Below are 72,089 nucleotides of genomic sequence, written 5' to 3'. Positions count from 1 at the left end.
CATTCTGTTAATTAGCCTTTGGCAGTAGACCCATAGCTGGCCCCTCCAGCTGTGCTTCATCCATCCCTGGCACTGTTCTCAGTGGGGCACTGTCTTCACTGGTCTCTCCCGTGTAATACCATATGAAATGGGTACCACTAGCTTTCTGATGCAAACACCCTCATTTTACTCATTTCACTCTTCTGCTGGGTTCTCCATCTGTTTCCTCTTCTGGACCTTGTGGACACTGAGCAGCCACTTCTTTTACCTCCCCTCTCCAGATCCTGATTGCCATCTGGTCCTACTGCACCCTGATGCCCTCAGCTGACTCCTTTCCTCAGCGCCTCATCCTCACAGACCTTTCTCATTCAAGCTCTACCACAGTTGCTCCACTGAACTACTTACTGCTCCTTCGAGTGTGACCTATTGTTTCTTCTGCTTCCAGACCTCTGCATGTGTTGCTCTCTTTGCCTATAATATGATCTCCACTGCCTGGCGAGCTCCTTCTCATCTTTCAGGACTCACTGTCATGTCACTTCCTCAAAGAAGCCTTCCTGGATTGCCCAGGGCTGGGCTAAGTTAGGCTCCTACACGCTCTGAAAGCATCTTGTCTTACGCCTCCCACACACTGATCACTCTAGGTTGTTGCTGCCTTTTTGTTTGTTTCTCCCAATAGAAGTAAGCACTTTGGGGAAAGAAATTGCATCTTGTGCTCATTTTATCCTCAACATCTAGCACAATGTCTGACACAGAAAACTCTCAATAAATTTTTCCTATAATGAACTACAACAATAAGCTGGGACGAAGTGAGAGAGTAGCATAGACATATTTACACTACCAACTGTAAAATAGATAGCTAGTGGGAAGTTGCTGTATAACAAAGGGAGATCAACTCGATGATGGGTGATGCTTTAGAGGGCCAAGACAGGGAGGGTGGGAGGGAGTCGCGGGAGGGAGGGGATATGGGGATATATGTATAAATACAGCTGATTCCATTTGGTGTACCTCAAAAGCTGGTACAAGAGTGTAAAGCAATTATATTCCAATAAAGAGCTTAAAAAAGTTGTAATATACATAGTTAATATTTGTCATGTAACCCTGTGAAGCAGCTGTCTTATCATCATTCCCACTTTACAGATGAGGAAACTGAGCACAGAAAAATTAAGTGACTTTCCCAAAGTTGCACAGCCAAGAAATACAGATGTGAGTTTCAGATCCAGGTAATCTGTAACCAGAGACTATATTATTGCTACTCTATACTCTATGCCTCTTGCTTTTGAGTTGCTAGGGATAGAAACACAGCAATAATACAGTATCGTTTACCACTAGTTCAAAACAACCATAAGTTTAAAATCCATGTATTTGGTGAGAAAACATATTTATTCAGCCTATCTTAATCTTGAGTGAATATAATGTATTTTATATCCAGGCCTAGATGACAGGTCCCTAGGGACTTGGGCAGAGAGTAAGGAAGAAAAAAGTGGGGTCAGAGGGAAAATACCTAAAAATCATGTCCAAAGGATAAAGCCAAGATCAGGTCCCCAACATGTGTTCAAAATGGGTCAGAGGGCAAAGGCGAGGTGGGAAGCTCTGAAAGCAAGAACAAGGAGCAGCAGGTTGGAAGGGCAAAGAGGCTGAACTGTAGAGTCTACATGTCTTTGCTGTTAAGCCACAATGGGAGATCAATCTGGTTACAGCAAACACTGAGCCACAGGTACATCATAAACTTCCTCTTCATTTAATTGCACCTGATAACCTTGAACTAGTAACTTGATGACTGGCAACAGCCATTTGACTTGAGGTTTATGCCAGCAAATACTGAGTATTGCTCAGATATCTCTGAGTCTTAAGTTTGGCTGACAGCACTTGTCTTCAGTAACAGAATTAACTTGATTTACAGCACATGACAATGCTCCCCCAGGCCAGCATTTTACGTGTTAGATGTGCTGTCTTCATAGAGTGCAGAGAAGCTCCTAACTTAGATTAATCGTGGTATGTAAATAAATAGTCAGTATAGCTAATATTTCATGCCCAGAATGGAAGACCAACAAGGGAATAAAAGTGAGAAAAGAAAGAATAACAAAGTGAAATGCCGGCAAGATAGTCTCATTTTAAAAATCCCCTGTGTCCTTGGTTCATAAGCTCACACAAATCAAATGGTATCAGCCACCAAAGAATTCTAAGAAGGCTGGCTCTGAAGCCTGCTCCTTCAAAACATACTATTGGCTGCTATGCTCCAAATGAAAAAAGGTGAAACTCATGTTAGATGACCCTCCAACACACACACACACACACACACACACACACACACACACACACACACACACACACACTGTAGGCAGCAGAACTTTTCTGTTCATCCCTGGACCCCCATGACTAGCACGGAGCCTGGCTTATTAGGCATCAGATGTTTGCTGACTTGGTCTCTGAGCCAAACAGGAGCACTCTTCTTGTCCCTTGCAGGCTGTTCTCGAGCTGTCTTGCACATGAGCACTAAGCCCCTCAGAGTCTCAGGGCTCTGGCTTCACCCTGCCAGCTACTAGGTGCTCTTCTGCAAGTGCACGTTGAGGCCAGGAAACAGTTCTGCTGGCTGCTGTGCTGCCCGGTGCTGCCAGACTGTGCTCTGTGATGCTAGATGGGCTGGACCAAGAGGGATGTTCTCCTCTGTGGGGAGAGGGGTCCCTGCTCATCTCTCTCCAGAATGGGGACAGTCTGTGCCTCAATGTCACCCTAGCTACCTCGTAATGCAGAGTGCTGGAAGGCTAGACCCCGGCCTTGACCCTTCCGCTGGTCTCTGTTAAGATCCCAGCAAGTCACTTAACCTCACTGAGCTTCAGTTTTCTCATCTGTGAAATGAGGTAATAACACATGCCGTGATTTTTGTACAGAACTGTTCTGAGGATCAATGGCATGATATATATGAAAGTGCTTTTCAACTGTAAAGAAAGCCTAATAAATATAACTGGTATTACTGGTAGTTTTTGCGGCATTGTCAGTGCTGACTGGTTCCTGTGACTCTGATCTACTGACCTCAGGTTCATAAAATCAGTAAGGTCAAGAGGGCTGTGCTACTGTTTGAGGGGGACTTTCATGTGTGAAGTCTGAAATGTAGTCCAAATGGAATAACAGGATGGCCAGCATAGTATCTGTCTGGAGCAGCTGGGCTGAAATACAGTTTAGTTACTTGACATAGAATGGCATTCCATGTGTGTGATTTAGCATCATTTTGAGATAAAACACAGACCCCAAATACATATTATCTACCAATGTGACTGCATTTCACATGTCTTAATTATGAATCAGGCCTGGGTTTCTGGTTGTGGTGGTATTAGGTTGTGTTTATAGGCTTTTATTTACAGACTAAATAGCTTATATTCATTTAACAAATCTACAGCTACTGTGCCAAGCACGCTGTGTTAGATACTAAGGACACAGCACTGAGCAAAACAGTCATGGTCCCCACCCGTCTGGTAACCCAGAGTCGTCTAGGGCATCAGGAAGCTTTCCTTCCTTGAGAGTCAGTTTATGGAAGAAGGAATTGTCCAGAGTCCAGGGAAGTGGTGTAAAAAGGGAAGTGGAAGAGTCTACTGGGCCAGTGTCATTCGGTAGCTATTTATCGTCTTCAGAATGACCTTCTCATGTTTGCAGTCCCACTGCCCCAAAGAACTTAGACTCATACTCAGTTTCCCTTACAGCTAAGTTGCTTTGCCAATCTTAGGCACTAATGTACAACTTTGATTCAGAAGTGAGAAACACTCCATGGTAACCAGGCTTCAGGTAACGGTGGCTTTTTATTTTTTCCTAAAAAAATAGTGTAGGCAGAAACATGTAGCTATTTATTGAGAGCAATTATTGTAAGGTCACAATTCTGACATGATTCTGTGATTAAATTGTTGGTGTTGTCCTCTGAGAAGCTGACAAGTCTATTTATTTCTACAGCCCTTGTAACAATTCTTTGAACTGCCAAAAATCCTTTCATTCCCACTGTTAAATGAGTTAAACAAGGAGGCTATGCGTCTGAGCTGGTTCTATTATCTTAGTAGCCTACATAAAGCAAACCAAGCTTAAGCCTGTAAATGCCTCAAGGTTAAGAAATGGAAACTTAAGGACAACCAATTACAAACAGCTAACAAGTCTTGCCCAAATAATGCAACGGCTAAAACTATCTTCAGTCATATAATTTCCTCGCTTTGCTTCTGCCTCTTCTCTGTAAAAGTACCCCCCACCCACCTGTCCCCACCCCAGCTCCTGTCAGTGGAGTGCTCCTAACCACTTCTGTTTGGCACTGATCCATTGAAATCTAGTTTTGTGCAACTAAACTCTTACGATTTTTAATATGTCTCGGTTTATGTTTTAACACCACAAATACTTCATCCAATCATTTCACAGCAAAGGAGGTGTGAGAAAGGGTGCTGGATGATGAGAGCTACTGGTCTCATTATCTGCTGCAGTATACAGAAGCAGCTGGTGTCGGTGTGAGTTTTCCCAGAAAACATCTTGTTATCACAGAGATGAAGAACTCATAGATACTTCAGCAGAGCAATCTGCAACTAACACTCAGGCAAAGCAAAGGACTATATTGGTTCATGAAGAACAACATGAACCCCAGTAGTAAAAATCTAGGTGGCTTTTGACGGATACTTGCTGATTCTCATTTAAAGATTCCATCAAGATAGTCTCAAAGTTCATAAGCAGCTCCAAATATACTGGAAGATATTTCTGATAATCTGATTTGGCAATGCTTCCTCTGATGCTGCTGCTAACATTGGTCACTATCAGTAAGAGTAATGACTAACATATGTTGAGTACTTATTATATGCCAGGCCCTACCACATACCATGTCACTTGATCTAGCTACAACCCTTCAAGGTAGGTACTTTAACTATCCTCATTTTATAAAGGGGGAAACTGAGGCAACAGAACTTAACTAATTGACATAAGTGCATGACACAGCTTTGGACCCAGAAATGTGGAAGGAGATTCTTGAGTTTCAAGTTCCAAGGTATGATTCCTCCAACCCACTCACCACTCTGCAGTACACTGAAAAGTCCGCTGATCACATTTCTAATACCAGTGTTGGGTGTGTATGTTTAAGATAAGCATCGTCCTCTCCTGCTTAATCCAGCCTCCATAGGGCCAAGTGGTATTCCCAAATGCAAACTGGATTATGTCACGTTCTTGCTCTACATCCTCCAGTGGCTTACCAATGCACTTAGGTAAAACACACAAGGCATATTTTGTGGGTTTATCTCCCAAGCTAAACTTCTACCCTATTTCCATGTGCCTCCTTCAGAGTCTCATTCCTCTCTCATTTCCTCACTTTTCCCTTGTTCAACCATATGTTCAAGTTTCTTCTAGTGTAATAAAAGCTTTTCTTCAACCTCTGATCACACGCTCTCTCCCCAACCACTGTCCTGTTTTTCTTCTTCCTTTTAACATCAAGCTTCTGGAAATAGTGGTCTGCATTCTCCATTAGCCATTTTCCCTTCATTAACTACATGTGTTCTCTCTTAGCTCTCTGCAGTGTGGTTTCAGCCTTTAACGTCTTCTGAGGCTAAGTAGTCTCTAAAATGTGCGAGCTGAGCCACTAATCCAATGGGTTTTTCTCAATTATCATCCTCATTCATCTTTCATTTGCTCTTCCTGATCACTCCTTGGCTGCTGTGTCGTACTCTTGGGATCCTCCCCAGGTCCTGAGCTCTCTACTGCCTTCTCTGTGCCTTGCCTCCTAAATGTTCCTTCCTCTTCCCAATCTCTACTTTTTCTGAGCAGACTCATCCACTGTCATGACTTTATCACCTATCAATGTGATTTCCAACCCTGAATTTTTCATGAATCTCTGATCACATTTCTAATCACCCACTGATTTCTATGTGGAAATTTTCATTAGTTCTTCAAGCCACATAAGATCAGAATCACATTACACCTGCCACTTGAGGAAAAAAAATCATAAATTTCTCTATGGCAGGACAATCAAACTAAATCAGAATTAAAACACACCTATAACATGTCACCATTTGTGACAGGCCTTTCCCCACATGCAGTGTGTATGCATGTTACACATTAACCAGACCTCCTCAAGGCAGGAGGACGTAATCAACCTTTGAGAAAAAATGCTCCTTTACTTCTGACACCAGCATTGTAATTTTTAAGATTAACATTTCTTTCTCATCCTGAACAGGGGTCACATTGACCTAAAGGTTCGCTCTATATGTTCATACCTGACCAAAACCTTGCTAACAAACTTTATGTATGGTGTGAACCTGTCAATATAATACATAATTCTTTGTCTCCAAAATGTACGAGGGTGAGTCAAAAATTATCCGCACTCCTGCTATATTAAAACTTCTGTTGGCAGCACTGTCTTATCAGCGCTTTCTGTTCAGGGCCACTGTCTCCCCAGTCACTGCTGTGCAGGTGTGAATGTGTTACATCAGTTCATTTGTAACTGCAGAGTGAGCAAAAATGGATGCCCCACTTGTGATTTGCAAAAAAGAAGAGCAGCGTGCAGTGATTCGTTTTTTTGCGGTCTGAGGGTGTACCTGGTGCCATTATTTATCAAAGACTTTGTGCACAGTATGGAGAAAGTGTTTTGTCGTGAAGAAGTGTGTATGAATGGATAGAGAAGTTCAAGGGAGGTTGCACAATTGTTAGCTGTCAAGAAGGAGCTGGATGCCCATCCACGTCCACGGATTAAACGCAGAGGACCGCTATCCAAGGGCGTTGTGATCTTGCATGACAATGCACGTCCGCACACTTCTGCCCACGCTGCCAACACTCTGCAAAAACTTCGTTTTGAGGTGTTAAAGCATCCTCCCTATAGTCCTGATCTTGCTCCATCGGACTTTCACCTGTTTCATCCCCTGAAAGCAACCCTACAAGGACAAAGATTCACTTCTGATGAAGAAGTGAAGACAGCAGTGTATTCATGGCTTGCAGCTCAGCCTAAAACATTTTTTAATGAGGGAATACAAAAGCTTGTTGACAGATGGACAAAATGTATTGAAAAGCAAGGAGATTATGTCAACAAATGATGTATTTGTCTTTTCTAAAAGTTAATTAAAATAAATTCTACAGCCAGAGTGCGGATAATTTTTGACTCACCCTCATATAAAAATGCATCTCTATCATCTTAACCAGTGGAATGGATCTCAGAACTTCTGAGAGTCTGTCTCCTGGGTTATAATCCTTGGTTTGGCTTCAGTAAAATTCTCTTTTTTCTTCTTAGTTTGATTGTTGATTGGATTTTGTAGACATTTGCATGCTGTAGTCGGTAGGACATCAAAGACACTCACCAGAGGACACCTGCAGGATGACTGGAACCTGTGCTCAGTACCAGCACAGGCCCATTGAGCACCACCAACTTCTCAGTATCTCTCAGGTGTTCTGGTGAGTTCTCCTGATATCAGGATCTCATTGTTTAAGTGATGATGCTAAAAATTTTGTTTGAGCTGTTTTGACCTGTAGTCTTCTGGGGCACCAGTGCATTTTCCTAGGTGGGGACCTAGTGGGATCTAGGCAGGCAGCTTGGAAAATGTAAGTTGCTAGTCTTTGTTAAATCTGGCTTAAATTGCAAAGCAAGTTGATACATGGTCTGAACAAATTTTTTGTGAGTGAAATGGGAGACTGAGCCTGCTCAGCTCTGAAGCAAAGGGACACTTGCTTCTTCCAAGAAAGCAAAAACTTTCTGCCACAAAGCATCCGCAGATAACTGAGAACCTAGTGGAAGTGGCTGAGGACTGATTCTGGTGATGCACAGTGGTCCTGCAGAGAACCCCACTACAACCGTTAAGTAAATACTGCTCTTCCAGGGAGCGTGACAGAGGCTGATCACCTAGTACTCAGAGAATCCACAGTGGTTTTAGACTGTTGGAAGGAGAAACTGAGACATAATAGAATCAAACCAACCCAGGGTAACTCTTTGGAGAGCCAGACTCAGAAGCAGCACACATCCAACCCATCACATTGTTCTTGGAGAGTTGTTCAGATCATATCTGAATTAGGCTACCTAATAATGGGAAAGCATGCTTCAAAGGCAGTAGAGCAGCCTGACAGCCACATGTGGGAAGATCAGCTATGTTTATATATAGCACCTATGGGACTAAAACTTGCAAGTATTTAACTAAATGGGAAGATCTGACCAAAGATAGCTTGTCCCTGAGATGGCCAAAATGGGGCACTTGTACACTGGCTTATTTGTACACTCAATTAGAAAAAGCTGGCTATAAAATCAAACCAGAATGGGGGGCATTTTTAATTGGTACCTGGAAGCCTCAACATGGGGACCTATAAATGGCTTCACTGAATGAGACAAACTGAAACTTATTAGCAATGGTGGGTAAATTAAAAAAACAACAACAACAACTCAGGAGTCATTGCTTCTCCTCCTCTTTCCCCTCCTCCTCCTCCTCCTCCCCTTTAACCCCCCACCCCCACCCCGTATCCTTTCCTTTCCCCTGCCCTGAACTTCCGGCTCTCCCTCCTCTAACACCAGAAGAAAAATCTATGGAATCCAAGGTAGAAAATGAAAGCAGCCCCAAGGTAATAGTAGCTCCTTTTAAGGAGAAGCCCACAAGCAGAGGGGAATGTGCTCTGACCTATACTCCTTGGACTAAGACAGACTTTAACTAAGGATTTTCCAGATCCTTTACAGGATCCTTTGGTGTTTACTAAAGAATTAGATTTTACAGTAAGAACCTATAAGCCTGGATATTCAGACTTGTACCAGCCCATTACATTTACTAGTCTCTGGAAGTAAATCAAAAGAATGGCTCAAAGAGCTAAATTAGAAGACGCCTGTGGAAGATTTTCATAAATGTGAGGCTGCAGACCACCAGAAATGTAGAGAAATTGCCCACAACTTATATCAGGCTATAACGAAAATCTTCCTAAAGAGAATGAATTGGGCAAAAGTCCTTATTCGTTGCCCTCTCCCTCAGAGTAAACAATCAATTCAAATGGGAGGGATTTCAGATTTTCCTGTGAAGGTTTTTAAATTGGAGCCAACAACTTTTCAGCTACGAACTATCATGGGAAACCATGTGTTTTTTGGTGACATGTGCTCCAATTCTTTTGGTAGGAGGAGTCCTTTTAGAGACATATAATGCCCATTTTACCTTTTCATCTAAAGGTAAAATGATTTTAGGTTTAGAAGATGTAGATACAGATCAGATTACTGAGAAATTGTTGGTTATGAAAACAAAAACTCAAACAGGTCAGGAGGAAATGAACACTTTACTATTTCAAGTGCCTGAAAAATTATGGTCTTTTCCCCCAGATATTGGGAAAATTAAGACAGCCACTCCTAACTATTGATAATTCCAAGCTTCTATGCAATATTCAACAATATCCACTTAAACCAGAGGCATTACATGGAATAAGACCTATTGTTCTGGAATCCCTTGAGAAAGGACTTGTAATTCCTTGTACCAGTCCTTGCAATACCCACCATGTTACCGGTAAGAAAGTAAAATGGAAAATCTGTAGGTTTTAGGATGTGTTTAGGATGTGAGCACTATGAATAACATTCAGATCCCTTACAATACTGTGGTTCTTAATCCTCACACCCAACTCTCAGCCACTCCAGCAGACACCTGTTGTTTTTCAGGTAGTATGTTCTTTAGTATTCCAGTGGAAGAAGAAAGCCAATAGCTCTTTGCTTTTATGTGGGAAGATGGGCAATATACCTGGACAGTTATGCCACAAGGCTATACTGAAAGCCCTACTTATTTTCCTCAGATACTTAGAGCTGATTTGGCTGATGTACACTTTACTAATGGTTCTGCTTTAATTCAATATGTAGGTGATTTTCTTTTGTGTTCTGGAATGGAACAGGACTCCCAAAGAGACACTATCCATCTGTTACAACAAGGGACCTAAGGTTTACAACAAGGTCTAAGTGGACCTAAGGTTTCCAAAGACAAACTACAATTCTGTTAAGCAATTGTGAAATATTTAGGTCATTTGATGTCTATGGAATAGTTAAATGATCCTGAAAGAATTAAGGAAATCTTAGCTTTCTCACTTTCCGAAACAATTGAGGGGATTTCTGCGTCTATCCAAATATTGCAGGAATTGGATACCTAATTTTCCCCGTATTGCCCAACCTCTCTGTGCATTACTTAAATCTGACCAACCAGACCCAACTGAATGGATGACAGAAGGAGAAAAGGCTGTAGACACTTAAAAACTCTGCACTGACTCAGGCTCCAGCCTTAGGCCATCCTAATTATAAATCAGCATTTTTTTTCTCTCTGGGCATGAAGGAAAAGGAAACACCCTGGGTGTACTAACTCAGAGGTATGGTGACCAGCATCAATCCACAGGATGTTATAGTCAACAGTTAGATTACGTGGCGAAAGATCTCCCACCCTGTATGAGAACTATTTCAGCGACAGCTCTCTTATGCAAAGCTCCTGAAGAATTTGTAATGGGGTCTCCTCTAACTATTTATGTTCTTCACTCAGTTGAATCTTTTTAAAATTCTGATCTTACTCAGTACTATTCTGTGAATCAACTGACTTCTTATGAGGTATCGTTACTTTCTTCACTCAATATTATTTTGGCTCGATATCATCATTGCAACCCTGCAACTTTGCTTCCAGCACCTCAAGATGACGACAGCCAAGACCATATTATGCTAACTGACTAACTTCTTACTTCTAGGACTGACTTACAAGGAGTTACCACTGATAATGCTGATTTAATTTAGTTTATAGATGGATCCTATTTAAAGGATGACAAGGGGCATTTATCGAACTGGGTACACAATAACCTTGATGATATAAATAATTGAAAGTTCTTATTTACCAGAGATCAAATTGGCTCAACAAGCTGAAATGATTGTATTAATTAGGGCTTGGCTTATCCAAGGATCAAATGGTATTTATACTGATAGACACTATGCCTTTGGAGTGGCTCATGATTTTGGAATGCTACGGAAACAGAAAGGATTTCTCACCTCTTCTGGCCAGCCCGTAAAAAATGGACAGATAGTTTTAAAACTATTAGGCTCCATTCAGTTTCCCAAACAGCTGGCTATCAATAAAATACCTGGACATTTCAAATGTGATTCAGCGGAAGCCAAAGGGAACCAACTGGCTGATGCTGCAGCTAAACAAGAAGCCTTAAGCCTTGCCCCCGGCCAACATCGGGAATGCCCTCTTCAAACATGATTCTGATCAAACTGTTAAGACATTTCTTTCGCAGACTCAAGAGGTGGCTTCAGAAAGTGAAACGCAAGCCTGGAAGTAAAAAGGGGGATTTTTTTCATTCCATCTCACAAATACGGTTTAGACCAAATAAAAGGGCTATAGTACCTACAAGGGCCCAATTACTTTTACTCAAACATTTGCTTTCCCTGACCCATTGTGCACCTGAAAAAATGGTATTATGGGGAAAGCAATATATTTGGAAACTTACTCACACTATAGCTCATAAGGTTTATGATCAATGACCTATCTGTCCTAAATATAATTCTGGTAAACCCCTTCGTGGCTCTCAAGGCCATTTTCCTCTCCCTAAGGGGCCCTTTGAAGTCTGGCTACTGGACCGTATCCAGGTACTTCCCTCTCAGGGCTGCAAATACATCCTGGTAATGGTGCGCATATTTTCATCCTGGCTAGAGGCATTTTATTGCAGAAGAGCAATGGCTTTAACAGTAGGCAAATCACTATTGAAAAGAACAATTCCAGTCTGGGGAATTCCTTCTGAGTTGCATAGCAACTGAGGAAACTATTTTCCTGGACAGACTATTAAATCTATTTGTAAGATCTGGCTGATAATGCAGCATTTTCACTCTGTTTATCACCCTCAATTCTCACAGTTGGTAGAAAGGACCAACAGTGGTATTAAAACCCAATTGACTAAATTTTCAGAGGCTTTTAATCTTCCACGGCCAAAAGCTCTTCCCTTGGTACTCTCCAACCTTAGGTCCACCCCTTTTGGTAAACATTAGTTGTCTCCTTTTGAAATAATTAATGAGTGACCTATGTATTTAGATGAAGTTACATATGAACCAGCACTTCTTAAAGGTGATATTTTACATTATTGTCAGGGACTCAACAAAGTGCTTAAAGAAAATGAGATAGTAGTAACTGATTCCTTCCACAGTGAGCTCCCAGGAGAAGAAGACCTTAAGGACCCACAGGTTACAAGCTAGAAATTTTGTCAATTGGAAAAAAACATCAAATAAAGGGCTCTTTGTAGCCATGTTGGAAGGGACCATATCAGGTATTATAAACAAATCCCTGTGCTGCAAAACTTAAAGGAGTAAGCTCCCGGATTCACATTTCTCAACTAAAAAGACCTCCTCTCCTGAATGGACTGTTCCTGACACATGGCTTTGACTAAGACAGGTACCGCCAAGCCATGATGAGAAGAAGACAACAGCAGTGGTAGACAGCTAACCCAAGAGTCCAGACCGGGCCTTTAAGACCTGTCTTACTCTTTCAGATTGTGCTATTTACCAAATGTCTACCAAAATTGAAAATTATTATTTTATTTCTAGCTATGTTTTTGCCTGAGTGTTTAGGATGCAAAGAAAACGCTGTAGTAAAGTTATGACAGAGTATAGCTACAGGGGCAATTTAACGGATTGTTGGATTTGTTATCAGATTCCTCATTCAATTCAAGGCTGATTTAGACCGCTCGTAATTCCTATCACTGATTTCAGATATTCCTATTATTACCCTTTACTTACATTGGCTTCCCTGTGGCCTAACCTTTCAGGTCCAAATTCTCCAACATATTATGTCCACCCCTTGTCCAACACTATCCTAGGTCCTTAGAGACTGGACACAACTTACCCTAGGACCACCTCACTTCATTCCTTACTTGATTAACAAATGTCTTAAAGAGAAAAATACAAGTCACTTATATCAGCAACTCTCCCACATCAAATATCATACAAGTAGGTTTTGGAAAGCCTCCTGAAAAAAAGAAAAAAAAATGTGACCCATGATTGAAGCTGACAAAACTACCAATTAAGGATGCTATCAATGAGAGCACTCTGGAGGAATCACTTGTGCTCCCCCAGGTTTTGTCTCCATATGTGATATTGGAATTGACTCACCTTCCCAAAGATGGGCAAATAAATATCTTAACAGTTAGCAAGTAGAAAGTTTATGCTTACTGGGATGTTATGTTACCCCATTGTCTATGTACAAAGAGACAGAGAGACCTCCACTCTCTTCTCAATAAAGCCAAGAGATCCATGCATACTAGCAGGATAGCAAGGTACCTTGGTGGCAAAATCTTTTGGGAACCTTAGTTCCCAGTGCAGGAGTATATGTAAACAGGGATATGCACAGAAATCTACCAGCCATTATTGGTCAAATGGCAGAAGAGACTGCAAAAAGTGTTGTGGCACAACAGACATCCCTAAATTCCTTACCCCAAGTAACATTAGATAATAAAATCGCCTTAGATTTTCTACTATCCAAAAAAGATGTTTGTACTATTGCTCACACTATTTATTGCACTACATCAACACCTCTGGAAAAGTTGAAACGTGCCTAGAAAAAATTTTCCAAAATGCAAAATCGTTACAAGATGTAAGAAGGATTGACCCTTTAAATGATCTGTTTAGTTGGCTCCCTTCAGGACTAGGCAACTTATTCTGCTCTGCTTTACAGATGATTATTATTTTCATAATACGTATCATTATTCTTTTCCTAGCTATCAAGTTACACATGGCATATATCACTGCTTGCTTCAAGTCTACTGCCAAAAGCATTTGTGTACAATGACTGTACAGAAAACCGAGATGATTGATCAAGTGCGTAATCTACAAAATGTTTCCCCATCGACATATCCTTCTATGCTTGTTTACTATATTTGATTAATGTTACTCAATTCTAAAGTTCTATGATGTCGGGGAAACAATGTTACAAAACTGAATAGCTCTTAACTTAAAAGCAGCTGTGTTGGATGGAAGATGCCTTAGAGGACTGGGATGGGGAGGGAGGGGGGGACGCGAGGGAGGGTGGGGGGGGAGTCAAGGGAGGGAGGGAATACGGGGATATGTGTATAAAAACAGATGATGGAACTTGGTGTACCCCCCAAAAATAATAAATGAATAAATAAAATTTAAAAAATAAATAAATAAAAGCAGCTGTGCAAGGGGTAACATGCTCTAATCCAAACTGAATGTTGCATTTTCATATCAGATGAGCTCTCTAATATGGCTCATCTAACGACTCACATGAAAAATCACCTTTCTGTATTGAATGATCTCTTTCCTAATCTAAATGAAATCTCAGCTAAATATTCAGTGCTGGGATTTATGGCTTAATCTCTGTTCATGACTTTATTATTGTTGTTGGCTATGTTGATTGTGTTGTATATTATTTATAGAGTAATAATCCCTGTGCTTTCTGGTGTATATTCAAAACTCCAACTAAAATAATAATGCTTAAATGACTTGAAACTATTGACCATATCTATAGTTCTATTTAAGATAATGGACACACACAATGCACATATAGGACAAAATTGTCATGTCCTATTGGACATCCTAGAATTGACAGTCCAGTCCTTGCCAAGCATTCTACTTGTATAACCCCCAGAAAAAGAAAGAAAAAACGGGGCTATAAAGACCCAGCTGAGAGGGACATCATGGATTGAGGGCAGGTAAGAAACCAACCTGCCATCAAGGGACCAAATGTTTGGTCACGTAACACTTTCTATTAAAAGATTTATGCTCCAAAGGGGGGAAATGATGAAGAAAAATCAAAATTTCTCTATGGTAGGACAATCAAACTAAGAATTGAAACACACGTGACATGCCCCCATTCGTGATGGGCCTTTTCAACATGCTACGTGCAGCCACACTCTACGTTAACCAGACCTCCTCAAGGCACGAGGATATAAACAACCCTGGAGAAAAAATGGTCCTCTTTTCCTGATGTCAGAATTGTTATTTTTAAGATTAATATTACTGTTTCATCCTGTATTGGGGTTGCATTGACCTAAAGGCTCACTCTGTATGTGCATACCTGACCAAAATGTCTCTGATGAACTTTATATACAATGGTAATGTGTCAATATAATTCATAACTTTGTCTCAAAAATGTATAAAACTGCATCTCTAGCTTCTGAAAGAGTTCTCAGAGCTTCTCAGAGTCTGTCTCCCAGGTTATAACCCTCAATTTGGCTTAAATAAAATTCTCTTTTTTTCTTCTTAGCTTGATTGCTAGTTGAATTTTCATCGACACACTCATCTAGTGCAAACCACTTATCCTAAGCAGGCAATTTAGCAATCTCATCTCAGAGATGGGATTTTTGTTTTTCCTACCACTTTGCTCATTTTGTATCATTCCCCTTTGCAAATTCTCATCATCCTTTAAGGCCCAGTTTATATTCCCTCTTCTCTTCAAAGCCTTCTTTGACCCCAGGTATACTGTAAATTCCTAAGGGCAGAGGCAAGGGGTTAGATAACACTGTATTTCTTACTGTATTCATCTCTACCTCCCTTCCTCAAATCCCAAAACTTAGTAAGCTTTCGAAAATGTTTCTTGAGCATGTAAAGAAAGAAATGAAAGAAGGAAGGACTTCAAATATTTCAAGAGCTTGAGAAGGCAATGTAATCCTGGCGCACTTCTGGTTCTGCTGGGAATGAAATTTACATAATCACAATATGTAATTGTACTTAGTGATTTTCAAACTTTAGAGCTGACCTATAAGGAAAAAAAGCTGAATAATCAAATATGATTATATGACAGATTATAAGTATCAACCGTCTTAATGCTGTAAAAGTGAAGATCTGGTTGGTAGAGGATGGGAGTGCAAGCAGGGAGTAGAGAAGGAGGGGATGGTAACAGCCTCATGTGGGAAACAGTGGAGCTTCGTGGGTCTGAATTAGACTGGCCCTCTGCCACCTTACCACCCTTGTGACCTGGGGCAAGTCATCTGCAGCCCCCACACCTTAGTTTTCTCAACTGTAAATTAGGAATGATACCTGACAGGGTTGCTATAAGGATTAATTAAAATAATCCACGTAAAATGCTTAGAACTGTGTCTGGCATGTAGTAAATACCCAATTTTAGTCATTATTTTACATATTCAAGCACAAAAAGATACTATCTAAAGTTGATGGAATCAGAAACCAAGGTTTACATGTATAAGGGTATAAAGGTAACAGAGGAACTAAAATAGAATAAAATAAAAAACTTGGAGTAGGAGGGGAAATTGAGGAAAGTAGAAATGAACTAAATCTTCATATTTCAAACCAGGGAGTCAATAGACACCATTTTAAGAAACAGTGGTTCAAAACACTACTTAGAATTAGGGTAAAAACCATCAGAAAACAAAACAGAAAAGCTTACAAATGGTTGCTTCTGGGAAGCGTGACTGGAAGGAGGAAGGAGTAGGGAAAGCTTCCATTGCTTTTCATTGTGATTTTTCTACTGCTTGATGTTTTAGCACATATCATTCTGTTTTTCTAAAAGGTGGAAGCATTCACACCCATACACATTCACATGAACACAGATGCTTCACACGGGGACAAGGATTGTTTCACTCCCTGGCTGCACCTAACATGGCACTATGCCAAAATGTGTACACAACAAACATCTGTTAAAGGAATAATGCTGCCACCCTCACCTGTATTTAAGTAACCTTTGCTGGTTATCAGACATTGTTGCCATCCAAAGCAGTATGATTGCCATATGAATATGGTAGCTAAGCTAAGCATTATGTAACTTATGCCAAATATTTGAAACCTGTGTGTCTTTGGGTTTTCCATTAGATTAGCAGACAAGTGCTTCCTTCTTCTCTAAAAGTAACGCTCATTGTTCTGAGCACGTTAAGGAAAATGAAGGTACATTGAAAATGACGTTTCTCAGTATGAAAAAGATGATAGTGGAAAAGTTTCCAAGTTCCATTGCTATCTTTTGTATGCATCAAGTTGGTACGAATTGCACAGAAATGTTCCATCAAATGATAAACAGAAGTCATATTTCAGGGTTTAAGGTTATTTTTCACAAAATATAATTGTAAAGCAAAATATAACTGTAAAGAAAAAATTCAATTAGTTATAAAAAAGACACATATAGATAACCAACAAGGACCTACTGTATAGCACAGGGAACTTTGCTCAATATTCTGTAACAACCTAAATGGGAAAAGAATTTGAAAAAGAATAGATACATGTATATGTATAACTGAGTCACTTTGCTGTACACCTGAAACCAACACATTGTTAATCAACTATGCTCCAATATAAAGTAAAAAAAAATTTAAATAGTATAAACTCTTGGAGGGATACAATGCTTTGAAAAGAAATTCTGCTTTTCAGTCGACTGTATTATATGTGATCGTTTGCATTTGGGTCTCTTGAAGATGCAAGTTCAATAGTATCTTCCTTAGGATATTGGAAAGATTTAATAGGTTGAGCAAGGGAACAATACAATTTTTTTCAGAGTGACTTACTTAGGTGTAGGTTCAAACTAAACATTTTCTTATCAGAGGTCCAATTTATGGAATTATGTGTGTGTTCAGTGGTAATCTGATTGATAGATAAACGCAAATCTAACCTAGTAATTTGAAAGACATTTGGGAATTGAGCAGAGAACTAAAAACATTAACAACAAATCCGCAAGAGAGAAAACACATGTAAGTGTTTTACGCATGGAGAGCTTCAAGGACCAAGAGAGAGCTGAATAAGCAGCGTTCCATAAGCAAAAGGATTTTCCCCCTTTCCTTCTAGTCACCTGCCTCTACCATTGATCCTAGAAAAGATCCAGAGGAAGACAGGAGGTGGAAAAATGAAGAGCAAGAACATTATTGAAGGCAATATGGGGGAGGGGGAAGGAAAACTGTTCCCCCTCAACTTCCACGGACTTGTATCCATTTAATAAACCTGCTTGAACAATTGTTTTTTTTTTTTAATTTAATTAACAAGAGGAGGAGGAAGAGGAGGAGAAAAAAGGTAAGCATTTTTTCTGTGGCAATTTTTTTTAATACCAAAAATATATATATTTGAAGCTAAAAATAAAAAGTATATTTTCCCTCTGGAAGAAAATATCCTGGATTAAATCTAGTATTTTATTTTAGTATTTCAACTTTTGTGCTTTCTCTTTCCAGAACTCTATGGTCTTTTAGTCAATAATTAACAGGTACAACTGGTGTGACGAGGGTGTGGTCCCTGAGATAATGCTGGGTTCTCTTGCCTTGAACTGATATGTGACCTCCTCAATCCTCCTTTTATCTTCCAAACAAGTGAGATTCTTATCCAAAAAATGGAAAAGGTCTCTGAATATTCTTGCAGACACAGGAAAAGTCACTAAAGATCTGCATCTTGTAGAAAATTTTCTATTTAAAAAACGTGATTAACTTTAAAGCACCCATCAAGGACAGGTTTGAAGGGAGGTCCAATTCCTTCATTTCTAATGTTCCCACTGAAATAATGAAAACTATACTTGCAAAGCATAGTTATTCATGTATCCAAATTATATTTAGTAGTAGACTCCTATAAGTTCTGACCCCTAGTCCTCAAATTCACATATCAGACATCCAAGCCTGTAAGTCTGATTATCTTATGTCTGGGTTATACATTAGGTAAATGTGTCTAATTGCTTTTTGGATTGTGTGATTCACCACAGGATGTATGTTTGCATGAACGGTTAGTAAGCACTATGAAAAATGATTCTCTGCAGTCATACTTGTCACCACTAGATAACGCTACCACTGCTTTTGCTCTCATCTCAAGAGAATTTGTTGGTTAGCTACTAAATGACATTGATGTGGAATTTAAATTTAGGGTTACTCACAGTTGCTTTGCTCTGAGAGTATGGTGACTAGTCTATTTTGCTAATTTCAATAAAGTTCAGAGAGCTAAGTATTAAAGTGCACATAAATAGCCTTAACACTGTAACCCATGACTACTCTAGTTGAGAGCTGTTTATTTTAAAAGATAGACTCATCATTCCCTACTCTACACTGACTAGTTTTATACCAATTATTAGCTTCAGGGAGGTATAAACAAGGTACACCAGTAGAAAGAGAAATCCTCTAATTCCTCTTAGAAAATATTGAAAATTAACTTGCTTAACATAATTTCAAAAGCATAACCATGAGCCCACCCATTTTGACATAGATTACAGATTTACTAGAGGGTAACAGGTAGATAGATCAAGAATTTCCATAAAAGAAGGTTGCAGGAGCAGCAACCCGGCTGGAAGAAGGACCTGGAGGCAGGGTGTGTTTGTGGCTGAAACTGCATATAAAGAACATTCTCTGGATAGTTCAGGGAGAGAGCTGAAGGAGGCGATGCGTGTTGTGTTAGGAAAGACTAAATGTGATGGGGATGAAAACTACGCTGTCTTCTGACTATTAATTTTGTGGAGCTACTACAAAGTGATCAGACATTTGGTGATATTGAAAGAGTTATGATAAATGAGGATGGTGTGCAGGCAAAAGGTCTAGTAAGACCCTTTCTGAGGCTTAGGGAAGTTGGGCAGGGGACGAGGTAGAGGGGAGGGTGCTTCCGTTTGCAGTGGTGGCACACTACGTAATTGGATCAACATCCCCCCACCGAGGATAACAATAAACACTGACAACATATAAAAACATCTTTTTTAAAGCATCAAAGACTAAGAATTACCAAGCTAAGATCCAAAGGAGAATGGAAATCCAAGAGGCATTTGAGGATGCTTTTTGCACCTGGGGTGTATGCAGGTTTGAAAAAAGAAACTGAGGAGCTGAGCTAAGCTTTTGATAGCTTCCCAGAACCAAGGGAGACACAATCTGAGTCCAAGACCTGCTGAGCAAATTGAGAAAGAAAAAAGCAGTCCCTGACACCCGGGAGCTGGCCTGGCGCTCACAGTGGCCTTGGTGTTCCGCTGTTGAACAATAAACATTTCATAGAACATCATCATCAGCCAAGACCACTCTGAGACATGATGGAGACAAAAACAAGCCGTTCCACAATCATGTCTGAACACACAAAAACACAAACACTGTCACAGCCACAAAAATGACCAAACACCTCCATATCCTAACTCATATGAGTGACAACTGTACTTTACCAATTACAGCCTCAGCCTTGGTCTGCTCTTCTCATTAAGAAGCTAAATCATAGAATTACCCCCCTTCCTGAGAACATCTAAATGAAAACAAAGCCCTGCTTCATCAGCCCTCCCACAGCCTAAAAGTCCTTCCTAACACCTTCCGAGGGGCCCCACGGTTCCCCATCGTGTGCATTACCCGTTGCTGCAATGAGTGAAAAAAAACCCAACTTATTAAAAAATCACTAATCACTTTTTTACCTAGTTGAGTGGATTTCTTTTTTTTTATTACTCTAATATTCTTGAGCTTGTGCTGGGACACAGTTACTTGGAAACAGTTTGATCCTTTTGGATCTTGCCTTTAAGATTTGTTCCATGGGGGACTTCCTCTTGGTACAGTGGCTAAGAATCTGCCTGCTAATGCAGGGGACATGGGTTTCAATCCCTGGTCCAGGAAGATCCCACATGCCACAGAGCAACAAAGCCCCTGGGCCACAACTACTGAGCCTGTGCTCTGGAGCCCGCGAGCCACAAGTACTGAAGCGCGAGTGTCTAAAGCCCCTGCCCCACAACAAAAGTCCAGGCACCTCAATGAGTAGTAGGCCCCACTCATCACAACTATAGAAAGCGTGCTCACGAAGACCCAACACAGCCAAAATAATAGTAATAATAGTAATCATAATAATAGTTCTTTAAAAAAAAGATTTGTTCAATGGGACTGAAGCAGTACTTTATCTAGGGCTAATTGCTCCCCACTACTGAGGCAAGATCCCTCTGGGTACCCTACCTGTGGGCCTGCTCATCTTGAGGTTCTCCACGCTGACTGGCAGATGCAGGTCCATCCACTTCCACAAGCTCGGTGTGGGCGCCAGGCGCCATGATCTCTGATCTTTTCCAATGGTTCAGTTTCTGGCTCCGGTATTTTCTGCACATCACGTGCTGCTCAGTGATCAGCAGAATACTCAAAGGGAGCCCTCAGCAGATCTCCCAAGTGGTCTCTCTCTCTCTTCTCCTCCTTCTCTTCTCTCTCCCCGTCTCCCTTTCTCGTCGTTTTCTTCTCTCTTCTTCTCTCCTCTTCTCTGTCTCTCTCTCTGCCTCTCTCTCCCTCTTTCTGTCTTCCCTGTCTCTCTCTCTGCCTCTCTCTCTCCCTTCCTCCCTCTTTCTGTCTTCCCTGTCTCTCTCTCTCCTCTTCTCTCTCTCTCTCTCTGCAGGTCTCTCCTGTCTGGTATTCATCCTGTGAACTCTACTTTCCGTGCCCTCCCAGACTCAGCTGCACCTCCTCAACTGAGAAGGTCCGCTGGGTTCTGCCTTGGGTCTTGAGACCCAAGAAGCAAGAGAATCACTCTGGTTTATTTTGCAATCATGCTTGTTTGAAAATGTCATCAGTTATTTAGGTAATCTTTAATTGGAAAATGACAGAAGCACCAGAAATTTTCACTTGGCTGTTAACTAACAGTTTAAACGTGAGCACAGTTCTCCCTCAGCACGCCCGGGGCATCAGCCCCAGGAACACCAAGATCCCCGGGTGCTCAAGTCCCTCCTGTGAAATGGCCCTGATTGGCCTTCAGTACCTGCAGGCTTTGCATCCAGGCATTCACCCACCTGCGGATCATTTGTTATCCAAAGTCAGGTTTGCTTAATTTGTGTTCTACGTCAACAATGTAAGATTTTTTTATTGTTGCAGTCTTCTCTTTTTATTTTTAGTAAATGTCGTGGAAGTCTTGCTAAAGCTCTCAATTTTTGAAAAACCATCTTTCTGTCAGTCACGGACTTAAAATTCTGACATGCTCTTTTAATTTTCTGCTGAAACTGAATGAATTTTTTAAAAGCTATAGAATGCATTCCCTAGGTGAATTCAACACTCCATCCCCCTCATATTTTCCATAGACCCTGGTCTTTGTACTATCAGAAACCTTTTTTTTAAGTTAAAATTTTTAAAACCATATTATAGATTCTGTCTCCATTTTATTTGAAATTGTACAGAGACAGCAATACTTCCATGAAGTACTTTCAACAGTTTTAGAGATCCTTTTGAAAAGAAGTGAGAGGTAGAGAAGAGGAAGTGGTTTTTAAGACTGTAAGTTGGCTGGTGTTCAGCGTGATAGCATCGAGCCCGGACAAAGGCCAACCTGTGCCTGTGTTCAGGGCAGGACATTCAACAGCAAGAAGGGAGGAAGAGATTCAGGAACATTTCATTTGTCAGGAGGCCATTTATCATTTCATTTTTCCTGAACTCTCCCCACCTGCAACACAGGCAGCATTAGGAAATCATTTTTGAGGCCTCTCAGTGCCTGAAATAGTGTCCAGCTAGCTTCATTTGCTAATTTTTCAGCTTGCAGTGCTTTAGAAGGGACAGTCTAGAAACAGATCTAGGGTGGAAGCTGAGAATGGCTGAAGGTAACAACAAAAAGTAAATAAAAACTTAATGGTAATGGAGGAACTGGAATAAACTTTGCACAGTCCCCATAAGAATTCCAGAAGATATAGCAATGTGGGGATATTTACTACAGTTCATTTGCCTCAGGGGCAGCACTTTATTACAACCCAGCATAGTCACTGATTATTGTTATCTCGGTAACTGATGCATGTCGACAACTTTAAAGTTTATTTTATAAAACATTTATAAACTGTTTTCCACAAGTTATCTCGACTTGATGCTGAGCTAGACAATAATCCTATGTAATAATTACAAACGTATTATTGTCTCCAATTTGGAAATGAAGTGACTTATTGTCAGAAGATGGCTTTGAGTCCAATTCTCTTGATTCTAGGTCCAGTTTGTAATTACAGACTTGGGTTACTATGATTTAAATCTGCTGAGTGCACCCTAAGGGGATGGAAATATTTGTAATATACATGAGAGAGATTCCCATTCAAATTAGTAAAAAAATTTTTAACATTTTGAAAATTGTTTCAACTCTTTGGAAAAGTCACTAACTCATTCATTCTCACCTCTTTGTTGAGGACCTATGAGGTGTGGAATGCTCTGGAGAGAGGTGCAGGCACAGTGCTTGGCCCCAGCCTTCTTCAGGAGTTGATAATTTAAGGAAGGATGTGAAGTAACAAACATGTTAGTATAAGGTAAGGGCCATTAGAAATGATACACAAGTGCCTGCAGTTAGGGACTGAAAAGGAAGCATGTGTCACCTCCAAGGGGGCTTCCTGGAGGAGGCATTTGCCTTGCAATAAGAAGTTTACACAGGGGACACTAAGAGAGATGTTTGGCACACAGAGTGGTAGCCTAAGTAAAGGTGAGGGAACACTGGGCTCATCCAGAAATGGAAAGTTCCCTGATTTGCCTGAAGCACGTAGCAAATGTAAGGCAATCTGAAAAGAAAAAGAAGAAAAAAGAAAAAAAGGTTGCAAATGCATTCACTTGTTCAGCAGATATTTATTGAGGGTCTTACATACCAGGCTCTGGGTGTTAAGAGGTAAGCAAAGCAGACAAACTCCCTGCCTGGAAGGAACTTCTGTTCTGGTGGGGAGACAGAGAAAACAAATGAATAAATCAATACATAGTTTACTACCAGGAATTACTAAATGCTAAGCAAAAAAAAAAAAAACACACGCTAAACGGATAGACACTGGATGGTGGCACGGGTGGATTTGTTGCAGGAAGGGAGACCCCTTCCAGGGCCCGAGAGTGGGCTCTTGTCTAACACTCAGAAATGAATTGTCCGAGGAGACACACATGCTGACAAAGGAAGAGACTTTATTGGGCAGGGGCACCCGGGCGGAGAGCAGGAGGGTAAGGGAACCCACGAGGACTGCTCTGCCACGTGGCTCGCGGTCCCGGGGTTTTATGGTGATGGGGTGGGTTTCTGGGTTGTCTCTGGCCAATCATTCTGATTTAGGGTCCTTTCCGGCAGTGTGCGCATCTCTCAGCCAAGATGGGGTCTGGCGAGGAGAATTCTGGGAGGTGGGTAGGACATGTGGACTGGCATTTCCTTTTGACCTTTCCCGCATTCCTCCGGTTGGTGGTGGCTTGTCAGTTCCCTGTCGTAAACTAACTCACGCAAATTGTTATCATCTGCCTGGTCAGCGCGGTTACAATCTGTGTTTCCGCTAACAGATTGAGGGAGGAGCGCTACTCCTTTTAGATACAGCCTAAGGAGAGTCTCAGAGCAAGAGTCAGATCAGAAGACCAGGTGAAGTGACATGCGAATTCCCTAAGCAGCAAGCATCCCAAAGTGTATTCTCTTATCAGGAAATAAAAAGGTTAGAAACCCCTTCTGGCAAGAGATGGTTTTAAATAATAAACCATGAAGTCACCTGGACCCTACTCAGCTTCCTCTACTGGGACCCAGTAGCTCAATCTGATGGCCTCCTCTCTTCATTGTCTGTCATCACTTCTGTTCTCATGAGCAGGGGAGAGTTCTGAGCACACAGAGACACACATGACTGGGCTGTCTTGTGACAATGTCACAGGACTACCCCAGCTTCCTATACCTCCTTCACTCCTTCGCTCTCCTGCTGTAGAACTGGATTTCCAAGAATTGGCCCATGGTGCCTCCTCTTTTTTATTCCCTTTTCCCGAGGCACCTGTTTCCATCTACCCGCACTGCCCTCCATGGTACCCCTTTAACTGAAGGAAATGCCACTCTGAGGGACTCCATTCAGGCCTGTGGCTCTGGCCCTAGGTATAGGCTACTTCCTTGGTTTTGCTTCTTCTACTTTATTTTTCATCCAGGTTGAAATGATCAAAATATAACAAGAGAAAAGAAATTGAGGCTGGAGAGCTAACTAGGATCTAATCATGGCAGCATTTGAATGTTGAACCAAAGCACAGGCTGCAAACAGAGATGCACAGCAGGACAAGGCATGAAACCAGTGTGTGAAGGAGGCTGAAAGACATTAGGAGCCAAGCTAGTTACATTTCACTTGACAACAACAGTTGTGTGGGTGTGTGGCCCTTTAATGCACTAGGATCTAAACAAAACACCAGACAGTTCTTCAAAGAGGTCATGTGGCCCTTTAATGCACTAGGATCTAAACAAAACACCAGACAGACCTTCAAAGAGGTCATGTGGCCTTTGGGCTGCCAGTGGGCCGCCCACGGTCTCCACAGGGGAATTGCCTCTCTGTGTAAACAGGGGGAAACGCTGGAAAGGTTTGGATCCAGGGGGGTGGCGTTATCAAGCAGTGGCTGAAATAAATAATCTGCTGGCTAGCATCGTACAAGTGGACTGCGAGGACGAATCTTGAGAAGCAGCAAAACTTGTTAGAAGGCCAATGTGAGGAGTGAAGAGGACCTAGACTGCTTTAAAGACTGTGGGAAAATAATTTTTTAAAGTTGGATAAAAAGAGATTAAAAAGGAAGAATCAACAGAACTTGGTAACAAACCGGAATGGAGCAGAATCAAAATAGCGATGTGGTCCAGTCACAGACAACGGAGGAAGGCTCGAAGCAGAGGAATTTAAAGCAAAAGGCTCCAGTCTGGGGAAAGAAGGCATTGCTTGAGTTGTTAGCAGAACATCCATGGAAAGACAGCCCAGCAGGCTGTTGGAATTGTGGCAGCAGAAACCTGGAAGGAGAGATCAGGAGAGAGAAATGTGGGATGGGTGAGGGAAAATGAGAAATCTCTGCGCTTGAACATATTCTCCGAGGAAAGAGTAAAATGGGAAAAGAGCAGAGAGCAGAGGTTTTATCTTTGTGGAAGGCCCATATCCAGGGTGGTGAGAAAGAGGAGACCCAGGAAAGATGGAGAGACATAAAGGCGGGGTACAGCCCCTTTTTGCCCAGGAGGCGGGAGGTTATAGACAGAGGAAAGGGGGTATATCACCTCTGTTAAAGGTCATAGAAGCTGGCTGGGAATTACCTTTTCCAGGTGGAAGGACAGAGGTCAGAGTTCACAGCAATATGGACACAGCGCAGTGAGGAATTCAAGATCGTGTCTTAAAATTAACTCAGCGTTTAAAAAATAAAAACCAAAACCCAAACAAACAAAAAAAAAGTCCATGAGGTTCTGAAGGCTTCACAGCTGGGGACGTGGGGATGGGGAGGATAAAACAGCAGGAGCAGCAGTCACTGGGATGCTGGGGTCCTACCTAGCCTTGCCATGGTGTGGCTTTTACGCTGAGGCTGCTTGTTAATTTCAGTTATGCAAAGTTCTGAATCTTGCCAGAATAGAAAGTGAAAGCAAAAATAAACTTCCCTCCATTCAAATCTGCAACCGCGTGGATTAAGGTAACACATCAAAGTTTCTCTTGAATTTGTCTTAAACTCATTATTTTTCAGTGAGAATAATGACCTGAACTGAAGGTATAAAACTTCTGTACTGAGGAGCTGTTGCAAGCTCAGGTGGGGATCTGGGGAAAGCGGGTGAATCTGGCACTACCGTGTTGGAAAGTACCTGCAGTGAAGGATAGGATTTTAAGAATCTGTTTAACTGACTCTCTCTTTCGGAGATTCTCTTAGCTTTTCCCAAATGTTTGTTGCAGTTCTTGTATCTTCAATCTCTGGATGTTTTGTTTAGTGCAATAAAGCGCAGTATAATGGAAAGCAAGGGGTCAAAAAGCTGTATTTTAGTCCCGATTCTGCTTCAGACTTCCTGGGTTATTTTGGGAGAGTCACGCACCCTCAGTTTCTTTATCTGGACGCTAAGAACTAGCCGGCCTTTAAAGTTCTTATCAGTTCTGAAATTAAAGGCCACATGAGTAAATATCAAGGCCTTTCTCTCCTCTCTTACCAAAAAAATACAGTTTCTTTTGGGTATGTCTGCTACATGTGGGGGCAAAACTCCGTAATTTAAGCCAGGTTATAATAGGTTATAATAACCACAAGAATAATTTAATGTTTAACATTCATTACATGCTTCCTGTATACTAGTTGCTGTGCTGTGCCAATTTCTTCACATGAATTATTTCACTTAATCCTCCCAATGTTAGTGTAAATCATTACACTATTTTATAGGCAAGGAAACTAATGCTCAAAACATCAGAAAATTTGTCCAAGATCATCAGGTAAGTACAATGGAGCTAGAATTGGAACCCAGGCATTCTGATTTCCCAGGCCCTAATAAATAAGTAATTTCATTTTTTAAACCATCAGAAATTCAGGCTAATAGACCAGTTATGGTTTTATGTATCAGAGGCCCTTGAAACATTGGGATTTGGTAGCAATAATTTAATGTTTGCTAAAAAGAGGAGAGATGTGTTGTTATTTAACCATTATTTTCTTCTTTTTCTTTGTTTCTTTAAAATATTTGTTGATCTGCATTAATACTGCAAACTGGAAAATTGAAGTAACTATTTAGACAATTAATTCAAAAGGATGTGTTAATGATAAAACAGAAAAGGAAAGGGAACCATTCATGGGTTTAAGTTGAAGTAGGGAGGAGGTAAATAGAGGCAGGTGGCAGGGTGGGTGTCAGAAATGGATACCTAAATTCAACACATGTATTGTTTGTCCTTATTTTATTTGTTTTGTAGTGTTACCCTTCTAACGAGAAGAAATTGCCTTAGTTTTATTTACAGAGGCAGTGAGTTCAGTTTGATTTGTATTTTCAAAGGTACCCTGAGATGACGAAAACTGAAGCAACTTTTAAAAACTCTGTTTGAATATTACAAATCAAATTTTATTTCCACAGCTTTTGATATATTGGAAATAAACTGAAGGTAAACACTTAGCTTGACCAGCATCCCTTACACCAGCAGCCATAGAATGGGGCCATTCCGCTAATGTACTTTATTGAAAGAGGTGAAGTTCAATGCCATTGATAATGGTAATATCTGGTATCCAAAGAATATTGAGCACTCTTCATGACTTATTAAGACAAAATAGAGACACCTGTGCAGTTTACTTTCAGGTATCCAGGCACACTCTTAAAATGATGTAACTAAATGTTAAAAACGTTCAACATGCAATGAATTTACACACCTACCTTCTGCACATTGCATGGAATGCAGAGGGGATTCGTAGATGCAATTTTAAGGCAGAGTCCCTTCAACTTAGCTCTAAAAAATTTTTATTTAGAATAACCAGATGATAACTCAATTTCTACTTTATTTCTATTTATTTGGGATATTTGGCCCAATTCACATATGCCCATTTATTTTTCAAGTTTTATTTATGAGTTGAAATCTTTTTCTTCATGCTGTAATTTTTTTTTTTCTTCCTAGGTTAAATCCTTTTATTGAAACATATTGCTGAGATCCTGAGTGACATATCTGGAGGCAACACTACAGTTCTCTGTGGAGATTTAGCCTGGATGTTAACTTATCTTCTAGAGAATAGATTTAGTATTCCATTCTGCTGTAATGGCTAATTCATGTGGAAAACTAATACTTAGTATTTACATAGGATTTTACTGCTCAGCAGTCTTCACGCCCCAAATATGTATTTGTTCTCAGTTCACAAGTTCATCTATTGATCAGTTCAAAAAGGACCCCGGGGCTTTCCCAGTAGCCACCAATGGGGAAATATTTCCTTGGCGTGAGCTAAGGCTCCCCACTGTGGTCATTCCCCTCCACTATGACCTTTTTGTCCACCCGAATCTCACCTCCCTGGACTTTGTTGCATCTGAGAAGATTGAAGTCTTGGTTCGAGATGCCACCCAATTCATCATCTTGCACAGCACAGATCTTGAAATCATGAATGCCACTCTTCAGTCAGAGGAAGATTTGAGATACAGGAAACCAGGGGAAAAGCTAACTGTTTTGAGTTACCCCGCTCATGAACAAATTGCCCTGCTGGCTCCAGAGAAACTCATGGCTGACCTGAGATACTCTGTGGCTATTGACTTCCAGGCCAAGCTAGCTGATGGTTTTGAAGGCTTTTATAAAAGCACGTACAGAACTCTTGGTGGTGAAACAAGGTAAGATATAGTTCCGGTTGTTTACAATCTTTTGTGACACTTTCCTTACGGGTTATGTCTCTTTGCTAGGGGCATGCTTCAGTAGTCATTTATGAAAAGCCAAAAAAACTGTGGGGTAACTCAGAAGGAGCAGCTCTGCCATTCCTAAAGGAAATTGCAATAAAAGTGGGAAGACAGGATGCGGAGGCATAGGTGGCTAGAGGGAGAAAAACCAGGAGGAAAGGCCAATATGTGACTATGACCAGACTGACATGTTTATCTGCTAGGGGAAAGGATGTTCAGGGCAGAGACAGCTGAAATATGGAAGGCTTCTCAAAGGAGGTGAGACTTGATCTGAGACCAAAAGGAAATGTCTGTTAAGATTTGGGCTGGGAGAGAAGAAGTGAGAGCGTGTACATTGCCCAGGAAGCAGCATGACTCAAATCCAGGAGGCAGAAACAAGTCACTTTGGAGAACTGAGAAATATGGTCTATTTGATCAGCTCATGTTTACTGAGCACGTGCTATGTGTCAGGCACCGTTCTAGGCACTGAATGTATACTAGTGAGATATAGATTAGGGATTGGGAATAATTTAGCTGAGTGGCCAGGGAAGTTCTTGCTGAGGAGGAAGTGCATTTAAACTGATACCTGAACTTTTTTTTTTTAAAAAGGAGACAATCATAAAGACATTTAAGGACACAGGAAAGGCATCAACAAGTGAAAGTCTGTAAGACGGGAGTGATTGAGAGATGAAGGGCAGTGTGAGGGAGGGAGAGAAGTAGAGTAGAGAGAGGTCAGATCATGTAGAAACTTGGAGCCTCTTGTTTTAGGATTTTACTCAGGGGCCATGGGAAGTCATTGGAAAGCTCTGATATGATGTATGCTTTATAAAGATCAAGTGTATGTTGATGGTACATCATAGAGAGGAAAAAGTAAAAGCAGATTAGTCTTTTAGGAGGTCACTGCAATTGTTCAGGCCAGAAAGGATGTTGGCTTGGGCAAGGCTGGCAGTGCTGCTTATGGAGTGAAGTGATTGAACTTGGCATTTGTTTTCAAGTGTAAAACAGACAGAATTTGCTGACATTAGTTACGTAAGGCAAGAGAAAGAGAGGGATCAAGGATGCTTCATAGAGGGGATGATTTGGTTGTCCAGGGCCAGGGTCCATCTCAGGGGGAAGAGGAGTCTGGTTTCAGTGTTCTCCTAACTTTTATCAGTTGCATTTAGTTGCCAGTTTAAGAAACCCCAATACAATGGCTTTGCTACACAGGGGGTTATTTTTCTCATGCAACAAGAAATCCAGAAGTAGGGCATCCCAGGTTTGCTGCAGTGCTCACCAATGTTATCCAAGACCCAGGCTCCTTTTGTCTTTCTGCTCAGCCATCCTTGGCATGTGACTTTCCTGCTAATACAAAATGATTTCTGCACTTCTAGGCATCAAGTCCACATTCCAGGCAGGAAAAGAGGGAAATGGGGGAAAGAAAAATGCAAAAAGAAACATTCTAGCTGAGTCTGACTCCTTTTACCAAGCTTTCTCACCCAATGACTTCAACTAGGCCAGAATAAGTCATGTGGGCACCAAGTTACAAGAGAGTCTAGAGAAGTGATTCTTTTATCAGACACATTGCCTTCCTGAACAAAATCAGGATGCCACTGGAACTGAAGGGGAGTGGACATTGGCAGGCGACTTTAGCTGCTCAGCGTCTGCTGCCTGCTTCCTCTCCCCTTCGCACTTCAGGTGCTCACTGCCCTCTGCAGCTCACTGCCCACCCCACAGCCCCCAGCAGTCCACGGAGGACAGTGTTCCCCAGGCCCACCTCCCCTTCCCTCGGGGACATTTCCCCTCCTCGTAGCCTCAGTTCTCGGAGGCCTGTTCTCAGGCCTGGTGCAATGTTGAATAGGAAACTTAGCAACTTCTCACTGAGGCACCACATGACCAGCGATGGTTTATTTCATTTTTTCAAGTGACAAAACCTCCACCTAAAGGAAATACATTTTAAGGATATAATCTGGGGAGATGAGGGAGACCAGAGGGGGTATTTTTTAGAGTAGAAGCTTAGAAAGTAACATGCCTCCCGCAACTAACTGCAGGCTATTTATGACTCTTCTTATGATTAATTAGTCAGCTCTCTTCATACTCAGACACCTAGTATGATTTGCAGATTATCTGCAGAACAGTGTCAACAGAATTTTACGACCTCTGTCTTTTTTTTAATACACACACACACACACAGATACACACACTACACATACACATGCACACACATACAACTTAAAATACAAGAATAATTCAGTCAACACTAATTCTTTAAAAAGTAGGAAGCACTAAAATTGCATGCAGCACTAAAATTGTGTAAATATCAAAGAAAATCTTAAAGTTTTGCTTTTCCAATGTAAGACTTATTATAACCAAAATTTCACATTAGTAAAAATTATTCAAGGCACTTGCAATTGCTTTGCATTTGTAGGACCTGCTGCTGAATCCAAGTAACACTGAGGCCCCAAACAAATCACTTAGATCCCCAGTCTCGCTTTTCCAGTCTGTTTACAGAAGTAAGTTAATTGAGGCAAAATTATTGTGACAGGCCCTCTTTCTCCCCCCAGCCCTTCTCACCCTTTATCTGTCCCTCGAGCTTTTCTATTCTGCTCTCTTTCTCCAATCAAAATATGCTTTCCAGATTTGTTGCTTAATTAAGACTTTAAAGCCCAAAGAATAAATCTATAATTACACCATTTCAAGCATTATCAAGGTGATGGGGTATAGAGATTTGTCAGAGTATCTATCTACCTGTTATAGTCTGAAGGCTGGAACTGTTTGCTGAGAGCTAGAAGTGGCTGGCGGGGAGCTTGGGTACCACAAGAAGGCCCTTAGCCAATGACAATACAGAATATGAAAGCCCAGTTCCTTGCCTTCAGTCGGGGAAAACTTGACGGTGTAGTTTCCATTCCAGAGCTCCCCAGGGATAAAGTTGAAGCTGGGACTTCTCTCTCTCTTCCCTTGTCCTGCTTCCCTCACTCCCTTACCTGTTTCTCTTGGCAGAACTTTCTTATACATCAGGGTCTGCTTCCTGGGAACACAACCGAAGACATCACTCACCTCATAAGTATTCAAATGACTGATTGAGGCCCGCTCAGGTTTAGTGATGATGCTAAACTACTAAGTTCCTCGTCAGTTTTGAAGTCAAATTGGGCATGCTTACCTCAGCAGTTTACTAGCTGAGGGTCCTGGTAAGGTCACTCAGATTCTCTGAGCCTCAGTATCCTTATGTGCCATGAGTATGGAGGCAGTCATGCAAACAGAGTGCCCAGCACCATGCGTGATTCATGATTGGCAGCTACTACACAAAACTTTACCCTCATTTTCTTCAAAAATAGATTCTGGATTCACTAAGATTATAGTTTGGGAAATCAAACATATCGCCTCCAGCTTTGATAAGTTGTGTTCTGAAGCTACAAATTCTTTTTTCTTTCCTTTCCTGTTGTTTTTTTTTTTTTTTTTTTGGTTTCACTTATGTATTCTGGCTGGAATGTATCTCTTTTCATAGAACAATTGCAGTAACGGATTTTGAGCCAACTCAGGCACGAATGGCCTTCCCTTGCTTCGATGAACCACTGTTCAAAGCAAACTTTTCAATCAAGATAAGAAGAGAGAGCAGACACATTGCCCTATCCAACACGCCAAAGGTATTGCCACTTTTAGGAACTTTGGGGAATTGTTCTCGAGATGAACTTTGGTCTTTGTTGTGTTGTGTTTTAATATCTCCTTTGTTTTCAGGACTTAAGCCATTAATTGTTTTTGATCCGCCTACGTATTACATAACCCCAATCCATCTAGATTTTAACATCATTCTGTATGGGCATTGTTATACAAGAAGTTTTTTTTTTTTTTAAATAAAGGGATTTATATTTTACTTGTGTTTATATAGAAGCAGTGTTCTTTTAAATCAGTGTTACTTGGCTAGCAATGAAATTCAGAATCACCCAGAACAGCACTTCTCAAACTTTAATGTTTAGATGAATTGTCTGAAGATCTTGATAAATTTCAGATTCTGATTCAGTTGGTCTTGAAGTGAGGCTCAAAATTCTGCCTTTTTTAACAAGCTCCCAGGTGATGCCACTGCTGCTGGTCTAGGGACCACATTTAGAGTAGTAAGGATCTAGAAAATCCTGCCTGGGCCCCGTCCTGGAAATTCTGATCTGGTAGTCTGTGATAGAACTTAGAAATCTTTTTTTTTAAGTTCCACGAATAGTCCTTATGAAAATTATTTATCATAGTTACAAACTTTTAAAATTGAAAGACCTCTGAACACTTTTATTTGGCTCAAATTTACACTCAAAATGCAGAGACTCTGACTGACACAGTAGACTGAGCCTTATTTCATATTTCCTCACTAATGATGTGCTTGCCTTTTGAGCTATTGAATGAAATGTAAAATATTTCCCCACTGCTACTTAGAAAGTAGGATAAAAATAGAGGCTCTCCTGACAGTGCTTTGGCAGGATGAGCTCAGAAAGCTGCCAGGTCATCATAACCCAGCCAGTGACTCCGCCCCACTTTCCTCTCTGCCCTCCACAGCGACTGTCCTCTGTGGATGAAGGGGGAAATGAGTCTGTAAGCTAAAAACTGAGTTTCCCCAGATTTCTGTTTAATGCTGGAAAAGTTTTTGCTTTGCAATACTTGCAGAGCAGATTAAGGGGAAAAGTAACACACTCCCCATGACATATATTCCACAGTTTTTCCATGATCATACAGACAGCAATTTAATTAGCCTACTTATTTTCAGGTAAAAAGGATCTGCTACTTAACTCCAAGTCTTCTTTCTATGAACCGGATGTTCATTTAAGGGCAGTTCAGTCTCTTTCCTGGAAGCTTTTAATTAACATAATTTTTCACATGAATAATCATGGAGGATAAAGTAAAAATACAGTTAGTAATGCCTTTTAATTAAAATGTGATGCAAACAAATTGTCAGTTCATTATATTAGAATTGCAGTTTTCTAAGTTTAGAAACCTCTAGTAAATTCTCATATTTAAGAAAAATAAGTGAAAACTTTGAAAATATTTTATATAAGCCTTGAACTCTGCATCGCCTCAGTTGACTGGGCCAATTCTCTGGATCATGCCTTTCTTTTTAATACTATTTATTTATTTAGTTTATTGGCTGTGTTGGGTCTTTGTTGCTGTGCGTGGGCTTTCTTTTTAGTTGCGGTGAGTGGGGGCTACTCTGTGCTGCGGCGCTCAAGCTTCTCATTGTAGTGGCTTCTCTTGTTGTGGAGCACGGGCTCTAGGTGCGTGGGCTTCAGTCGTTGCAGCACATGGGCTCAATCGTTGTGGCGCACGGGCTTCGTTGCTCCTCGGCATGTGGGATCTTCCTGGAGCAGGGATCGAACCCGTGTCCCCTGCACTGGCAGGCAGGTTCTCAACCACTGCACCACCTAGGAAGCCCTGGATCATGCCTTTTCCAGCAAATATTGGGTTAACTTTCTACTTCTCATTGACATTCCCAACCCAGGTTCTCATGGCTATCTAAAAAAAGGAGAACCAAAGTTATGCTACAGTCATACTCTTTGGATAATAGTTACAGCACTTAAGATGGGTTGTGGGCTGGCGAGAAGAAGCAACACATACTAAGTTCTTAATTTGTTTAGTTAAGAATGTAAGAATACAAGTTAAGAATATTAGGAAGTGATGTGGTCAGCCAAGCACTAGTAGAGGCAGCGTATATTTTGGGCATGTCTTTGTCCCCTTCATTCCTTAAAGGAACACACACCTGCTGGTGACACTTGCTATGCAAGTAGAATCCTGCCAAATTTGAGAAAACAGCTAAATCCTTCTCTAGCAGCAAGTGTTTTATACTTGGAGCTTACATCACCATCCTGGAAGGACTTACACTAACACCACAAGCACTTCCATTTAAGGCAATGTTAATCTACATGGGTCACTCCAGGTTCCTGAACCAAACTCAGCCTGCATGGACTACGTCTTCATCTGGGGGGAAGGGAGAAATCAGAGGGAATGCCCACCTGTCTCCTAACCATCTCTGCCACCAGCTGTCCAGTGTCACAGACTCATTTCCCCATAGTCCCACAACCTTTCCTCTTCCTCCCCTCCCCCATCTACAGACTTGACTAAATGGTTTTGCTGCTGAGTTTGGTCAGAGAACCACAATCATAATATTCCCTCCCTGGCCCCTACCATAACCCTCTCCCCTGCTAGAAGTGTGTACTAATAGAAGTCTGGTTGAATCAGACTCCTAAAAAAGGAGATTGTTGTTGGGCAAAATTAACTTGCTGGATAGAGATAAAACTTACAGCCTTATACATACTGCCACTTTTCCTAGAGTATCTGGTCAGTGTTTCCTGCTTTATGGGAACTTAGGAATTGAGTTTTTGATAGAATTCTGTAGAAGGAAATTCTGTAGAGTTTAATAGCACAAACATTTGTCATTGACATAGGCTAGGCAGTTTATGATAATACTTCAAGCTATTTTTTTCCTCGCCAAAGCAAACTGCAGTCTTATACAAACACATAAAATATGCTCAATAATCTGTGGTTAGCACTGCCACAAACCTGATGCCTTTAAAAGGAGGTTGGAGAGGGTGAGGGACAAGCCAGTCTAAGAATTGTTACCAATTTGAAGAAAGTGACATTTTCAGATTCCTGGATCTGTGTCCATTCAGAATTTCGGGGCATCATACCATGGTGAAGATCATCTCTGGGACAAGCTATCCAGAGTAAATAAAGATAGAATTCAGTAATTACTCAGTGAATTTGATGGATGAGGCTGACCAGTCTATAGATTTAAAACTTTTTACTTCCACAGTAGATAGGCAGAAGCTTAAATTACTAATGACCTCCTTGGCCTGCCTGCTTTCATTGCTGAAATCAATGAAGCAAAGATAAAATAAGACTATGACTCAAGTTGTCACACCGAGAGTGAAAGGATGAGCAATGGCTTTAGAGTCACACGGTCACATCCACATCTTGGTCCTGCCATGGAACTAGCCGTGTGATCTTGGCAATTCGGTTAAAATTTCTGAGACTCTGATTCCTCACCTGTGAAATAACACCTACCTCACACACAAATAATAAGAGGATTAAAAGATGATGCAAAACATCTAGCACAGTTTTACTTCCCATTTCCTTCTGCAACAGAGATTTATTTATTATATAACAAAGGGAAAGGCAGTCTTCTCCGGCATTTTTGCTTAGAAGTACAAATCTTGAATTGATGCCAGTGTTGGAGATTATTGCATTTCAAGAAAGCAGAAGCATCTAAGATGATTTTATGCTTTCAAGCAACAAAATAGATATCATTTTGAGATCCCAAAAGTAGTACATTGTGTCTTTGAGGAAGACTAGAGATAAAAGAAATAAAGGGAGGATAAGCCACAAAATGTTGTGAAGAGTCCACTGATCTTCTATAAGGGCATCACACGTGCTTCAGAGCATCAAGCTTTCCTCTAACTTACATAGCCTACGTCACAGGCATTGTTGTAAAAGGCTCTGGTTTTCAAATACTGATTCTTTCCCTTCCTGTAGGTTAAGACAATTGAACTTGAAGGAGGCCTCTTGGAAGATCATTTTGAAACTACTGTAAAAATGAGTACATACCTGGTAGCCTACATAGTTTGTGATTTCAGCTCTGTGAGTGGCACAGCCTCGTCAGGGGTCAAGGTGAGTTTGAGTTCTCATTTCATACGCAGTACAGAATAGTGTTCTGAAGGCAATGAGCTTTTCTTTATTTTAGGGTATTTTCCTTATGATCAAAATATCATGCTTGTTTACAAAAATAATAGAGATAGATAAAAAATAAAATAAGTTACCCACAATCCCATCACCAAGATATAATTACTGGTAATATTTGTGTCAGCCTTCCCAGTATTTTCCATAAGTCTATCAGCTTCTTAGTGTATATAGTAACAGTATACACTGTATATATGTATATATACCTTTTATAAAATGATACACAATTTTTTTAGCTCACCATAATGTGCCATAAAAATTAAATGCCATTAAATATTTCTATAATGATAATTGCGTAATATTGTACTCTACTGCACAGAGGTACCCTAAGGATTTTTTAATCAGCATCTTATTCTAAGACATTTACACTGTTTCCAGTTGTTTTCTATAACTTTATTTCCTCAATGAAAGGAGGTTTTCATAATTTTTAGAGCATTCATTGTTTATAAAAATTTACAGTACCCAATAATTATGAAGTTTTGCAAATAACAAAACTTGAAAAATAAGAACTCCTTACCCTGAGGAACCAAGTTATAGACATAAAAATACATTCATAGAACCATAAAATAATGCTTAGGAAAATAGCCATAAAATGGCTATTACAATTTCCATACATATTATACCTATGGATACGTAGGTATATATTATCAGCAATGTGTTGACATACATCTCTGCCCATAGATATATATGTGCATAGATATAGATGTGTGAGAGATCAGATTGCACTTTACTTCAGAGGACAATGTCCTGTCAGCTTCCTTGGATTCACATCCCAGCTCTACAATTATCTGCTTGCGTGGCTTAAAGCAAGTTACTTAATCTTCATGTGTTTCCATTGCTTCACCTCTAAAATGAAGATAATAGCACCTATTTCATGAGGTAGTTGAGAAGATTAGGTTAAATCTTACATGTATGCACTTAGCACAGTGCCTGGTAAGCCACTGTGGCCTGTAATATATCCTTCTTATAAAATTTCTGAGGAACTTCAGTTAATTCAGAGTATGAAAGCAGATTATAAAATGAGAGCAACACTGTAGTTGAAACCCAAGCAAATTGGAATCTAACTTATTTTTTCCACTTAATAGCTAGTTACTTTGCAGGGAGTCAATGAACATATTCGGGCATTTTTGAGTTTAAAGAAAACACAACAGAGGGTGGTTCCAATAAGTTCATGAAAGCTTTCCCACCTCATAGAATTATGTTTTATTTGAATTGTGTTAGTGGTCATGATTCTGGAAGGCTACTTCTCAAGTGCTAGAGTACCTGATAGGGACAAGCTAAAGTGGGCTCTCATAATGCAATGGGTTTATGTAACTTGAAATGTACATGTGGGAATGTACTGTAAGAGAAAATACAGGGTTGTTTGTAATTTTCAAGATCAATTCTTACTTTAATACTTTACAGAACATCTTATCCCCTGTTGACAACATGTTTAACGGTGTATCAATAATTTCTTGAAAAATGCAGTCTACCTTTCTTTGGGTGAGGGTTGTTAGGAATGGAGTTGTGCCAAGGAGCTGTCATTCAAAGATCACTTCTTCTCACCAACATTTCTCAGGTGTCCATCTATGCAGCCCCAGACAAATGGAGTCAAACGCATTATGCTTTGGAAGCATCATTGAAGCTGCTGGACTTTTACGAAAATTACTTTGATATCCACTATCCACTCCCAAAACTGGGTAAGTTCAAATTTCACATCATTGCCCTTATTTTTAGAACTTGCTTTAATTTTGTCCCTCTTTATATGTGATTTAAATGAGCACTGAAGAGGTTCAGTTAGCCCAGAAAGCTTTATATGTGATTTAAATGAGCACTGAAAGCTTTATATGTGATTTAAATGAGTACTGAAGAGGTTCAGTTAGCCCAGAAAGCTCAGACATGGTCCTAGAGTACAAAAAATAAAGTATGTATGAGAAACCCAAGTACTGTGGTTCATTTCTCTAATCTTTTAGAAGGTTTAATATTAAAATATCTGCTTTTATATTAGATTTAAATGGGTGAATTTTCTGGAGCATATATTTTTGTCTATACCATATTTGTACAAGACTAGCAATCTTTCATAAAAGTTGCCAAAGGTTTATGTAAATAGCTGAAAATTGTCCCTCCATCTGTTGTCTACAGTGTATCTGAGGCTGGAAGATAAGACTGTGGCACAGACTTAAAAAAAAAGATTTGGAGGGAATAGATAGTTTGAATGTAGTAGTAGTAGGTCTTTATATGAGAAGATACACACAGTCTATCTTGGTTGGTTTTAATTTTCTATATTAAAAAATAAAAACTGCAATTTTTATGATGTTGCACAATATATAAAAACCATGACTTAAATTTTATAACTTATAGAGATTAATTTTTAGAGTTTCTGACAATGACAAAACATTGCTTTCCTTTGGGACTTTAGAACACACACCTTATCATGTCCTTCGTCCTCTTTCCTGCCCATCCTCCATGTAGTTTTTCTCTGAGAGTTAAAAGAAACAATCAGAAGACATCTCCAGGAGCTTGTCCCTACAGTTTATGAGTTTCATTGTATATTATAGCGCAGGTTCTATATACCTTTCAGTACAGATATACTAAATCGGTCTACCCACAGTCCACTGCTGTCCTCTGTCAAAAATCAAGGAAAGATCAAATAAGAGCCATCAACAATCTCAAGTTGTTCTTGAAAAATACAACCTGGAAGACATATGAAATGAATGTATTGAAAATAAAACTAACTGAAAGAAAACACGCAGCTTAAGAAAAAATAGAGCAGATACAAGCATTTCTAATGGCTTTGGGAAAAAATATAACTAATATAAAATCATCAATGCAATTTAGAAAAGGAGTCATTCCCACATTTGAAGTGCTAATGAATACTAATCTTTATTAGTGCTAGTTTACTTTTTGATTACATTATAAATATTTGCTTTTATCCATGGGAATTAACCAACACTAATTCCAGACAATGTAATTGCAAGCCAAGTGACTTGATTTATTTCAAACTTTAAAAAAATTACCTTTCTTTTCAGCCAAAGAGCAGTATTTTTTCCAATATGGGCTGGTAAAATAAAAAGAAAGAAGTCCACGATTAAATATTAGCCAGAAGTTTTCTAATCTACATGAAATCATTCGCAAAGTATATACATACACTCACACACAAATATGATAAAAATTAATATATGTTATACCTGAGTTGCTTGAAGATGATTAAATTCACTTATTCTCCCTAAGACTTTGTCAAGAAGTAGAGGAAATATCAATATTGAAAAGGAAATTGAGGTCAGAAAGAATAGACATCTACAGTTTTTTTCCTCTACTACTTAGAAGGACACTTAGAGGCTGTATGTGCTAGAAATATTGATTGGAATATTGACTACAGAGATTGCTCCTGAAAGGTGTTTTCCTGAAATTAAAATCCCTTTTTTTTCTTTTTTGTAGAAATAAGTTCATTAAATGTTTTGTTGAATTCTAGACATATTAGAAATTATTTGATACCTCATATTTTCAAAGTTTTTCTGTAGTACTAATATAAAATACAATAGGAGTGTTTTAAAATGAATTATTTTCTCAGCAGTAATGCACTTAAGGTATATTCATAGTTTTGTTTTAGGAAAAAATGGTTAAATGTTAATAGGTGACCTCACCCACAACCAAAACTTTACTGATAAAGTTTGGCTTGATAATGGATACTGATTTATTCAGCAACTGCAAGACACCCTATCAATGTTAAGACACTCTTGATATTTTCAGAAAGTCTGGCTTATATTTACTGAATGAAGCATAACATATTTGAGGAGGAAACAAATCCCACTTGTGGTGTGGAAGCCATGATGATCAAATGTGGTTGTTCTCATTTCTTAGACCTAGTTGCCATTCCTGACTTTGAAAGTGGAGCCATGGAAAACTGGGGCCTCATCACATATAGAGAGACATCACTGCTATTTGATCCCAAGACCTCTTCTACTTCTGATAAACTGTGGGTCACTGAAGTCATAGCCCACGAACTAGCACACCAGGTACCTGGCACTCCTGACATTCTCTTAGTATCAGTTCAAAAGAGAATTATGCAGAACACCACCAATGTTCCTGAAACCATGTAAAATCATGTCATTTTACTTCTAGAGAGGACCTCAGGGATTAGCAAGCCGAACATAATACATCAAGTAGAAGAATGTTCAGTCTCTAGACTATGGGTCTCAGACAGGAATTTTATCACAAGAGAAGTGGCCACTATATCCTCTCAAACCCTTCAAGGCAAAACCTTGAAATGTCTTTTAGTAAAGAAGGGTGAAGACCATGCAGATACATAGAGCACAGAATTAGAAACCCTACAAATAGTGATTTCTGTTAAAAATATTTCCCTTTGTACCCTCTAATATGGTGGCATTCTAATCTAGGGCAAAATCAACCTCCTTTCAATTGGAATCTGTGAGTATTTGGCCATAATGAAGTATTTCAAGTCCATGTACTCACGGGCTACTGACCCTGGACACATTACCTAACTCTCTAAATTTCAATTTCCTCATCTATAAAACCAAGTTCATAATAGCTCCTGCTTCTTGAAATTGTCATGAGGATTAGAGACAAGTGTCTGTGCCTGTCACACAGTAGGTATTCAGGGAGTTCTGGCTGTTAACGATGGTGACTATGACCACCACTTCTACCATTTCTTCCAGAAGAAGATTTCCAAGGCCCATCTATCAACACTATTACATACAAATATGAAACAGTAAAACCGCCTCTACAGATATCAGAGACTTTCCACTCTATTTCATTTCTGAAAATTCCCCATTATGCAGTGAATTATTAAAGGCACTGGAAATTCTGTTTCACCATATAGGCAAATATCATTCCGTTGTAGAAGCTGGTAAAATCTTTTATTTTTTAATTTTAAAAAAATATTTATTTATTTATTTATGTATTTATTTATTTATTGGCTGCATTGGGGCTTCGTTGCTGTGCTGGGTCTTTGTTGCTATGGGTGGGCTTTTTCTCTAGTTGTGGAGAGCAGGGGCTACTCTTCGTTGTGGTGCACGGGCTTCTCATTGCAGTGGTTTTTCTTGTTGTGAAGCACAGGCTTTAAGCACGTGGCCTTCAGTAGTAGTGGCACGTGGGCTCAGTAGTTGTGGCTCACGGGTTTAGCTGCTCGGCGGCATGTGGGATCTTCCTGGAGCAGGGATCGAACTCGTGTCCCCTGCCTTGGCAGGCAGACTCTTAACCACTGCACCACCAGGGAAGTCCCTATTTTTTTAATTTTTAACTTTATCCTTTATCAAGATCATAGTAATAAGGGAGGGGCGCTATTTGTTTTTGTTTTTTTTAAGCAGCAAACTAAGAACTCAGTTACATAGGAGCCATGCTCAGCACGGTACTTTGAGAACATATGAACAGTCCTCTGGTTTAGCATCTCCCCTCTGGCCCATCTTAGGGGTTTTGATCATTAGTCACTGGAAGCTCTAAAGCATTTAACTGAGTCTGGGGATTCATATTTTTCTACCCAGTGTTCATAGGGAACTAATCAGAGAGCTCTACTTTTGAAGCTCCATCCTCCCTTAAGGCCTTCCTTTAATAGCTTCTCTTTCATGGAAACACAGAGTCCAGGGCTGAAGCAGCAGGCCCCACCGGAATATTTGCCTTGACTGTTTGGTCTTCCCATTAATCTCCATATGACCATGTCACTCCTCTACATAAAACCCTGGCAAAGACTCTCAGTGCCTGGGTCAGTCAAGGATCCATAGTACGGCAAACAAGTCCCGATGACCCAGCTTCCCCCCACCTCCCCAGCCTCAACTCTGAACGACCCTTTAGCTTTTGCCATCCCAGACTACCTGCCATTACCTGAACAGGCAGGTTGTATCATCCCCCTATGCTTTTGCTCCTGCTACCTGATCTGCTTAGAGCACACACCAATTCCAACCTTCCTGAGGACCACTTGCAAGACTCAGGAAATGAATTATTTCCCAGTTATCCTACACACTCTCCCAGCAAAACTATTTTTTTTCCTTCTGGAATCCCCTCTGTTCCTTGTACAGACATAAATCATAGTGCCAATAATGCTTTATTGCATGTGTATGTCTACCGGTTGACATCCATCATTTGTATGAAGGCAGTGGCTATCCTACATACATCTTTGTATTTCTAATATGTGGTATAGTGCCAGGAACGTAGTAGATTCTCAATAGATATTTACTGAATGAATGAATAAACTGCTTTCACTGGCTGGTAAAATGACCATGACCAGCTTGCACTTCTTGTGTTCATCACTTCTCAAAGCGAGGAAACACCCACCGTCCCTTCTCACAGATGCCCTGCGGAAGATTGAAGCCCACTTGCAATGTGGTCTGAGGGTTGTAAGAAAAGGAATAGCGCTTGAACAGTTTCTAGAAGCTACAGATCCAGTGATTTCTGTTCTATAACTGTAACAAGGCTCTTCTGAATCTTAGAATCTTGCTGTTTAAGCTTCCAGTCCTTCTGGAGGCTGCAGTCCTAAAATAGATAAACCAGTTGTACACTAATATGCAAAGGCCAAATAGTTAAAATATAATAATACATAAAAAATAATATTTAAAATGTGTTACAGATCAAATATAGGTCAAGGGTAAATTTATATTCAGATTATCTTTTTGCATCCTTTTTATTTTATTTATATATTTTTTAAGTCTCAGACTTTTATTCACTGTAGTTGCCTAGTTAATGCCTAGAAGTAAACTGGGGCAGAGGTCCACAACTAAATTCTCTCATCAGTAATATTGTGTAACAATTGGAAAGTCCTAAATGAATTTTTATCCTTTTAAGTACCTGCTACTTAATATAAAAAGGTGTTTTCACCAAGAATATTTTGGCTTGTATTTTTCCTTAGACCATCACCATAAATCAATGACAAGGTGAGATTTATACTTATTGTGCAAAATGTACCCTACGAAATGTTTCATTTTCTTCCTTGATATTAAATCTAATATCTAGGAAATATAGGGAGGATATAATGGAAGTTGGGGAGCTGGGGACAATATGGACACAAAAGAAAGAGAGGTGAAGCAAGCAAAAATGTGGATGTGAGAGGAGAAGGCAGAGAAATCGGTAAAAGGAGGCTGTGCAGAGAGAAAAGGGTAGCAAAGATAAAGAAGAGGCCTCAGCTACTCAAAGAAAGAAGTTACTGCCCATTATATATTTTTAGCTATAGTTAATAATTTTTATATTTGTTTAACTTCTAATAACATTGAGTTTTTTCCTCCTAGTGGTTTGGCAATCTGGTTACAATGGAATGGTGGAATGATATTTGGCTCAATGAGGGTTTTGCAAGATACATGGAACTTGTCTCTGTTAACGCCACATATCCAGAGCTACAGTTTGTAAGTCACAATTTTGTATGTCATACTGTATGCACTAAGGAATCATTAATTTACTATTAAAATTTTAGGGAATACCAAAGAGAATATAGCATTGTGTCTTTGAATCTGTGGTGTTTTGTTTGGTATAAACAGATAGTATTAAGGTGCTAGGGCTGCCAGGACAAAATTCCACAGACTGGGTGGCTTAAACAACAGAAATTAATTTTCTCGCAGTTCTGGAGACTAGAACTCTAAGATCGAGGTGTCGGCAGGTTTGGTTTCTTCCGAAGCCTCTCTCCTTGGCTTACAGGTGGCCACCTTCTCATTGTGTCCTCACATGGTCTTTTCTCTGTGCTCACACATCCCCGGTGTCTGAGTTGTTAAATGTCCTCTTCTTACACCAGTCAGAGTGGGTTATGGCCCACCCTAATGGCCTCATTTTAGGTCAGTCCCCTCTTTAAGGCACCGTCTCCAAATACAGCCTGGGGGCTAGGGCTTCAGCGTACTGATGGGGTGGGGGGCACATAACTCAGATCGCAGAACTGGGTGAGACGCTGGAGGTTTTAGAGAACAGTCAGCATAAACCCCTCGCCCTGAAGTTCGTGGACAGAGAGTGAAAATGGCCCAAATAGCAGCTGTGTGTGTGGGGTGAGAGGAAAGTATCACTGTCTGTGCATAACCATAGAGGACAAAACAATGCCTGTGGCTATAAATCCTATGCAGAGTTCCTGGCACGTAACCCGAATTGAGCATGACTGGGGACACACTCCTCCAGAATTTCCAAAGGGTTAGTTCATTTCCCCAAAATGTATGAAAAGATTTCCTCAAGCATGTCTTTTCTAATAGGCATGAGGGGGTCTGAACAGCACATATCAGGGTAGTTAAGAATGGATAGTTAACTCTTTGAGGTGGACATTTGGTCCAGTACGGTTATAGACAGACATGGGTTCAAAGTCAGTGTCTTCTTATTTGCTATGTGCTGAATCTGTGCTTTAATCCCAAAGCTTCATACACTCTCACCTGTAAAATGTATATGATGCATCTCCCTTGCAGGGTATTGAAAGGATTGCAGGTGATGGATGTAAGATCCTGGCACAGAGTACGTGTCCACTATGTGGGAACCTTAGTTTTATTTCTGTATCTAAGGCTGGGCTCGTGGTAAACATTCAGGCAGTGTCTGAGGGAGTGTTGAGTGTATACCTTTACAAAATAGAGAATTGGTGAAAGGGGAATATATAAGGGGAGAGAAACATTGTAAGAAATATTGATAGAATACCTACTTTTAAGAATATTTTACTAAACCTATCATGTTTCCTATTGCTTTGAGAATGTCAAATGGAAATTGAAAAAAATTTTTCTCTCCTGTTTAGGATGACAATTTTGTGAACATGTGTTTTGAAGTAATTAAAAGAGATTCATTAAATTCATCCCATCCTATCTCCAATCAAGCAGAAACTCCTACTCAAGTAAAGGAAATGTTTGATGCTGTTTCCTATAACAAGGTAGTAAATGCTGTGGACTAGGGGAAGCTCTGCTTTTGGGAGAAATATAATGAGTCCAGTCCATCAGCAGTTTAAGTTGTTGGTGCCAGGTTACTGCTACCTGTTTCACTTTTTATTTTATTTGCTGTTCATTTACTAGACATTACACATGTTCCATAAAATGTAAGCTTCTTTTAAAAACATATACTACCTTTTCCTTTATCTTTTTTTTCTTTGTTTTGTTTGTTTTTTTAGGGAGCTTGTATTTTGAATATGCTCAAGGATTTTCTCAGTGAGGAGAAATTCAAGAATGGAATTATTCACTACTTAAGGAAGTTCAGCTATAGAAATGCTAAGAATGATGATTTGTGGAGCAGCTTGTCAAATGTAAGTCCTCTGTTAGTTTACAGTAGACTGCTGTTAAGCCTAAAAAGTAACAAGCTAATTATGAAGGTTTATAAATAATTACATTGTCGGGCAACAAATTCCACTTGCCACACTGCCAAGGTTAAACTAGCAACACCTCTCTGTTTCCCCTGGCACCTTACTAAACCAAGATGCCACACTAGTTGAGTCCCAGGGGTTCTATACTCGACCTGCTTCTCTTTGGTTTCTCTTTTATGGTTGACCCTACACGTTTGTCTTCCTTTTTCCAAATCTTTCATGACTTTGTAATTCCTACATATAACACCTAAACTTTTCTCAAATTTAAGGTTGAACTCTACTTGCTCAAATTTATTTCCTAACCTATATTCTCTGTTGAGTGAGACACACCTTCTCCCTCACAGGAAGAAATCCTGTTCAATCCCTGTCATCATGCCTTTGTTTCTAGTGCACTTTCTACCTGAGGTGCTCTTTCTTCTTTCTGACAATTCAGGTGCTAACCACCTTTTGCGATCTAGCTGAGTTTTCACCTGCTCCTTACAGACTGCTCCAGCCCTCATTGGTTTGCCTTTCTGCTAAATACCTAGACGTGCACTCGTGAATCTGTTCCATCCAGTGACATTCTCTTTTATTGGTTTCCATTGGTTCAATGATAACAATAATAATTATAAACAAAATTTGCTTAAGAAAAAGAATCATGTCAGGTTCCTAGCATTCTACTGACCCTATAATTATGGTTAAGAAACAGTTAATGATTGATTGAAGAACATATGGTCTCGTCGTCATTGGGATTCATGTAGTATAGCAGGTAAGACAGAGAAAATATGCAGTTAAATCAGATGATTCTAATAATTATTAAAATATTCTTAGGTTTTCAAATGCAAGGACAATACTTTTTTATAGAAGTAATGAACTGGCAGAGCTTGTGCCTGCAGGTAGAAGAACCCTAAGTCATTGTACACAGAAGAGGTCCTCTCTTCTTTCTAAGCACTTATGTCCCAGGGACAGTAATGATATTGTTCAGTATTTGCATAGTACTTCACAGGTTAAAAAGACACTTCGTGTGCATTATCTTATTTGATTTTTCTGTGCCCTTACTAAGTCTGGATCCTCAAGGTTTAACTTATGTGTGATTTTGTGTTCAAAGAAACAAATTCAAATAAAGTTTTTTCCAAAGTAGGTCCAATTTTTTACCCACTCTTCCTGAAAACCCTAAAAGGGATCAAAATACACCATCCTTTATAATACTTATAAAAATGCTCCTTATCCATTTCTGTCACCTCCTGCAGGTGACCCAGATGCTCTCTCTCCACAATTCTCCCTCAGGTCCTCAACAACGAGCCTTACACCGCTTTTCTCTCCCCTCTCTTTCTCCCTCTCTTTTGCTATGATGTGTGCACACACGCGTGCGTGTGCGTGTGTGTGAGCATGTGTAGACGTCAACCTAGCCTTTTTTCAACAAGGAAGAATCTGTCTTTGGTGTGTGTAGTGGGTGTAAAGGGGATTAAAGGAGAAATTTGGCCAATAATTACAGGATTCTTTTAGCTTAACTGTGAGCACTCCTATGTTAATTTTTGTCATATCATGCTTATAACCATCTCAAGAAGGTAAGTAGGTATTCTTACCCCATTTTTACCGATGGAAAAACTAATGCTAAGGGAGAGATTTGCTCAAGATTATATACCAAATGAATGATGGAATATTTCTCAAAATCTGTCTTCTGACTCGAAGTCCAGTATTCATTCTTTCAATTACATCACAACTTCTTCCTAGTTATCAGGGAAGTCTCCCATCTAAACTTCCCCTAAAGGTCCTAAATTCTGGCTGACCCCTTCTGATGCCAAATGAAACTGTGGTATGAAAATGGTAAATTCCTGAAAATACCCAACTCAGCATTGTGTCACGTAACATTAATTATATATATATATATATATATATATATATATATATATATATATAAAGTAACTTGTGTATTTTTTCATGAATTGCTATATTCATTACCGTGTTTAGATGAATTAAGTTTTCATATATCTATGCTAATAAATGTCTGCATTCGTGTCTAATATGCATGTTCAGCCAACTATGTGTGCCCCAATGGCGGTGCTCTTTTATTCTTGTTTTATAGGCTTGTTTGGAAAGTGATTTTACATCTGATGGATTTTGCTATTCCAGTTCCAAGACAACAAGCAACACAGTAAGTAGAAAGAAACTTGTAGAGTAGAAGAGATTTGGTTCATCACCTGACCCGCAGTGAGTGTGTGAAGTTGCCCAATTGTCCCTTTAAATAACTGGAGAGAAAGAGAGCCTCCACAATTTTCCTTGAAACAAAGCTGCCTGAAGACGGAATATTTAGGCCATTTAGGGGGCTGGTGCTGTTACTACTATATTTTTGTTGTTATAATTCAGCTTTCCCACAACCCCACTGCTAGCTAAAAATATCTCAGCTCAAAATTCCTCTGAGTGGTTACTGCTGCACTGGCATCCTCTAGACTCTGAAAAATGCCAAACCAAATGTGTTCGGTTTGGAAATAGAGTGAATGGCTTTCTTGAGGCCCTGTCTTTTTGTTTATTTCTGGGAAGTTATTGGAGCATTGCAGGAGAGTGAAAAGAAAATCATCATGGAAAAAAGAAAAGGCAAACTTTTTAAAAAGCGTTATGGAAATCACATAAATTATGGTTTCTAAAGGAAGATTCAGCATCACCCAGTGATGAGCTATCTATACCAGAAGCTAAAAAGCTAGAGGTTTTGTTCTCCATTCCATATACCTCTATTGATATAATATTGTTCTGTTGGAATTTTTAAAAAGCTTCCCTAAAGAGAGACATTTCTTCGTAAGCCACTTCTCTGGATTCCATAATGGAGAGGAGTTTTTTGGGGTGGTTTTTTCCTTTTGTTCTTTTTTTTTTTTTTTTTTTCTTTTTTCTGTTTGAAAGGGAGCAGGAGGGAGACTCCAGTCCTCCAGTCTCAAGCCTTTCCTCTTGGCCTTTCCTTCCCTGTGTTAACCCTCAAGCTCCCACACAGGTCCCTCCTTCAGGTAACTTGCAGAGCAGCCCTGGACAGGGTGGGGAGAGGAGCCCCCGGTCTAGTTTCCACATCGCTCTGCCAGGAGATTGCAGCCAGAGTCCACTCGTCCTGTCCAAGCCGTGTTCCTAGCATCCAAGGAGGCCGAAGTTTCTGATCTCTCTCTGGTTTCTCTCCTCTGCCTTGAGTTACCAAAGTCACTTGTCATTTCAGCTCACCTTCCTGCGGGAAAATGTGGAGATCAAGGAGATGATGGCTACATGGACTTTACAGAAGGGAATCCCCCTCGTGGTGGTTAACCGAGAAGGGCGTTCACTCAGACTGCGGCAGGAGCGCTTCCTGAGCGGGGTTTTCAAAGAGGACCCCGAATGGGGGACCCTGCAGGAAAGGTGGCTGCTTTTCTTCTTTGGGTCTAGTTTACCTCATTTCAGGTTTGCTCGTGATTGTATTAGCTTTCTTTCAGCTTCTCTGGCAATTTTATGGGATGCTATTTCTACATAGGACTCAAAAGGCCTAAAGTAGCCTTGATAACAGCCTTAAAGAGCTTCAAGTGGCCGGGATGGCATTGTGGAGCAGCACATTCTTAGTAATCCTGCAGCCACCTGTAGAACCTCAGTTCTGATGCAGAAGGTCGTCAGTTATATTTCTAATGTAATATACCCCGACTGTATACTAGACTTCTGGGCCCTAATAAATTGTGTGACTGGCCCATACCTAGGAAGTGTTATGACAGCTATACATCTTATTAGAAGGGACATTCCCTATGTGATAAATTAGATGCTAAGCATTAAGTTCTCTTGTTTTTCAGTAAGAGACTATAAATGTAATGTCTTAAAACATGATGTTCTTGGTAATAGTAAAAGCAAATCCAGTTACCCACTCTGTCATCCTGTTCACCAGCATGTCCTGAGAACACTTGTTAAAGGCTTTACTAAAATCAAGAAATACAACACTGTCCACCTTCCTCTGATCTATTAGTGCTATCAATAAGATGAATGAGGTTAAATTGAAATGAAATAATCCAAGTGAATCTGTGCTGGTTCTTATGATTATTATTTTTTTCTAAGGATCTAGCTGTCTAATAGCAGTTCTAGAATTTTTCTGAGAATCAGAAGCAAATTCAAAGCTTTTAACACATGGGATATACTGTTTTCCCGTTTTGCTTCTTCAGATGTCTATTTCCATCCAACAGCAACTCTTAAGCTGTTTATATATGTACACATCCTTCCATTTCTCTGTATGTCCTTCTGAAGTCTGAACCTCAGAGAGCTTAAACAATTTGAAGCTTAGCAACACAGGCTGGAAATTTTAATGTTTGATTTATTATTGGGAAAGCAGGACTCAATTCTGTAATTTATCAAAATGCCACAAGAGAGTTCAGTAGCGTGGATGGCCCAGAATAACAAGTATCTACTGTGGTGATATGTATTTTTCCTTTATCTAAAGCAGTATTTAGATTATTATTATAAGATTATTGCCCTCTGATCCATGCTTATTCACACTCATGAAATGCTACTCTTCCTCTCTTTACTGCCAGATATGTTTATCTGGGAAAAATCTCTTTCTAGAGCCAGGATATATCCAGGAATCTCAATCCATTAAGTCTTAAGTGATATCTAGGTGTCTATTTTTACCTTTTCGTGTAAATATTTCAATTGCTCTGTTAATTATCTGTCCTTTCTGGGTTAGCAGGTAGATTATCCCTTCTGACCCTTTATTAGATCGAGTCTGTGTCTGTTGTTTCTTTCACTATTTTATATTTTTCTGAGGACTAATGGACACATCCTCAGTTACTGTTCTTTCTGTTTTATGTCTATTGGTATCTTCAAGCATGTGATTTTACAGGATCACTATAGGTAATATGGCTTGATGTGATAGAAGAAATGAGTTCCAGAAGCTGCTAGAGAGTCAGTCAGAAAAAAATAGCCAATTTCAGTTATTTACCATAGCAGGGCCATTGAAAAGTAACTGAGGCCTTTTCCATTCTGCTTCTCTGCTCTCTGGACTTGGCCAACGTGCAGATCTGGACACACTGCTGCTTGCTGATCACTTACTCACAGTCACTTAGCAGTTGGGGGGGTTGAATGTGAGTAGCTTTGTTGAACAAAAGGATACGTGGAAAATCATACTGGAGTAAGATCTTTACCTTTTAGGGCTTTTCCTACAGCTTTGGTTCAGTTACTTGAATTAATATCAAGCTGTAAGAATTCTGGAAATGTGAAAGGAAGATTGAATTATTTCTCTTACTTAGAAGAAAACAATCAGCAGAGCTTGTTGTAGGATGGTATTTGGACAGCAGATGGCACAGGTATTTGTGACAGAGTTCAACCAGATATATAGTGCTGCTGCTTAATAGTCATTATAGAAGAATTTTTGCATACCCAAGAGTCTGCTAGTCTTAGCCTATAAAATGTATAAGGCCACTGATGGTGTGAAAGATGGGTGATTAGGTGTCTTTTACAGCCTATCCAAGTCTGATAATGTGAAAATTGAAATGGCCACTAGTTTTGTCTGTAACAGTCTTTACTTTCTAACACAGGTACCTTTGGCATATCCCAGTGACCTACTCCATGAGTTCCTCTAATGTGATTCACAGATACATTCTAAAATCAAAGACAGGTAATGAACTAATTAGCCAATAGATGTTTTAATTGTGAAATTAGACATGTTCTGAGCTATATGGAGGAAAGATACTGTAAGTTAATCTGATAACGAAAGACATATGTTTGAGGAAGTTCTCATTTATCCATGTATGTGTTACTAAAAGAACTCTTTAGCTAGAAAGTCTGAATTTTTTATTCAGTAGGAAGTTCTCCTGTGCTTTTAGCACTTAGAGGTAGGTTTGTATTTATATCAAGAAATGATGGCATCCTATCTTAAATCTTTTAATACCTACTAATTCAGTGGATAAAGGCATATACTCTGACATCAATTGGCCCTGGATTCAAATCCTCATTCTGTCACGTATTAGATGTGTGGCCTTAAGAAAATTTCTTAACTTCTCTTGAGCTTCCATTTTCTCATCTTATTTTGAATGGTGATTAAGCCTCACAGAGCTTTTGGGAGAATATGTTAATGCTATTTTACCACCTAGTATAATATATGTCATATTAAAAATAATACAACTTTAATTTCTCCTTTAAACACATCACTGAAATTTGAGAATGTTTCCATCATAACGTCATGTTCAAACTGGAGTCCTTATTTTGCCCAGAAAAAGGACTGGACAAATGGATCACCTATTTACATGTACATATTTCAATGAGCAGTGGCTAAACCTCGAGACAAGGCCACCAGTAATTCAAGCCAGCTGCCAGTCCTGTTCATCATCTGGCTCACTGGGCCCTTGCCTGCCTCTCAGACCTGCATAGACTGCTTTTGAAAGCAAATTCATCTTCCCTTTTCCTAGGAATTAGTTTATTAATTTAATAAGGTCATCATTTCCAAAATAAGCCATCCAGCGGACTATGAAAACGGGTATCATTGTGAGTCTTCCAAAACTTTTTCTTTGCACTGACTTATTAGTAATAGTATGGAGACTAACACATTTGGAGATGTTCCTGGTATGCACGTTGGTAAGGAAATGCCTATACCAATTTTCTCCTCCTAGATACTCTGGATTTACCTGTGGAGACCAGTTGGGTGAAATTCAATGTGGACTCAAATGGCTACTACATTGTCCACTATGAGGGGCATGGATGGGACCAACTCATTACACTGCTGAATCAGAACCACACGCTGCTCAGACCTAAGGACAGAATAGGTCTGATTCATGATGCGTTTCAGCTAGTAAGGTAATGCAAAACTTCATCTGATTTCATAGGAAATAACTGCTCCATAACCAGATAGGTTAGACTTTAAATCAAAACGTTCAGTATTAATCATTCACATGCTATGAGTACACATGGAGGTGAAATACTAGCCATTAGGCCAAAGCCTACCCACTGATAAAATATTTTGACCCACCAGTGTTTAAAAATGTAATCCAACATTTTAAAATGTGGAAAAATTTATGTAAATATCCTGACTTCTGGAATCTCATAAGTAATGAGAAGCTTTGGCAACTGTGGGCCTTCATTCCCACAGCGCAACCACAGAGGAGGGTATAGTGGGCAGATCTTCCTCTGGGCCAGGTGTATATTCTCCTACATACCAAAGTCCTAAATGGTACACGTGAGGGGTCTGCTTCACTCACGGTGGACCCTCCAGGCATTTAAGCTTTTGACCTCAGATTTTACGTGTGCTTATGCTAGTAGCTTGCTGTTTCACCAAATACCAATGTAATCTGTTGGACAAAAGGTGTAAATATGGTTACAACCTTTATAATCTTAAAATCTAGCACACAATCCATTCATTACTTTGCTCACATTGGGGAAGTCAATATGAAAGTGGTAGAAAAATGAAGGCGGAATTAGCTGTTTATGTTATTCCTCTTTCAACTTTCCTGGAAAGACAAAGTATTTTCTTTCCTTTTTCCCATTTATCATCAACAGAATAATATGTAGAATAAATCAGGTCACAAGGTCACCAATGGAAAAAAAATTGGGGGATCAGGTGGTGTATTATGCATTGTAAGCTTTTTCTATTCTGAGAACTACTGTAATGTACTCACTTTATTCAGTGTGATATATTATTTCCTTTCAGATGCTTATTTAGGTCAAACTAAGTAAAAGTAACCAGTAAGAAATCTCTCAGACACAGCTTCTCTGTATGACAGAATTCCCTAGTTAGAAAAGTGAGAGGATTGAGAGCTTAATCCTCAGTCCCATAGGTCTCTGGAGCATCATGGAAGCATAGCTCTCCTACATCTGAGTGGATGCATGATAGACTAGCTGAGAAGAGGACTATGGTTAGTTGAGGGAGGTTTGTCAACTAACCTCAATCATCAGCTGAGGCTTAAAGGAGAAACTCTGAGCAGATTGCAAAGAAGGTAGATTAAAAATTGAAGACTGGGTAGAATGAACGATATTGGCAACTCAGCAAATGAAAGCTGATCTTTCAAGTACTTGCAAAGTCTTTTTTGCTATTTCTAGCCTATAAATTTATGGGTAGTGTAAATTTAGCAGAAGGAACCCTACCATTATTCATGCATCAGTGGAAAAGCAATCATCATTTCTTTATTAGATGGACAGGTTATTGAAGTTCCGAGTACAAATTTTGGTTTAAAACAAATCAACTAAGTACTACCTCTTTACTTATTGTTTGACCTTTGACAAGCTATTAACCTTTTTAAGACTAAATTTCCTAGTCTTTAAAAGTTTTCTACTCTTTAAACTCCAGTAATAATAATGTCTATCATACAGGGTCGTTTTTAGGATTGCATAAGCTAATGTAGATAAAGCACTAAGTACAGTAATAAATGCTCAATAAGTGGTAGCTGTTAGCATTATTAGTATTATTTAATATAAATTGTTTAAAAGATCATGGATTAAATAGGAAGATGAGGTGACAACATAGAAAAATGCATTTCAAATAATGTGAAATTGGGAAAAAAGCAGAATGTAAGCTTAGGTATTATTATGTTTGCAACTACATGAAAAAAAAAAAAAGAAGCTAAAGGTGAAAGAAACAAAAACAGCAATATTCCAAAATGCTATTAATGAATGTATAGGGTCATGAAATTATGAGTTTTTTCCTCTTCTTTAATTTCCAATTGTTTTGTAATTTGTTTATATTACTCTTAGAGTGAAAGTAATTGTATAAGGAAACAATTTAAAAATCTCATAATACGTCTAAGTATTTTTACTTGCTACTCTGCTTCAGTGATATATATCTCTTCCTTCCCTGCTTTCTGAAATATCTATTTAAGAGTTAAAGGAAGTAATCTGTGGTCACATTTAGTTTGGAGACAAAATTTTACCCAAAAATGCATATTCATTTTAATTGAGTTTTCATATTTATTATTAAATATAATTTAAGACTTGGATCTCCTCTGAGTTGAGCAGAATTAAAATGACAACCATAGTTTACTTACAGATAAACTATTTATTTCTTTTAGTCCAACACCGTAAAAAGAAGCCCCAAATTGTTTCCTCAGGACTAGAGTGTATTTCACACAGGTACTATTTAGCTGAAACTTTATGCAAATAAGTAGATAAAGACTATTTCCTGTTGGGCTGAAGCGTATGCTTATACATGGGCTTAATCTTTAAGCTAAACAGACATTCAGATAACATTTTGTGCATTGATTGGAGCAGAGGGCAGGTGGTGAGGGGCTGGAGTTTTATTAAATAATAATTAGATAAAAAGGAGTCCCTCTTAAGTCAATATTCAGATTAAACTGTTTTAAAGTAGGTAAATATAAGAGTAAATAATGGCATTTGTCTTAGTAAAAAATAAATTAGACCGGGCCAAAAAGAAAAACAAGATTAATATAAAGTGATTTTTACGTGTTAAACATTCTTTTTAAAAATTTAACCCTAGAATATCATACCTTGTTTCTTCCTGTTGCTGATCCTCTAAGTATAGTATACTACATAGCATCTGAGAGGAAATAATATATCACACTGAATAAAGTGAGTACATGACCGTAATTCTCAGAATAAGAAAAGCTTACAATGCATAATACTCCACCTGATCCTTAATATTTTTTCCGTTGGTAACCTTGTAACCTGATTTATTCTGCATCTCATTTTGTTCATCATAAATGGGAAAAAGGAAGGGAAACACTTTGTCTTTCCAGGAAAGTCAAAAGAGTAATAAACGTAAGTAGCCAATTCTTCCTTAATTTCTCTACCAATTTCATATTGATTTCCCCAATGTGAGCAAAGTAATGAATGGATTGTGTACGAGATTTAACATTTAAAATTGTAAAGGTTGTGTCTATATTTATACTTATCTACTGCACCATATATTATGACACTTACACGTGTGGGAAGGAATAGTGACATTTTGTGGATTTGTTTTTTTAAAAATATAGCAGACCATAAAATCATAGAGCATATGGTCCAGCCCTCTGTCTTTAGATGAAATTTTTCGTAAGTCTGTCTTAAAGCAGTACATCATTGTGACTGAGAAGAGTATAGTCTTAACAAAAGTTGGTTCTTTTTAATGTCACTTCTTTCTAATTTCAGTTCCCTCGTTTTAGATGAGAATTTTTAAATTTTAAAAACCCAGAGAAGGTAGGGCATTATATTAATGATATCTTTGTTCTGGAATCTGTTTCCATATCAAATTATTATGCTTAATTTGGCAGTTGGATGCTGGTAAGAATGGCTTATAGACACTGCAGGGACACAGGTCTTCTCAGAAACACATGTGAGAACCACTTTATTTAATGGTTTATTTCTTCTACAGAAAAGACCCTAACGTTTTAGTATTCAGAATAATAGTTTTGTTATTTGTTCTTCTCATTAAAGGAAAATGTAGAGAAGCCACATCACTTTAGAATCTAAATAGATTCTTTAAAAAAATGAAAATCCTTGTTTTGACCCACTCAGAATAAGTGCTGCTTCTGTGTTAGACTCTAGGAGGGACATCAAAAACAAAAAAGATATGGCATCTGTCCTCAAAGTTCCAAATACGCTTGGAGGAACAATTCAGACCCACAAATTAGGCAATTAGAGAATGACAAATATATGAAAAGTTTGATATTATTTGATACTAAACATTAATATTAGCTAATATTTATCTCATTTTCATTTACAATGAAATTTATTTATATTAGGCATTAGTCTAAGCACTTTACCTATATTAACTCATTTAATCCTTACAACAGAGGATTAAAGTAGATACTATTATTATCTCCATTGTATCGAGGAGACAGCTGAAGCCCAGAGTGGTTAATTTGCCCCAGGTCAATGTAGCAGAGGTAGGATTTAAACCAAATGGTCTGGATATAATGAACTGCTTCTGTTATTGCTCTCTATATCGTCTTTGTTTTAATATTTAAAATAGTAAGAACTGTAAGATATGCACAGACAACTGACATTTGTTTTATACCTCAGTGCAGGAAGGTTGACCCTGGACAAAGCCCTTGACCTGACTCGCTATCTCCAACATGAAACGAGCATCCCTGCACTTCTCAAGGGTCTGGAATACCTAGAATTGTTTTACCACATCATGGAAAGAAGGAATGTTTCAGATGTCACTGAAAATCTCAAGGTTTGTGTTACACTGTCAGAAAATTCATTAAGTGAAATACACAGTGCCTGGAGGATCAATGGGACTTGTTCTGTTTCGTGTGAACTCTTGGGGCTAAATCTTGAAGGATCTGAGGAAACTGGCTGATAGCACAGTCAACACTTAAACACCTAATGGTTGGATGTCGTTCATTCCTTGTCATTACCATCCTGAGAGCTAGGTACCAGGGTCGTAAGCAAAACATCCCTCCTAAGGTGATTTTATCTTATACCAATTGATATTCCCTTCTCAGATAGGAAATTAAATTGTACTTCTAATGGAGAAACTAACTCTGGTGGGTGGAGGCCAGAAAAAGAGAAGCAAAATATAGGGATAAGTAGTTCTGGGCTTTGGGAAAGGTTCATGCAGACAGTTTAGAGTAGAACCGTTTAGATAGGTGAGTGAGAGCTGTGTTAAGAACTAAATTTAGCCTCTCTGTAAACCATCCTATGCTTTCTGCAGCTTTACCTTCTCCAATATTTTAAGCCAATGATTGACATGCAAAGCTGGAGCGACGAGGGCTCGGCCTGGGACAGAGTGCTTCGCTCGGCTCTCTTGAAGCTGGCCTGTTACCTGAACTATGCTCCTTGCATCCGGAAGGCAACTGAACTCTTCTCTCAGTGGATGGAATCCAGTGGAAAATTAAAGTAGATCTGGACTTCTGTCCTATTCTTTGTTCCTTTCACTTTGATGTAAAAGTCTTTCATCATGCAAGACATGAGATCTAAAACCTCTTAGTGAAGATAGAAAAAAAAAAAACCATGCTGGGAATTACACACTCCTGTTTCATGCTCCCACAGAATAAGTGCTCGATAGATTTTGTGGGAAGTACGGTTTAGGTACTTTAGAGGAGAGCTAATCAACATTAGCATGGTATCAGAAAGATAGCCAGAGGGTGGGGGCGGGGAGGGGGGGCTGCCCAGTCTCCAAGAGTGATGCCTTTTAAGATAAAAAGCAATGTGAAATGTACATGCAGTCTAAACGCCAGTGATCAGTTGATGAAACTAAAAAAAATAAGGGGGCTGCCTTTTTAAAATGTTTACTTCCTCATTAAGCAATTAACCAATACCACACCACAGCCTTAGCCCCAGGTTTCAACTTTGATAGGAAACTGATGATTTGGGCCATCTAAAGGATGTGTATGGTGGCGAAATTGATTCCGGTGGTTGTTGTAGTCAGGTAGATGCCCAGTGATCCGATGGATTATGCTGCAGTTCAGTTTAGCAGCTGCAACCCCACAGTCTTTTCAATATAAGCCTTGATTTCTGTCCAACCCATGATTTTATATTGTTGCTATTAAAACTCTTGACTCTCAAGTTGGATATTTTGAGAAATTGAATCTGTATATGAATTAAGGAAAATTCATTTTTAAACTAGAAAAAAAATTCACAACTTCAGTACCACGTAAAGCAATGGTGTCAATTTTCCCTCTGCCAAATTGCTATGAAATGCTATCATAATTTATCTCCACATAACTAAATCTCAGTGAGCTTTTTGAAATCTTTTCTTGAATTCTTCCTTAAAAAAAGGAATTCATTTTCTCCTTTTTGGGCTTTTTCATTCTTTGGGATTTAGGCCTAAAATCGGTTTCAGAAAAAAATATCTTTTAGCTGTATTTTTCTCTTCTTTTTGTTCACGTTTGAATGAACTGTATGAGTGAGCCAAAAATACAAACATCCTGTCTTTATGCTAGTTACAAGAGGGATAATCTTACCTGCAGTAACTCAAGTCCAGTAGATATAGTGGTTCAGCATGTTGAGTAGGATGCTATGCCTGTGAAAAAATTCTGGGTAAATCTAATTTAAGCTTATAATCAAGAATACATAATCAAATACTGTAGGTTTCTTTTTTCTAAACTTCAGGAGCACTGGTATTAATCCTAATGAGGCATTTCCTTTTATTGATGGATTACTTCATTCATTCATGAATTTAAAACATAATGCTTTGCTGTGTGCCAGGCACTGCATTTGGTGCTAAGAATAAACTAGTGAACAAAACAAGTATGTATTCTACCTTTAAGGAACTTACAATTTATTTGTTACTGTTTTTATAAATTTGTACAGTAAAGCACACTAAAATCAAAATAATGTGTATTATAATTTAATTACTTTTTGTTTTAGGATTCAAAGGCTCTTGGGATATTTAAGTACATATAATACAGTGGAAATAGCACAGCATTAGAATCATGGGTCTAAATCCCATCTCCAAAAAGGCTACTATGTCACCCCAGTGCAAGTTACTTAACCTTTCCGAGCTTTATTTCCATTTTTTAAAAATAAGGGTAATTTTTCTATCTCATTGGATAGCTTTGACAGTTAAATAAGTTATATAGAGACTAGTACAATCTTATGGTCCCTGCATGATAAACGTGAATTTTCTGTCCCATCCTCACTTCTCTGTGTTGTGGTTTTCCCAAGCCATCAATATGAATATCAGTTATTATTGATCTAATGATATTTGGGATTAAAAATCATAACCAAATTAGATCAAAACTACTTAGTATCCTATAGGACAATAAACCCCCAAAACCGTGGTGTCTTCTTTAGGTGGACCGAAAATAGTAATATTGCATCTTATCAGTTTTACAGAATTATACGACTGAACTCTAAATAACTGTGCTAAATTACAATTCTCTACACCTAGAGAGTCAGATAACCCTCAGACAGGCCTGCTAGAAAATACTCCTAATGTGACATTAAAGCAGCAGGTAATAATCTTTTTTTAAAAATCAGGTAGCACCAATATATGCTGTGTAATGATAGAATTCTATATAAACTAGTGCATTTATATTTCAGAAATCACCTCTTTCATTTATTGATTCCATCAACTTTCTATTTCCATCTCCAAGTAGTTTAAATTTTTATGATTATTATCCTTGCTAACATCAGTAAGAAAGAAACCACAAATAATTTGCAAAGTAAGATTACATAAAATATTTTTATAAAACTTTGCCAGAAAAAAACGCTTAATATGCTGGGTACTAGAAATAACTCAGGGGTGATTCTGTTATAGCAATTTAAAATCACAGTAAGAAAAATGAATTTTTTCTTTCATAGAATTTTTTTTCACTTTTGTGTTTAATATTACAGTATCCCAACAGATGTTTTAAAGATTGTGTATTCCGTGGGTGCTCAAAAACCAGCAGGATGGAATTACCTTTTAGAGCAATACGAACTGTCATTGTCAGGTGCTGAAAAAAACAAAATTCTCTATGCATTGTCTACCAGCAAACACCAGGAGAAGTTAATGAAGTAAGTGAATTTAACTAAATTGTTAAAAGTAGACTTACACATATTCGGGGACGTTACTAAAATTTCAGCCACCAGTTTCAAGGCATGTAATAATAATTGAATCAGAATTTGAACTACTTTGACTTTACTTCCAAGAAATATATATTGACAAAATGCAAATAGTGAAAACAGATATTCCTTAGTTATTAACATGTGATTTATACTAAACAAATAGCTATGTTTTACTTTCAGAACTTTGGAGGAAAATTATTGTAAAAAATACACTATTGTATATAAGATGCTAATCAAAGTTCTTTGAAATGATAAATGAATAAAATTACTGCTAGAAAAAAGTAAAAATTTAACTGGAATATTAAAAATGTTAGCCAGTAGAGAATTTATTACTGTTTTTGGTACATTACACTTTTGTCATGCCTCTTTCTCTCTGATTCTTTTACTATACTGATAGCCTGAGTTAATTTCCATTATGAAACACAAACCATGAAAAATTAGAAGTGATTTTTATTTCTTCAGGTTAATTGAACTAGGAATGGAAGGAAAGGTTATCAAGACACAGGACTTGGCAGCTCTTCTTTATGCAATTGCCAGAAATCCAAAGGGGCAGCAATTAGCCTGGAATTTTGTAAAAGAAAATTGGACCCATCTCCTTAAAAAGTTGGTATTTGGGGGGAGTCAAGGAAGGGAGGGAATATGGGGATATGTGTATAAAAACAGATGATTGAACCTGGTGTACCCCCAAAAAAAAAAAAAAAAGTTGGTATTTGTTTATACCCAATGTGTGTTCTTCCACCCAGATATCTCATTTGCCTAAAACCACATATAACCAAATGATCCCTCAAGCATGTAAATAACACCATTTTTACTTAACTGATTAGATGAAGTCTGTCAGTTTTAAAACTCTCTAGCCCAAATTACCCTGTCCAGGTGTAAGTGAGAGGAATGAAAGGAAGGGAATGGGAAACAGATTTCTCTTACTCAGCTCAGGCAATGAAGGATTGCTGGGAACAAGTATGCGTTGAGTTAAATCCAGTCATCAGTCCCATCCCCCCATTCCCTTCTGGCTCTCTCCCCAGCCCTGAAGAATACAGTGAAGCCATATATAGCATATCAAACACTGGGGGGAAAAAACTTGAGGAATTTTGAAGAGAGCTAGTCCCTATTTCCAGTGCCCCTGGGGAGGTGGCACAGTAGAGAGCTTGGAGTAGCTAAAAGAAATTCAATTAGAAGTGTTTTGGGAGCTCCCCTCCAAAACTGGATAGGTTATGAGCCTTTTCTGGGGTTACAACTTTGGGGAAAACTAGAGCGCACTCCAGTATACTCCTGAACCTAAAATAGTCCCAGAAAAACCAAGAATGATTAGATTTCATTAGAATGCACAGGATAACATTGCTTTCTCTCACAACAAACCTCCTGCTAAGGTGCTCAGACATTCCTCATCCAAATCCAAAATGTCACTTATTAACTATATGAAAAATACCCTGAAAGAAAGAGCTGTGCAATTTGCTCCATTTATCTTTGTATCAGTTAGCATCTCTGATGCCAGTCATCCTCAGTTCCTCTTCCCTCTCATTCTTAGCCATAAAGTCCTCAGAGTCCTCACTGATAGCTTTGTGTAAGTAAAAAGCACGTTTCTACCCCTCTCCCAGACCTTCAAGGGGTTGACATCCACATGAGACCAAATAGTTAGAAACTGTTTTTTTTTTTTAAATGTCTTTCCTTAAGGACCCTACCGGAACCATTAGTTTGGTTGTTTGCATGACTGTTCCCTCCTGAAATGATCCAACTTTTCTGCACTGCTGTAGATTTATTTTGTAACTGGAAATTATCCTCCTGCCCAGCCATGTGCAGAGCCCAGACTTGGGACCATTTCTGAGATGTATCTGTGCTCTGCTTTACAGCATGAATCTCTTTGACCTGTGGTACAAAGTCTCTATATAAGACAGTGGGGTGAAGGATGCCATCTGTGGCTTCGAATGAGAGTTCAGCCAACAATGTCCCAATAAATATGATGTTTAAACATAGTGGTGTCCAAAATGAGATGGGGAAGTATCCAAGACAATGCCTTAGAGTGCAAGAAGAAAATATTGCTACGTGTATTATTTATCTTATGCTCTTAAATTTTCTTTTTTACCTTTAACATGGTACATGCATATAATTCATAAATAATATATGTATATTGGGAAGTTCTTGGTCAAAAAATATTTGTTGATGGGTGCATAATCAAAAGTGTAGAGAATGCTGCTTTAAATATAAACTTAAATTTAAACATAAATATTGGTCATATTTCCTAAAAAAGCTTTATCTACATTTTAATCTTATGGTCAAATTTGATAAATTTCATAGCTTTCAGATTTTACTGGATGAATATGGGTTATTCTTGTGGTAATTAATAGTATCCATTGTAATGCACAAATTTATCATATAGTTGTTAATGTTATATATTTTAAATATATAGAAGTTATAAACATAAGGCCATTATTTCTATTACTTAAATCTATGAGATTCCTTTTATTTTCAGATTTGATTTGGGCTCATTTCCCATAAGAATGATCATCTCTGGCACAACATCTCACTTTTCTTCCAAGGATGAGTTGCAAGAGGTTTGTGACTCTCTATTGCTAACAATTAAAAAATAAATGTTCAAGTTATAGAATTGAAAGTAAACTTAGATGGCAGTCTGGTTTGAAGTTGTTATTTTATTAAAAGAAAATAAGCTGTCCAATGTCATATAACAAGTAAATGGAAGGGACAGGACTAATGTTCGTATCATTCAAAATGAAAATTACACTTGAGGGAAGAGTCCTTTTGTATTATTTCATTCATATTGTATCATCACTTGAGTGAGTATATTGAAGTTTGGAAGAGTGCTTAAAGGTCTTTTTAACAAAATTACTCTTGTTGGTAATTCTACTTATCTTTTTTTTAAAAAAAGCATTCTGGTGTTTTACATCTTTTTTCCACAATAAATCTTAAATTTATTTACTTCATAAGCAAATTCAGAATTCTAGAAATTAAATCCCAGATCACTGCTTACTCTGTAACTTGGCTCAATCTCTTAACTTCTTTACGCACAGTGTGTTCACTTGTAAGGTTTGTCATTCCTGTCTTATTTTATCTATTGTTTAAAGATAAAGTGAAATAATAATTATGCCTGAAAAAGAGAAGAAGAAAGTAATCTTTCAGAGGTTGGCAGAGAAATGCTTGTACCTGTGTTTGCATAATTTGCAAGCTGTTTTGAAACCCTTTGGAAGAGAAAGTGTTTTATGAACCACGTCAGTTATTCTTTTCTTGCTTATTTTTCAGGTGAAACTGTTCTTTGAATCTCTTAAGGCCCAAGGATCACATCTGGAAATTTTTCAAATTGTTCTGGAAACCATATCCAAAAATATTAAGTGGCTGGAGAAGAATCTTCCCACCCTGAGGAACTGGCTACTGATTAGTATTTGAATGGTCAATAGAAACAGCACATCAGATGCAGGCTGTGTCTACGTGAAGTGGGCAACATTCAAGTCAAAGTTCCGGATAGTTTAATGAGTAAGAAGCCTCAAGAAATCAGCCAGCATAGCTACCTGTGCTCAGCTATCATCCCCAGCTGACAGATGTTTGATGCTGGAGTGGGGAAAGGCCAAGTTCAGCAGCCTGTTTTAAAGTGAACTTCCTGAATAATGGAGATATGTAGAGATGTATTGCTAGATAGATATAGCTGTAATAGTTTAGCTGCAACACAGACTGTTTACATTGCCCCACATTATGCAACTACTATTTTGCTTCTTTGATGCTTTTTTTAAGCCTTGCATAGTATCCTGAAGTTAGCCCAACCAGGTTACCCTCCAAGGAAATACAGCCAATCTCCAAAAAAAATCTTTCTTTTGCATCCTTCCATCTTCTTACTCTCTAGCTCCCTCAACTCAGCCTGAATAGTTTATTTAATTTTTACCATTTACATAAAATCTGAACCAAGTTATGAAGCATACAGATCAGGAAAACAGAGACTTTATCATCAAATCTAAGATTATTAGAAACTAGATGTCAGGGTTTATCAAGGAAGCCAGAAGGGCCTCTTGGCTTAAGCCTCACATTCATAAAGAGCCTCAATAGTAGCCTTTTGAGGTTATCTCTAAGTGAAGTTAAATCTATAGTCACAGAGGTACAGGATAGAAAGAGGACAACATTTTAATCCATGTACTATTGCATTTTTAATAAAACTTTTGAAAGTTGCAGAGTTAGAGTGTACTATGGTGTGTATTTTGGATTAAATTGTGGTTTAATATAAATATTTAAACATATAATTATATTTTGTAACCCAGTTTTGGCATTTCTTCATATTTTAAGGGAGCCTCTTGATCCCTGCAATGCTTTTCTAGATGCTTCTCTTAATTGTTTGACTAAGGTATTAAGAATAAAGAAAACACCACTCTAAATACAGGTAGTAAATTGAATAAATTCATGATCCACATATAGATTATAAATAAGTTCTAGAAAGATTTGAGTCAACACACAGATGGTTGGCTTATCTGGGTTATCAAAGGAGGCTGGGATTATCTGGGTGCGAGTGGGGTGGCAGGGTGTTATCCAATCCATCCTTTCTCTGTGGCCACATTTTTACTCTGCAACAGGATACAGTTTGAATGGACCATGGGCATGACCCAATACATGTTTTGTTAAGTTTGTTTTTAAATCATTTCTTGGAGTCTTTGAAGCATCTTTGACTCTAGATTTGACCTGTTTATGGCCCTACCAAGGTTTGTATTATCATCTATCTGTTATCCCTCTAGAATTATATGTACTTAGCATATAAAAACTGAAAGAGTAAAGAATACTGTTTTTTCCACCAAGATAATGTGTAAATTAATCAGTAAAATATGTATTAATTTCAGTAGAATTGTGCCATCAACATTTCCATGAATAAGAAAAGTACTTTCTCAAATAGAAAAAAAAAAAAAAGAAAGAAAAGTACTTTCTCTTGTGTAGTAATTTACTACTGTAAATTTCCAAGTTTTTAATTATCTTCCTTTTAGTTCTTTCTTTAAATACATTTTTAATCTCTCAGATTCTTAAGAATTGAGTACAGAGAGTGGAAATTTTATTATTTGATGGGAATGAATGTAAGTGCTGTGCCAATAATGTTTTAACAAATAAAGAGTTTTTTAAAAAGAAATATATTGTACTTATTAGTGTGGTATTTCACAACCTTTATGGTGGATGCCAGACCCCCAAAACAAACTAAGGTTTGGCTAAAGTTAGTTTTACTTTCTTTTACCTTGAATGAACAAACAAGTTGTGAAAAGGTTATATACAATATCATGAATAATGATGGAGTGAGCAGACACAACTTCTCCATGCTTCCCTGATTCCCCACAGAGGCACAGGGAAAATTTCGTGGTTTCCAAAGCCCACTCAGAATGAGAAATCTTCTAGATCAGGGGAGCGCAGAGCAATGGCTTGCTGCCTTTGAGGGTCTGTGTCAGGGAGAAAAGGCCCTTTAGCCCTCAAGAGTCCAACTTACTACCATGATAGGAATTTCTTGTCCTACTTCATGTACATACTTCTGCATTTCATTCTTTACTATGTCATTGGGTCTATTTGAGGTTCCAGAGAAGCAAGCCTGGTGAGGAACTACTAAGAGAGATCCTAATTTTCTGAGGGAAATTCCTAGGTTTTTTTGTTTTTGTTTTTGTTTTTGATTTTGGAATTTGGGGGGGGGGGGGAAGGGGAGGGGTTTATTCCATTCCAAACTACAAAGAAGGCCTCTAAATAGTCACAGGATCTAGTTTTCTACTTAAACTTTAATGTCTACCAAACACAAGTTTGTTTATAACGGCCACATTTTTACTCTGCAACAAATACTTCTTTACTTAAATTCATTATGATCTTATTTCCATTTAACTATGTCACTATTTTTCATCCAACACATAATTACATTTACAGACTTTAAATCAACCATATATTATATTGTCTGCTTCCTAAAACCTTAATCTCATCAAAGTCATGTCTCCAAATCATAAGGAAGAAAGGGTGAAAAGGATTATGAAAGAAGTGGGTTTGTTGGGTTGAAGCTTATGTGTATTTTACATAATCTAATATTTTAATAGGTAGTGCCAGATTGTTTTCCTGAAAGGGGGTGTTAATTCACTTTCTTCTTACCTCTACATCCTTACTTGTCAATATCAAATCTCTTATATCTGGTAACCCTTTTCATAGTAAGGTACAGTGTCTCCAGATACTTATGTAGCTATGCCACTGGTTTCTTTTGTATTTGCTTGATACATCTTCTTATACCCTGTTACTTTGCATTTTTCTGTATCCTTTAGCTTCATATGAGTTGTTTATAAACAGACTATACCTGAATTTTGTTTTCTATTATGTTCCCCAACCTGAGCAGGCCCAGGCTTTGTCCTCTGTCCCTTCCACTCTCAAAGGCTTAAAAACTGAAGCTTCAGATGCTCTCAAGGTAAACATTGACTTCAGCCTTCTGCTGACCCCTCAGGTTTCCTGCTCTCTGTTTTTTATCCATGACTATTCCTTACTAACTTTTCAGGTCATCAATGCATTAAAATAATTTTAAAATGTATTTCATTCTACATTTTTAGTTATCTTTAGCAAGGTTAGTAAGGGTACCTAGTCTAGCATATTCCCAGAAACTATAATAATTTATTTTCCAATATGCAAAGGCCTAACACTTTTACATAAGATTCTCCTTAAAATGAAAATTGCTTTGTGGTATTGACTGTGAAGTATTGATTTCTCAGAAGTAAAGTTGTGGGATGCCTAATACTGTGTCATACTTAAGAAGTTTAGTAGTATAAACAGACCATTTGTTTAGGATTTAAATCAGGAAAATTTTCCAATATTCATAAAGAGAAATGGTTAGATAGTCTGAGAAATTCAGACCTAACAAGATAGAAAAAATTTCTGTGTCTCAATTACTTCTGCAAGCTTTACTTCAAAACCATAACTTCAGGATCTTTTGCTAATTTCTTCTCCTTTCCCCCAAAGTCCTAGTCTTCTACCATACTTCTGGATAAGGGCGGGTAAGCAGTTTTCTATTTTCAGTACATGACTCATTAATTCTCATCTTTAAGTATTTACACACATGATTTCCCACACTTCAATGTTCATACCTTCCTCTGTTGAATTATACCATATTTCCTGCTTTCAATACAATATTTCAGGTTCATGCCTCTGTAAGGAGTTCCCATGTTAATACCACCCTGCACGTCCCTCTAAGTCATCCAAATAATACCTCTGTTATAATTACAAACCTCATTTTAAAGTAAGCAGAGCAAATTGTCTATGAAAAGACTTAAAAGATATAAAGTACATTGTTTCTCAGTTTTAGAACCATACTCGCCTTTAAAAACTGTTTTCTAGTAAACTAGTAAGTTTGGAAATCCTAATTTATTTCCAATATTTTGAGTTGGAGTTGGAATAAGGATAAATAGAACACTCTAAAAACTTAAATATGGAAAGAGGCAGGGAAGGGGGTGGGGGAACTTTTTCTAAAAGAGAAACAGTTGTCTCCATGGTATAAGGCTGCTGATATGTAATTTTCTTTCTAGTCAGACCTCCAGATGTAGAGTCAAAGAGTAAAAGCAGAAATCTCAGAAAGACAAATAGGGTATTTTAGCTGGTGAAGGGTAAACAGGTAGAGATATATCAGCTGGTAAGGATTAAAGAAAAGCTCTGGTCTGAAATAAGCATGCACATCCATGTAATCCAGGCGGAACCTGTAGGAGTCAGACCCTATATCCTGAGTGAGTTAATTCAACTCACTCAGGGACTGAATTATGTCACTTAAACAACAATGCGTAAGTTGGTTAATGAGAAAGGCTGAGTAGCATTTAAAGGTTTGTATTTTTTTATTCTTATTCTAAGTTGTGCCTTATTTATAGGTAATAGTTTTGACACTCCGGATCAAAGAACTGTTTTAAAGATAATGTTCTATATTCTAGAAATGCTATTACCAGGTAGGAAAAGCTTATTATTCTCCCACTTTCAGTTAACTATTTCTCTGGGAAGCCTAGGTGTTTGGATTTTAAGTCCAAGGGAAATATACCAACTGTTGGCTCCCCTATCTCGCTGAGAACCTAGAAAGAAATCACACCTGCAGTATTGGCCTTGCAAAGCCAAATCTAAAAACTGCTGCCTAAAAAAGGAAATTCATGGATTTTTTTTTCAAAATACATCTCCCCTTATCCAGTAGCCTTTTCTTCTATAATTCTACCATTACAGATTCATTCCTTTGGGTTAATAAAAGTTAAAATCTTAAGTTGTAAATCATGCTTTAGTGTGACTTTGTTTTTTTAAATTAATACTAATTTCTTTATAGCTAGCTGACAAAAGGGCCTTAAGGAGAGAAGACCCTGGAGCTGGAAGAGAGTACTGGGGGAGTGGATTTTGGAGTGAAAGCAATACCCCAGAAAGGACTGGTTGGGTAGGAAGCTCTGGAGGGCAGTATCTGTTACTTATTTATGGGTATTGTATACAGATGGCATTGGATAAATATGTATTGACTGTGGGAAGCAGCACCTAGAAGTGAGGAAGGAAAATAGAAAATGGAACCTCAGAGAACTCAGAGACAAGCCTACTTGGCAATTTTGCCTCAGGTGGTCCTGCTGGACCGTGACTGCACAGTTCTGCATCACGTATTATGCATTATGCATATGTTCTGTGTGCTGGTCCTGATTGTCCCAGTGTATTGTAAAAGCTTTAAAAGCAAAGCTTCAGCTCCTGATTTGTTTTCGGTGCTCTTCGGCCTCTGCACGCCATGGGCACTCCATGAACATTGCTGACGGACTGACAGCCTGCGCTGGCAGCTATCAGCCAGAGGGAGGAAGAAAGCATCTGAGTCAGCCTAGAGTCAGCCAAGAATTACAGTCAAGTGTAATTTCCTGCATAAATATCACAGGACCTTCTCGTGCTCAAAAACAAACAAAAACGTGAAGGACACATCTTACAGGAATGAACCTTAGCCATGCTCTGTTTCAGTATAGTTGTAAGAAATAAAGGAAAATGAAAACTGAATCAGTATCTTTCTTTAGGAGTGTAAACAACTCCCTAGAAAGGGTAAGTCAATTAAAGACTCCAACTAGAGATCATTTCTAAAAATATTTTTTATATCCTCTGACTTTTATTAAAGAGGGCCTATGCTTGGTTTTCATGGCTGGAGCAGAGCCCACCCTCCCTGCCATTCTAATGCAGGACTTAGATACAAATTCGACACCAAAAACTTGCTTTCCTCAGGATACCATTATTTTAAATTATCAGGTTAAAATATGTCAGCATTATACGAATTTGTTTGCTCTCACATTATACTTTCTGAGTCTAATCTTTTTTTGCAAGCAATCTACCTGGAATTAAAGTCTCACAATTCACATTTAATAGTAATAGCAACTACCTCTTTAGTGCTTATTTTGTGCCAGTCTCTGTTGAAAGCATTTCAATGTGTTAGTTCATCTTATCTTCACAATAACCTTAAGAGGGAGGTGGTTGTCCTTAGTTTACAAAGTAGAAAATGAAACCCAGGTAGGTTGAGCAACTTGCCCCAGTCAGAGGCAATATTTCTTAGTATATTTACAAAGTTGTGTACCTATCAACGTGGTCAATTTTAGAACATTTTTATCACCCCAACCAGGAACCTGTACCCATTAGTAATCACTTCCCATTCCTTCCTCCCTTCACTCTTAGACAATAACAATCTACTTTCTGTCTCAATAAATTTGCCTAGTCTGGACTTTTCAAAAAAATCAAATAATATAATATATGATCTTCTGTCATTGACTTCTTTGATGGACATTTAGGTTGCTTACACTTTTTGGCTATTATAAATAATGCTCCTATGACCATTCATGTACCAGTTTTTGTGTGAACTTAAATTTTCAATTCTTTTGGGTACATAACTAGGAGTGAAATTGCTAGATCATATAGCAACTCTGTTTAACCTTTGGAGGAATGCCACACTATTTTTCAACATAGCTGCATCATTTCCACCAGCAGTGTGTGAGGTTCCAATTTCTCTACATCTTTGTCCACATTTATTATTATCTGGCTGCTTGATTCCAGCCATCCTATGCCTAAGTCTAGCCATACCATGAAGTGGTATCTTACTGTGGTTTTGATTTGCATTTGTTTCACAGCTAGTAATATTGGACATATTTTCATGTGTTGATTGGCCACTTGTATATCTTCTTTGGAGAAATGTCTATTCAGATCTTCTGCCCACTTTTAATTGCATTATTTGTCTTTTATTATTGAGTTTTAGGAGTTGTTTATGTATTCTAGATACAAGTTCCCTGTGAGGTATATGATTTGCAAATATTTTCTCACATTCTTTGTGTTGTCTTTTCACTTCTTAATGCTATCCTTGGGAGCCAAATTTTTCTTGATGCTTTTCTTTATTTTCATTAGAAAGATGCTGTTATGATGAGTTGAATTGTGTCTCTCCAAAATTCACATGCTGAAATCGTAACCCCCAGTACCTCAGAATGTGACTTTATTTGGAAATATGGTCAGAAATGTAATTAGTTAAGATGAGGTCATACTGGAGTAGGATGGACCCCTGCTTCAATCTGGCTAGTGTCCTCACTGAAAGGGGAAAGAAATATGGACACGGACATGCACACAGGGAGAATGCCTCGAGAAGATTGGAGTTATGCTGTCACAAGTCAAGGAACTACCAGAAACTGGAAGAGAGGCCTAGAACATATCTTTCCCTGGTGCCTTCAGAGGGAACATGTCAGAGGGACACCTTGATCTTAGGCTTCTAACCTCCAGAACTATAAGACAACAACTTTCTGTTATTTAAGTCTGTTATTTAAGATTGTGGGGTTTTTTGTTTTGTTTTGTTTGTTTGTTTTTTGCAGCCCTAGCAAACTAAGACAAATGCCTAAGATTTATTTTTCCATTTTGGTCGTTACTTTCAGGTCAAAATTCAAGGTTAAATAATATATCATGGTGGGGGGGAGATGGCAGCAAAGTAGAAGGACATGGAATGTATCCCTCTCCACAGATGCATCAGGAATACATCAAAAGATGCAATAATTCCCACAGAAAACCAGCTGAACACCAGCAGAAGACCTTGGATACCAGAAAGGACTGCAAAGATCCTGACATAACTAGGTAGGACAGAGGGGGAAAAAACAGAGGAAGAGGAGCGAAAGAAAGGAAAGGGATGGGTCATACACCCTCAGGCAGAGGAAGCTGAAACAGAGGGGAGATTGCCAATTTTGGGGAAATGTCCCCAATCTAATGGGGAAATCCCCACTCTAATGGGGAATTTGACTGGGTCAGAAGGGAGGCATTTGGGACAGTCCAAAGAGGGTGAAGCAGCCGATTTGTGGCAGACAGGAAACAGTGAGAAACACACAGAGGGTCTGTACCACGGCTCTGCATGTCCGGACTGAGACATGTGTTCACAGCTGAACAGGGGTCTGGGAGCTGGAATGTGGGAATCTGAGAACTGGTTCAGGGTGCGAAACATTGTTAGCTGAGGGGAGACAGACTGAGGGGATAGGAGGGGAGAAATCCGCAGCAGAGAATGCCTACCTTGGAAAGCTGGGCAGCCATGGTGGCAGTGCACTACTGCTGACTCACAAGCAGGGGGAGGAGCCATGGTTGCAGCCTCTCTTTTGGCACCTGCAATAAACAAAGGGAGACCCCCTCTGGGCCTGGCTGCAGGGACTGGCCTGGTGTGCCTGCAGCTGAGAGCCAGAAGTCCGCAGAGTGGCCGAGCTCTGGAGACATTCTGCTTACACCTGAGCCTGCTGGCTTCCCTCTGCAATAGGCACTGCCACCACCACCAGGGCTCCTGATAGCCAAGCAGGGCACTACTGCTCACTCACACCCAGGGGAAGGAGCCACTATTGTACCCTCTCACTCCCCACACACCAGCACCTACAGACGAACAATAAAGGAAGCTCTGCTGGTCACAGAGAAATACAAAAAGCCCCCAAGGGCTGCCCATCAGGCACCTTGCACCGGGCACCAGCAAAGAATCAC

General features: G+C 38.9%; 1 protein-coding gene across 2 annotated transcripts; it reads left to right on the top strand.

The window, feature by feature from the left end:
* The first annotated feature begins 25,038 nt into the window (after positions 1-25,038).
* Positions 25,039-65,219, top strand: ERAP2 (endoplasmic reticulum aminopeptidase 2). 2 transcript variants are annotated; one of them, XM_057738656.1, is made up of 19 exons: positions 25,039-26,172; positions 28,107-28,801; positions 32,325-32,463; positions 36,323-36,457; positions 38,085-38,205; positions 40,367-40,521; positions 43,741-43,854; positions 45,204-45,299; positions 45,570-45,701; positions 47,824-47,892; positions 48,934-49,109; positions 51,260-51,339; positions 52,331-52,514; positions 56,667-56,823; positions 57,304-57,488; positions 59,931-60,092; positions 60,606-60,746; positions 62,611-62,692; positions 63,396-65,219. In XM_057738656.1, exons 2-19 carry the CDS (start codon positions 28,245-28,247, stop codon positions 63,537-63,539), a joined length of 2,829 nt encoding a protein of 942 aa, XP_057594639.1. In that variant the 5' UTR covers positions 25,039-26,172; positions 28,107-28,244; the 3' UTR covers positions 63,540-65,219. The 2 variants fall into 2 exon arrangements, with proteins under 2 accessions (XP_057594639.1, XP_057594629.1); XM_057738646.1 differs by having other exon boundaries at positions 25,040-26,172; positions 45,204-45,335.
* Positions 65,220-72,089: the final 6,870 nt, after the last annotated feature.

Source organism: Hippopotamus amphibius, chromosome 1, assembly GCF_030028045.1.
Source record: "Hippopotamus amphibius kiboko isolate mHipAmp2 chromosome 1, mHipAmp2.hap2, whole genome shotgun sequence".
Classification (NCBI taxonomy): Eukaryota; Metazoa; Chordata; class Mammalia; order Artiodactyla; family Hippopotamidae; genus Hippopotamus; species Hippopotamus amphibius.
The sequence above is the reverse complement of the archived record's forward strand: the minus strand, read 5'-3'. Positions and strand labels throughout refer to the sequence as shown.

Excerpts from the sequence above, each read along its gene's own strand:
- ERAP2 (XM_057738646.1), top strand. The coding sequence starts at position 28,245 with ATGGCTAATTCATGTGGAAAACTAATACTTAGTATTTACATAGGATTT. Across the intron at positions 56,824-57,303 it reads ATGTCACTGAAAATCTCAAG|CTTTACCTTCTCCAATATTT; the intron begins GTTTGTGTTACA and ends TGCTTTCTGCAG. Across the intron at positions 57,489-59,930 it reads GAATCCAGTGGAAAATTAAA|TATCCCAACAGATGTTTTAA; the intron begins GTAGATCTGGAC and ends TTAATATTACAG.